Source organism: Lolium perenne, chromosome 5 (assembly GCF_019359855.2).
Source record: "Lolium perenne isolate Kyuss_39 chromosome 5, Kyuss_2.0, whole genome shotgun sequence".
NCBI classification, from domain to species: Eukaryota; Viridiplantae; Streptophyta; class Magnoliopsida; order Poales; family Poaceae; genus Lolium; species Lolium perenne.
The window spans coordinates 40,916,974-40,989,062 of NC_067248.2; the positions used below are offsets into that span (position 1 = coordinate 40,916,974).

General features: G+C 45.1%; 2 protein-coding genes across 2 annotated transcripts; both read left to right on the plus strand.

The window, feature by feature from the left end:
* Nucleotides 1-4,309: 4,309 nt before the first annotated feature.
* On the plus strand, nucleotides 4,310-9,953 carry LOC127298519 (uncharacterized). The gene is made up of 3 exons (XM_051328367.2): nucleotides 4,310-6,268; nucleotides 6,402-6,966; nucleotides 7,060-9,953. Exons 1-3 carry the CDS (start codon nucleotides 4,663-4,665, stop codon nucleotides 9,398-9,400), a joined length of 4,512 nt encoding a protein of 1,503 aa, XP_051184327.1. The 5' UTR covers nucleotides 4,310-4,662; the 3' UTR covers nucleotides 9,401-9,953.
* A 27,702-nt stretch (nucleotides 9,954-37,655) lies between these two features.
* Nucleotides 37,656-39,074, plus strand: LOC127303090 (putative F-box protein At4g17565). The gene has a single exon (XM_051333866.2). It carries the CDS (start codon nucleotides 37,656-37,658, stop codon nucleotides 39,072-39,074), a length of 1,419 nt encoding a protein of 472 aa, XP_051189826.1.
* The last annotated feature ends 33,015 nt before the right edge of the window (nucleotides 39,075-72,089 follow it).

Consider the following 72,089-nt stretch of genomic DNA (forward strand, 5'->3'; position numbering starts at 1 on the left):
ACAGGTGGTATGAATAAATAGTAGCAGTAGCAACGGCACCAGAAAAGTGCTTTGTCCAGGACAGTAAACAAGCAGTAGTAACGCAGCAGTAGTAACGCAGTAAAACAGTAAACAAGCAGCGATAGCAGTATTTAGGAACAAGGCCTAGGGATTACACTTTCACTAGTGGACACTCTCAACTTTGATCACATAACAGAATAGATAAATGCATACTCTACACTCTTTTGTTGGATGATGAACACATTGCGTAGGATTACACGAACCCTCAATGCCGGAGTTAACAAGCTCCACAATTCAACGTTCATATTTAAATAACATTAGAGTGTAAGATAGATCAACACAACTAAACCAAGTACTAACGTAGCATGCACACTGTCACCTTCACGCTATGAAAGGAGGAATAGATCACATCAATACTATCATAGCAATAGTTAACTTCATAATCTACAACAGATCATAATCATAGCCTACGCCAAGTACTAACACGGATGCACACACTGTCACCATTACACCGTGCAGGAGGAATAAAACTACTTTAATAACATCACTAGAGTAGCACATAGATAAATTGTGATACAAAACACATTGCAATCATAAAGAGATATAAATAAGCACTTCACTATGCCATTCATAACAGTGAATACGTATTCTGTGAAATATAGCCTAAGAGACCCACACGGTGCACACACTGTCACATTTACACACGTGGGACAAGGAGTCTCCGGAGATCACATAAGTAAAATTCACTTGACTAGCATAACGACATCTAGATTACAAGCATTATCATATGAATATCAATCATGTAAGGCAGCTCATGAAATTATTGTATTGAAGCACATAGGAGAGAGATTAGCCACATAGCTACCGGTACAGCCCCGAGCCTCGATGGAGAACTACTCCCTCCTCATGGGAGACAGCAGCGTTGATGAAGATAGCGGTGGTGACGATGGAGGAGCCTTCCTGGGGCACTTCCCCGTCCCGGCGGCGTGCCGGAACAGAGACTCCTGTCCCCCAGATCTTGGCTTCGCGATGGCGGCGGCTCTGGAAGGTTTCTCGTACCGTGGCTTTTCCGTATCGAGGTTTTAGGTCCAGGGGCTTTATATAGGCGAAGAGGCGGCGTCAGAAGGTCGAAGGGGCGCCGACACTATAGGGGGGTGCGGGCCCCCCTGGCCGCGCCGGCCTAGGGTTTGGTGGGCCTGTGCCCCCTCTCTGGCGGTTCTCGTGTGTTCTGGATGCTTCCGGGCAAAATAGGAACCTGGGCGTTGATTTCGTCCAATTCCGAGAATATTTCGTTACCAGGATTTCTGAAACCAAAAACAATGAAAACAAAGAATCGGCACTTCGGCATCTTGTTAATAGGTTAGTTCCAGAAAATGCACGAATATGACATAAAATGTGCATATAACATGTAGATATCATCAATAATGTGGCATGGAACATAAGAAATTATCGATACGTCGCAGACGTATCACTCTTCGCGACGTACCCTCTGGAGCTTAGGTTTTCGGGACGAAGGGTTTCGCGAAGAAAAGGAGGCGAAAGGGGCTGTGGGGCCCCCACACCACAAGGTGGCGCGGCCAGGCCAAGGGCCGCGCCGGCCTGTGGTCTGGCCCCACCTTGGGTCTTCTCGACTCCCCCTTCTGGCTTTCTTCGTCATCTGGAAAAATAGGATTTTTGGTATAATTTCCTTCCACAGTTGATCTTCCGAAATATTGCATCCTGACGGTGCTTTTTCCAGCAGAATCCTGGCTCCGGTGCGCGATCTCCAAATAATCATGAAACATGCAAAATAGATGAAATAACATAAGTATTGTGTCCCAATATGAAATATATCAATGAATAACAGCAAATTATGATATAAAATAGTGATGCAAATTGGACATATCAGGAGACAAGCCATTATGTTTTTATTTCTGTTATTTTACTGTTTTGTTGAGTTTTGGAAGTCAATGCTACTGTAATGACTTCTCCTTATCATTTTTTATTTTCGTTTTTGTGCCAAGAGTAGCCTCTAATGGTAAGAAAGTAGTATTTGAGGAATTTGCAATTCTGTTTCTGTTTCTGGACTGTCGCGAGAAAAATTCGCATAAATCACCAGAATATCACCATGAGCTGAAAATTTACGAGCTTATTTCCCAGGTTATTATCTAACTTGCATTAGTTCAACATTTTTCGATCTGAGCGACGGAGAAGTCTCAGAAAAATCGATCTTTAGCTGCTGTTCTGTTTTGACAGATTTCTACCATTAGTGCATTTGCCTCTTAATCTTTTTCTTTTTGAGTTCTTTTGAAAGAAGGAGCTTTCCGAAGAAGTTTATGCAGTAGCTAATTATACACTATATAAAGGATTGCTGATTACGGCCTCTCTCCTTCTTTTGGGAACTGTTCGTGTGCTATTTTCCTTACTTTTCATCCATACAACCGCTGCCACGTACGAGGTCTATTCCTTTTTCTCCTCTCTTTACTATCTCATCAGTTTAGTTTTTCCTTTTTTTTAGGAGTCAGGGTGACCGGCAACCGGAAACTGCACAGTTTTCCTCCGTCTCTCCGCGATCGTGGGTTTTACCTGCTTGCTTTGCCGGTGTTACTGGTTCGTTTCTACGTGTCGTCTCCACATTTCCGCGCACCGCACCGCCCTTCTTTTTTTCCCTTTCGTTATTCCCTTATTTTCCTTCCTCCAGGTTAATTCTATTCCGTTTCTTCTGGGGTTTACTCTGGGAAACTCCGGCGCCTCCATCTTCCTCCCTGCCGATCTGTGCGCCGCATACACTTGCTGCTCATTCTTCCTCTACGCATGATTGATCTTCGCTCCGCGTTAGGGTGATCCCGCTGCTTCGCTGCGGTTTGCTGCTTCTCCCTACCTTCGTCATTGTCTTTTCTTCTCCTTGGTTCCAACCTTGCTGGTTTCATCTTCCGCAGGTACTCCATGGACGCGCGAGGTTCGGCTGGCCATCGCCGCGGCCGCCCCCCGTCCTCTTCTCATTCTCCGTCTCCGTCTCGCCGCCGTGGCCTTCATGTTGTACCTGCGCGCCCGCCCCGTCGTCGTGTTCCTTCTGACGGTGTCCGTCTGCGCCGTGGGAGACCTCCGGGTCATGGACGTTCTCGTGGATGTCCGCGATCGATCCTTCCTCCAAATTCCGATCTGTTGCCCATGCCTGCGGCGTCTCCGCCGCTATTCTCTGCTGTTCCTACTGCAGCGGCGGCCGATGTTGCTGCTGCTTCTTCGTCTACGCCTCAGAGTGTTGTTTCGCATTTGGTTGATTTAACTGAGGCAGAAATTCAGAGGAGACATCAAATTTGGATGGGCAAGCGGCCGGTTATCGATTCATCGTCCGGTACTGCCGCCTTCTGCTCATTGTTGCCCCTTCTGGGAGGTGTTGTTTCTCTTTTTTTCCTCAGCCCCCTTTTGCTGCTTTTGTAGGGGGTCCGGCTGAAACTTATGGAGGGCCTGCTCGGGATGAGTTTTCTCCTGTTGATGGCCCTTTCATCCAGCCTCTTTCCCGTGGGGTGCTCGATGTCGGCGTTCATGCTTCCATGGCTTCTTTGTTGCCTGACGATGACTCTGATGCTTCTCTACCTGGTTTGCGTTCGTTCTTCACTTCCTTTTTCTTCTGTATGTCTTCTTGATTTTAATCTCACCTTCTTCATCCTTTTGTACAGGTTTCACCCCTGTCGACGATGCCACCCGTCTGCCAGCCTTGCAAAGCCGGACCTCATGGACACCTCTGCCAGCGGCTTCTTTAGCAGCCGTTGATATCCCTGGTCCGTCTTCGTCTGATGTCTTACGTTCTGATCCTTCCATTGACAACATCTCTGCTGATCGTGTTGGACGGACATCTGCGGTTCCTCCTGTACATACCATGCTCCAGCCGCATGGGCCAGCTGTGGGAGTTGATCCATGGTGGCGTGGTTCGTGCACCCTGCTTTTTTCCTGCATCTCTGTTGCTTCCTTGCTTTTACTTTTTACCTGCAGGTTTTTGTTTTCCTTTCAGTTTCTGCCACTCCTTTCACCTCTCCTCATAGAGCAACTGCGAGTCGTCGTCATCGTATGGCTATGCGGCAGCATACCGCATTTGTACGGGCATCTATGCTTTCTACTAACCCTCATAGAGTCACCTTCCAAAGTCCTGCTGCGAATGGTCGTCCGCAGCGTCGTCGTCGCCAGTCCGCTCTGAGACGGCGGACTGCTCTCCTTCAGCCAGGTAGGACTGCTAAATGTCTTCATAGAAATGCCTTCCCGAGTTTGCCGCCTGCTCGAAGCCTGAAACAAACACTCAATAATTGATATGTTACACGTTCAGTCTGCTATGTATTCATTTTGTAGATTTTTTTACAAACCAATTTCCAGTTCCCGCTCCATGTGCACTCGCCTCGCCCCTCAACTATAATACCATAGAAGTGAACTAAGAAGGTTCCAATAGAACACTAGCACATCGCATGAAATGGTGCATGGTTCTAAGCTGCGGTTCTCAAAATATGATAGTACTCCACTTTTTGTGTTTGTTTGGGCTACCTCACATTTACGTTCTGTTGCTTCCTGTTAACTGCATTCTCCTTTTCTCCAATTTTTTTGTCAGCTGCTACCGCCGACGTTCAGTTGCCTCTCCGTCCAAGTTTGGTCAGGTTTCTCAAGGGTAAGTGATGGAACACTTCTTCTGTTCTGATGGTTTATTTTTTTCATATCGATTTTCTCCTTACACGTTTCATGACTATTTATTTTCTGTCTTTTATTGCAGCTGCTTGGCCTGGCAGATCCTATTACAGTGGTCCTCACCTTATCTGCCAAAACTGTGGCGCTTCGTACTGGTATCAGGAGCGTAATAAGCGCCTCAGTACAAAGTACCATCCTGTCTATACTGGTTGTTGTCGTGCTGGCCGAGTGTCTCTTCCGGTTTATCCGCAATGGCCTTCCCCGTTGTCTGACCTTATGCGCTTTGATGGCGGGTCTCAGCCAGATCGTTTCATGCGTTTGATTCGAGAGTACAATTCTATGTTTGCTTTCACATCTCTCGGCGTCCATGTTGATAGAACAGTTAATGTTGGAAATGGTCCGTATGTGTTCAAGATTTGTGGGGTCGTTTGTCATGAAATTGGCTCTTTGTTGCCTCCAGAGAGTGATCGTGTTCCTAAATTTGCCCAGCTATATATTTATGACACCCAAAATGAATTAGATCATAGGATGGGCATATTTAGTCAAGACGATGAAATTGGTGATGTGACTGCTACTGATGCCCCTTCTGCGTCATGTGCTCAGTCTTCATCTGCTGTTGTTGGTCAGCGGCGTCGAAGAGAAGATCTATCAGGAGATGGCTTTGATGCTTCTTCCACGCGGCCAGCCCGACGTCGGCGTAGGGAGGAACCTGATCCTGCTATTGTGCAATCTCTGACTACAATGCTCAATGGGTGCAACCCCCTTGTGCAGACATTTCGTATGGCAAAGGATAGAATGTTTTCTCCTGATGCTCCTGAGGTTGCTGTTCGTTTATATGGGCATGAGGGTGCAGACCATGGAAACCGGTATTCTTTACCTGTTGCCCCCGAGCTGGCCGCTCTCATAGTCGACGACCTCACTGTAGAAGCATGTAGGTTTGATATTATCGTCCAGAAAGAGGCTGGTTATCTTCAGCGCATCTCGCCACTTAACCCCTCCCTCATGGCTCTCCAGTATCCACTTCTGTTTCCTCATGCTACCATCGGGTTCCATCTTGGTATCAGGTATCGACAGATTGATGGCATACCGTCGACTGGACGCAGCCAGGTGTCCATGCTTGAGTATTACTGTTACAGATTCCATTATAGGAAGGGTGAGCCAAGTCCTTTCACTTGCTGTGGCCGATTGTCACAGCAACTTCTTGTGGATTGTTACTCCTGTGTTGAGTCATGCAGATTAAGTTACCACTTCTGGAATCAGAGCACGCTTCGGTCCGAGACATATCAGGGTATTTCTGATGCTCTTGGTGAGGGAAACTCCAGTGGTAAAAATGTTGGGGTGCAGTATTTGTTACACTCGAGTTTTACTGGTGGACCTCTATACATGATTCAGAATTACCAGGATGGGATGGCTATTTGTCGGGTCTTCGGAGCGCCCGATCTTTTCATTACATTTACTTGCAACCCTAAGTGGGATGAAATAACTGAAGCGCTTCTTATAGAGGCTGGACAAAGGCATGTTGATAGACCGGATATAGTTACGCGTGTTTTCAAGATGAAAATCAATGAATTCACTGGAGATGTCAGGCGGGGCGAGGCGTTTGGTGAGGTCCATGCATGTATGTTTATCTTCTGTTTTGTTTTCTATTGTTTCCATACAGGTTACTGTGTTTTGCCCTGCCTCCTCACAGTTCTTTCGATTATATGTGTGTTCCACTTACTTATATATGTCTTTTTTATTTTATGAAACAGATTTATACGTTGTGGAGCTCCAGAAAAGAGGCTTGCCCCACATACATAGCCTTGTGTGGCTGGATGCAGACACGGAAGACCCGACGCCTTCTACTATCGATTCTTTTATTTCAGCAGAGATACCAGATTATGCTACAGATCCATTGGGATATGCGCCTGTGGAGGAGTTTATGGTACATGGCCCATGTGGTGAACACAACCCTCATTCTCCATGCATGAAAGACGGTGTTTGCTCTAAACGATATCCCAAAGAATTTAACGAAGAGACTACAATTGACGGTCTTGGTTTCCCGGTCTACCGTCGAAGCAACAACGATCGGTATATTATAAAGAATGGAATTCGTCTTGACAATAGATGGATTGCTCCTTACAATATGTCTTTGGTAAAAAAGTTCCAGGCTCACATTAATGTGGAGTGGTGTAATAAAACCAACCTTCTTAAATATTTGTTCAAATACCTTGCTAAGGGCCATGATATGGCAAGGGCCCGGTTTCATTCTATGTACCAGTCTACAGGCTCCGAGTCTACTGGAAGAAATGAGATAGACGAGTATGTAAAATGCAGGTACATTCACAATGTTTGCTCTTTTGCTATTTGGTAATCCGGTTTCTCTCTAATTTCCTATTTGTTTATGTCGCCTTCATTATTGTTGACTAGGTATTTGTCTGCCTGTGAGGCGTGTTGGCGTATGTTTGCATTCGACATTCATGTTCGAGCACCTTCTGTTGAAAGATTGGTGGTCCATCTTGAAAATATGAACCGTGTTATATATAGCCAAGATGACAACCTTGCTGATGTTATTTGTAATCCCAATAAGTACAAGACTATGCTCACAGAGTGGTTTGTTGCTAACCAACGGTACACAGATGCTCGTGAGCTGACGTATCTGCAATTTCCATCAAAGTGGAGGTGGGACGCATCAAGTAAAAGATGGCGAAGGAGGAGGCGTCACTTGAAATTCGGCCCCCCTATTGGCCGTATCTACAATGTGCATCCTAGCTGCGGAGAACTTTTTTACCTACGGATGCTCCTAACGGTTGTCAGTGGTGCTACAAGTTTCAGTGACTTAAAGTTTTACCATGGCAGATTGCACACCTCTTTTAAGGCAACTTGCCAAGCGCGTGGGTTAGTTGGTGATGACAACGAGTGGTTCCTCTTATTTGATGAAGCAGTGCAATGGGCCTCCTCTTACCAGTTGCGTCATCTGTTCATGACTGTCTTGCTATTTTGTGGTGTCACTGATGGACAACGGCTACTAGATAAATATTGGCGGTTTATGGCAGATGATATAGCTTTCCAGATTGCACGCTCCCTGAATGACACTGTTCAAGCAATTCCTTCTGAATATTTGCATATCCAGCTGCTGCATGAGCTATCTGTCATGTTTGGTAAAAATGGATATTCCTTATCATCCTTTGGTATATCTACTGAATCCATTACCACTGGGAGGTCGCTTGGTAACAGGTTGATTTTAGAAGAACTACAGTATGACAGAAATGAGCTTAGAAATATGGCTTCTTCTTTTCATGGAAGGTTAAATGGAGATCAGCTCAGTATCTACAACCAGATCATGTTTGCAGCCCTCAATTCTGCTGGTGGCGTTTTCTTTGTTTCTGGTCATGGTGGTACAGGCAAGACATTTTTGTGGACTTCTATTATTGCAAGGTTACGGGCCGACGATCATGTTGTTCTTGCTGTAGCTTCCTCAGGTGTGGCTTCACTTCTATTACCAGGTGGAAGGACAGCTCATTCACGTTTTAGGATACCTGTTGAAATCAATGAGCGCACCATGTGCACCATTTCTCGGGGCAGTAATCTAGCCGAATTAATAGAGAAAGCAACACTCATACTTTGGGATGAAGCACCAATGACACACAGGCGTTGTTTTGAAGCGGTTGATAGGACCATGAGAGATATTTTGTCTCTGAACGATCCTTCCCGGAAATTGCTCCCTTTCGGTGGAAAGACTATAGTTTTGGGAGGCGATTTCAGGCAGGTGCTACCTGTTGTCGAAGGGGCCAGCAGAGCGGAAGTTGTCAATTCTTCTCTTATGAAGTCACCCCTCTGGCAGCATGTAACCGTTCTTAAGCTGCAGAGGAATATGAGATTGTCTAATCCATCACTGTCCGATGAGCAACGAGCTGATTTGGAAGAATTTGCACAATGGGTCCTCGATGTCGGTGATGGAACCGTGCACATGGACACCCGAGGAGGAGAAGCTACACCTTCCTGGATCTCCTTGCCACCAGATACAGCATTGCTGCCAGATTCTGATCCCATTTCTGCTATTGTTGATTCAGTTTATGACTCATTTGCTGGAATGTATTCTGATGCATCTTATCTGGCAGACCGCGCCATAGTGTGTCCTACTAATAAAGTTGCTGACTCTATCAACGAGACTGTTTTCTCTAGGGTGCCTGGAGAGGAGATGGTGTTCGAGAGTTCTGATTCCATTTGTAAAACTCTGGACCATGCAGCTAATGCAGAACTGTTGTATCCTCCTGAATTTCTCCATAAGATCGACCCTCCAAACTTTCCGCAGCATAGGATTTCATTGAAGGTAGGGGTTCCAATAATGCTGCTAAGAAATATCAACCAAGCTATCGGACTCTGTAATGGTACCCGTTTACTGGTGACACGGCTTGGTGAATGGGTCCTCGAAGCCAAGATTATGACTGGGACCAACATTGGTGAACGCGTGTGCATACCAAGGATTGTTTTGCACGCGCCAGCCACTAAATGGCCTTTCACATTACAACGCCGACAGTACCCAATTAGGCTATGCTATGCAATGACTATCAACAAGAGCCAGGGTCAGACTCTTAAGAAGGTCGGGGTATACTTGCCGAAGCCGGTTTTCTCCCATGGGCAATTCTATGTCGCTATCTCAAGAGTAACATCAAGGGAAGGGCTGAAAGTACTGGCCCTCAATGAATCTGGCAACCCGACTACCCAGACTAGAAATATAGTATACAAGGAAGCCCTTGGTCATCTATAAGGGTCACTTCTTATCTGGTATATTTTGTTTGCATATACATGCTTTATTTCCCTCCGTCTTATATGCTTTCTAATCTTTCTTATTTCTTCTTTTTCTCATCTATCGTTTGTTCGCACAATCAATGTATTTCCTTTTCCTTTTTCCGCTCCGCTGAGTGATTTGGTTTCGGGGTTACCTTATGTGTCAGGTTATCTCTGCTCTCTTCTGCGATGTTGCGTTTCTTCTCACTGTGTTGTCACTCATATAGCCATTCCTCTTGCTCTCTCCCTTTCGTTCTAATATTTCCTGTTTGATGAATTGTCAGTTTGTACTATGTTTGCTTATTTCTTTTACAATCCATAGCTTCAGTTCTCACTACATGGTACTAATTACAGGTTTATGGTCACGCGCCCTTAAGGTGAATCACAGAGGCATATAGACAGAATTCAGTTTGTTAATCAGTTGTTTTCATCCACTGTCTATTCTCTGCTATATGGTCACTGTATGTGTAAAAACCTATAGTACTTGCTTGCTTTTGTTATGGTCGCATCTGATTGACTGGAACAACTCTAAATCGATGCATGTTATGTACCTCAAGCTCTTATTCTTTTCAATGTGGCTTTTTGCACGCTGAAATTCCTGCTCACATGCACGCTACTGCTACTCCAAATGAAATTTCTCCAACTTAGACAGTAGAGAGAGAGAGAGATGACATACCGTCTATTCAGCTGTTGATCTCTCAATCCATGGTTTCTCCAGCTGACCCTCCGTAGCCTGGCCTGCCGCGCTCCTCTCTCCACCCTGCGCTCTCCGATTCACGGTGCGGCGTGCGGCGCGAACAAACACCGCCTGTCCCCAATGGACGAACCTTCAGCACACTACCTTCCGCCCCGACCAGGCAGGACGTCCCTGCTCGTGCCGACTGCGCCCGCAGCAGTCTCTCGGCCCCCGTCCCCATCACCTCCGCCCTCTTCTTCAGCTACCGTACTGACAGGTAGCGCCGCTCTTCTGCACACTGTTATCTGATCCGTGAGTTCTTTTTCCCCAGCTGACGATACATGGTGCCAGCTGAATGGACTAGCTCCACCAAGGCCGAAACAGTCGCTGCGGCCACATAAAGGGCCTTACCGTAGCCCGCCAGGCAAACAAACATAAGATGGCCCGGTTACTTATGGATTTCAGATGACGCTGTGGAGCATCCGCGAAAAAAAACGCTCTTCGCATCGTCCGCTCCGCGCGTCAGCCGCCGCTGCCGATGCGCGCCCCATGCCGACACCTGGCTTCATGCGATGCATTCACCTGTACAGCCGACGTCCTACAAGCACTGGCCAGTATACAGCTGCGGAGACGCTGCTCCTCTCTGTCCTTGGAAAAGCCGGAACAACCTTAGCGGACGCCGGATCTACGGATACGTACCGCGTCGGAGTAAAGTTTCTTCGTCCCCTGCGTCGTCTCTCCCTCCCATCTCTCTGCTCGCAGTCCTCTCCCTCATTTAACTCGGCTTAACCATTCTCATTCAATCGCAGGTTCAGGAACACCAGAGATGCAGGCCTTGCCGCTTAAAGCCCTGTCCCCGGACGGACCCAGGCGCAAGATCGTTGTACGCGTCTCAAGGATTTGGGAAGCCAAGAAAAGAGATACAGGAAATGTGTACGAGCTGGCTTTTGTTGCTGTCGACTACGAGGTACAGCTCTGTAATCTTATTCGCCTAAAAGTCACACAAGTCTATGAGTGTTTACATCTGCCTGACATTAGATCAATGTCCTGTACCTCCTCAGACCTAATTCCAGGATTTACAGAGAAGCCCATTTTTATAGCTTACATTTCTTCATCTTCATACACCTGCGAGTAGTAGCCACATGTTGCTAATACATGCAGTTGCAGTATACATTTTTTTCTGTTTGCACGCATTGAGTACTACAGAATCACTTACTGTTAAACTTCTTTAAAATTTATTGATGTCCTCCATGTTATAACTCATCGACCAATTCCTCTGAAAAAGTTCAGGTTGCAGCCAACCACACATATGATCTTCCTTATTATTTTGTTTTGATGCATCGGCATGCCACGGACTCTCATATGATTCACTTGCATCTACTGCTGTTACAGGGAACTGTGATGGAAGGGAATGTACCGGCCGTCAATATGACCCAGTTCAAGGATGTGCTCAAAGAAGGCACCATCTATACCATACAAGGCTTCATGGTTAAACCAGGTCGTGACAGATACAAAACGGTGGACCATCAGCACAGAATCACCATCACGCAGTATACTAAAGTACAAGAAGTCCTTCCAGAGCCTCATGGCGTGCCTTTGGTTGCCCACTGCCTGCAACCACTCTCTGTTTTGGAGAAGCGTGCCCGCAATACCATAGTTCTATCAGGTCAGCTATCCATGTTTTCTTCACCTTGCTCCTCCCACTTGCTGAACCCTTTTGTACAACTCATACTTACACGGTCTTCCTTTACTTCTAAAACAATAGACGTTCTCGGCCTAATCACAGAGCTGACAGGCCTCATACACTACGGGAAAATCAGGCGCTGCCGTGCAGCGTTTCATTGCCGTGAGGCACTGCACGGCAAAGATTTCTTTGCCGTGTGGCGCGAGAGGGACGCACGGCACAGAAATAAAGCACGGCAAAGTTTTATGGTGGCGCACGGCAAAGTATCGCCGCACGGCAAAGTTAGAAGTGCCTCACGGCAACGCGTTGGCGCACGGCAAAGCCCTCCAGAAGCGCACGGCAAAGAAGCCAGGACGGCAAAGATCCTTTGCCGTGCGTTGCATTCTTTGCCGTGCGTTGCATTCTTTGCCGTGGTGCTCCCTTTGCCGTGCGGCCAGGAATAGTGCACGGCAAAGCCTCCTTTGCCGTGCGTTGCATTCTTTGCCGTGCGCCAACAACCATTTAATTTGTTTTTCTAACTATTTTATTTCATCTAATACTTATATTTATTTTGTTAATTAGTTTTTCTTTTTGATGACTATTTATTAGACAATGTGCAATACAAAATTACTCTCCATGTTCATCCCCCCACATATATCAGCGTTCCGGTGCTCCGGCGGCCGTCCCCCTCCTTCCCCCCAAAACAGCGGGACGGCGGGTCTACCCCCGTAGATTTCTCCGCGCGAGGGTGCACAATGTACTTTTTCATTCTTTTAGGTTTGTTAGGGTTAGGTTTTAGGTCCAGTTGCAAGTTTTGGTGGCATTCGTGCGCCGGGGGTCATTCCCCCCTAAAAACGGCTGTCTGTGGGCCTCGGATGGTCTACCCCCTAGATTTCTCCACGCGAGGTTCCACCAATATACCTTTTCATAGGTTTAGGTTTGTTTAGTCCATGGACATATTGAAAACCATGTGTGGCACCCTTTGGCACAGTCTAGCCCCCGATATACCCGTGGCGGGACACTTCACCGTACACGTCCAGGAATCTGTTAAGTGTTATCGCCCGAAGGTGAGGGATGTCAGACCGGGGATCCATGCCATGCACCATTTGGTGAATCACACCTTGCATCACACTTTGACACATAGAATAGGCCCACATGCAAGATTTGGTGGGGTTCCGGTGTTCCGGTGGTCGTTCTCCCCCTCCTCCCCCCAAAACAGCGGAACGTGTGCCCCGGCGGGTCTACCCCCCTAGATTTCTCCGCGCGAGGGTGCACCAATGTAACTTTTCATTCTTTTAAGTTTTTTTAGTACATATACACATGGAGAACCAAAGATTGGGACCCTTTGGCACATATACCCGCAGCTAGAGCCATTATCACACGATCGACGGTGTGCCTGATCTACTGGTTAGGGTTAGGTGTAGGGTTAGGGCTAGGGTTTAGGGGCTAGGGCTAGGGTTTAGGTTAAAGGGTAAGTATTTATGGTTAGGTATAGGTTTAGGGTTTAGGGTTAGGGTTAGGGTTTATGATGCATGGTTCTGCAGCTCCGGCGTCGTGGTTTAGGGATTTAGAGGGGTTTAGGGCTCGAAGCCTCCCCAGTTTAGGGTTTAGGGTTTAGGGGAGCTACTTTTGCACCATTACACCTTGCATCACACTTTGACACATATCATAGGTCCACATTCAAGGTTTGGTGGGGTTCCGGTGCTCCGGCGGTCGTTATCCCCCTCCTCCCCCCAAAACAACGGAACGTGTGCCCCGGCGGGTCTACCCCCCTAGATTTCTCCGCGCGAGGGTGCACCAATGTAACTTTTCATTCTTTTAGGTTTTTTTAGTACATATACACATGGAGAACCAAAGATTGGGACCCTTTGGCACATATACCCGCAGCTAGAGCCATTATCACACGATCGACGGTGTGCCTGATATACTGGTTAGGGTTAGGTGTAGGGTTAGGGCTAGGGTTTAGGGGCTAGGGCTAGGGTTTAGGTTAAAGGGCAAGTATTTATGGTTAGGTATAGGTTTAGGGTTTAGGGTTAGGGTTAGGGTTTATGATGCATGGTTCTGCAGCTCCGGCGTCGTGGTTTAGGGATTTAGAGGGGTATAGGGCTCGAAGCCTCCCCAGTTTAGGGTTTAGGGTTTAGGGGAGCTACTTTTGCACCATTACACCTTGCATCACACTTTGACACATATCATAGGTCCACATGCAAGGTTTGGTGGGGTTCCGGTGCTCCGGCGGTCGTTATCCCCCTCCTCCCCCCAAAACAGTGGAACGTGTGCCCCGGCGGGTCTACCCCCCTAGCAGATTTCTCCGCGCGAGGGTGCACCAATGTAACTTTTCATTCTTTTAGGTTTGTTTAGTACATATACACATGGAGAACCAAAGATTGGGACCCTTTGGCACATATACCCGCAGCTAGAGCCATTATCACACGATCGACGGTGTGCCTGATCTACTGGTTAGAGTTAGGTGTAGGGTTAGGGCTAGGGTTTAGGGGCTAGGGCTAGGGTTTAGGTTAAAGGGTAAGTATTTATGGTTAGGTATAGGTTTAGGGTTTAGGGTTAGGGTTAGGGTTTATGATGCATGGTTCTGCAGCTCCGGCGTCGTGGTTTAGGGATTTAGAGGGGTTTAGGGCTCGAAGCCTCCCCAGTTTAGGGTTTAGGGTTTAGGGGAGCTACTTTTGCACCATTACACCTTGCATCACACTTTGACACATATCATAGGTCCACATGCAAGGTTTGGTGGGGTTCCGGTGCTCGGCGGTCGTTATCCCCCTCCTCCCCCAAAACAGCGGAACGTGTGCCCCGGCGGTGCCTCCGCCCTTGATTTCTCCGCGAGGGTGCACCAATTTAACTTTTCATTCTTTTAGGTTTGTTTAGTACATATACACATGGAGAACCAAAGATTGGGACCCTTTGGCACATATACCCGCAGCTAGAGCCATTATCACACGATCGACGGTGTGGATGATCCCAGGGTTAGGGTTAGGTGTAGGGTTAGGGCTAGGGTTTAGGGGCTAGGGCTAGGGTTTAGGTTAAAGGGCAAGTATTTATGGTTAGGTATAGGTTTAGGGTTTAGGGTTAGGGTTAGGGTTTATGATGCATGGTTCTGCAGCTCCGGCGTCGTGGTTTAGGGATTTAGAGGGGTATAGGGCTCGAAGCCTCCCCAGTTTAGGGTTTAGGGTTTAGGGGAGCTACTTTTGCACCATTACACCTTGCATCACACTTTGACACATATCATAGGTCCACATTCAAGGTTTGGTGGGGTTCCGGTGCTCCGGCGGTCGTTATCCCCCTCCTCCCCCCAAAACAGCGGAACGTGTGCCCCGGCGGGTCTACCCCCCTAGATTTCTCCGCGCGAGGGTGCACCAATGTAACTTTTCATTCTTTTAGGTTTGTTTAGTACATATACACATGGAGAACCAAAGATTGGGACCCTTTGGCACATATACCCGCAGCTAGAGCCATTATCACACGATCGACGGTGTGCCTGATCTACTGGTTAGGGTTAGGTGTAGGGTTAGGGCTAGGGTTTAGGGGCTAGGGCTAGGGTTTAGGTTAAATGGTAAGTATTTATGGTTAGGTATAGGTTTAAGATTTAGGGTTAGGGTTAGGGTTTATGATGCATGGTTCTGCAGCTCCGGTGTCGTGGTTTAGGGATTTAGAGGGGTATAGGGCTCGAAGCCTCCCCAGTTTAGGGTTTAGGGTTTAGGGGAGCTACTTTTGCACCATTACACCTTGCATCATACTTTGACACATATCATAGGTCCACATGCAAGGTTTGGTGGGGTTCCGGTGCTCCGGCGGTCGTTATCCACCTCCTCCCCCTAAAACAGCGGAACGTGTGCCCCGGCGGGTCTACCCCCCTAGATTTCTCCGCGCGAGGGTGCACCAATGTAACTTTTCATTCTTTTAGGTTTGTTTAGTACATATACACATGGAGAACCAAAGATTGGGACCCTTTGGCACATATACCCGCAGCTAGAGCCATTATCACACGATCGACGGTGTGCCTGATCTACTGGTTAGGGTTAGGTGTAGGGTTAGGGCTAGGGTTTAGGGGCTAGGGCTAGGGTTTAGGTTAAAGGGTAAGTATTTATGGTTAGGTATAGGTTTAAGATTTAGGGTTAGGGTTAGGGTTTATGATGCATGGTTCTGCAGCTCCGGCGTCGTGGTTTAGGGATTTAGAGGGGTTTAGGGCTCGAAGCCTCCCCAGTTTAGGGTTTAGGGTTTAGTGGAGCTACTTTTGCACCATTACACCTTGCATCACACTTTGACACATATCATAGGTCCACATGCAAGGTTTGGTGGGGTTCCGGTGCTCCGGCGGTCGTTATCCCCCTCCTCCCCCCAAAACAGCGGAACGTGTGCCCCGGCGGGTCTACCCCCCTAGATTTCTCCGCGCGAGGGTGCACCAATGTAACTTTTCATTCTTTTAGGTTTGTTTAGTACATATACACATGGAGAACCAAAGATTGGGACCCTTTGGCACATATACCCGCAGCTAGAGCCATTATCACACGATCGACGGTGTGCCTGATCTACTGGTTAGGGTTAGGTGTAGGGTTAGGGCTAGGGTTTAGGGGCTAGGGCTAGGGTTTAGGTTAAAGGGTAAGTATTTATGGTTAGGTATAGGTTTAAGATTTAGGGTTAGGGTTAGGGTTTATGATGCATGGTTCTGCAGCTCCGGCGTCGTGGTTTAGGGATTTAGAGGGGTATAGGGCTCGAAGCCTCCCCAGTTTAGGGTTTAGGGTTTAGGGGAGCTACTTTTGCACCATTACACCTTGCATCATACTTTGACACATATCATAGGTCCACATGCAAGGTTTGGTTGGGTTCCGGTGCTCCGGCGGTCGTTATCCCCCTCCTCCCCCTAAAACAGCGGAACGTGTGCCCCGGCGGGTCTACCCCCCTAGATTTCTCCGCGCGAGGGTGCACCAATGTAACTTTTCATTCTTTTAGGTTTGTTTAGTACATATACACATGGAGAACCAAAGATTGGGACCCTTTGGCAAATATACCCATGACTAGAGCCATTATCACACGATCGACGGTGTGCCTGATCTACTGGTTAGGGTTAGGTGTAGGGTTAGGGCTAGGGTTTAGGGGCTAGGGCTAGGGTTTAGGTTAAAGGGTAAGTATTTATGGTTAGGTATAGGTTTAAGATTTAGGGTTAGGGTTAGGGTTTATGATGCATGGTTCTCAGGCTCATGGCGTCGTGGTTTAGGGATTTAGAGGGGTTTAGGGCTCGAAGCCTCCCCAGTTTAGGGTTTAGGGTTTAGGGGAGCTACTTTTGCACCATTACACCTTGCATCACACTTTGACACATATCATAGGTCCACATGCAAGGTTTGGTGGGGTTCCGGTGCTCCGGCGGTCGTTATCCCCCTCCTCCCCCAAAACAATGAACGTGTGCCCCGGCGGGTCTACCCCCCTAGATTTCTCCGCGCGAGGGTGCACCAATGTAACTTTTCATTCTTTTAGGTTTGTTTAGTACATATACACATGGAGAACCAAAGATTGGGACCATGCAGGTTTTGTTGCCGTGCGCAGGCGGTATGTGTGCCCCGGCGGGTCTACCCCCCAAAGCTGTATTGACAAATGCACACTAAATCAACTCAAATATTTGAAATGCTAAAAAAAATTGAAATTGAAAGAATGATACATACATTATTAAATAATACACATGTTGAAAAAACAGGTTTAATATAATGTAGAAATAGAAATGAATGTTGTTGACAATTAAAATGAAAAAAATATAAAAAAACATCTTTGCCGTGCGCAGGTGCACGACAAAGAAACCTGCCGCACGGCAAAGGCCCCTTTGCGCACAGCAAAGGACACGCCGCACGGCAAAGGCCTCCCTGCGCACGGCAAAGAGGGCCCGCACGGCAAAGGCGCGTTGCCGCACGGCAAAGAACGCCGCACGGGAACGAGTGCGGATAAGCACCTGGTCGGGACGCATCTGAGCCACAAACGCGCCCTATCCACCGAGCCGCCTCGCCCTTCTCTGCGTCCACCGCGCCGCCGCCTCGCCCGCCGCCACCTAGCCCGCCCGCCGCCTCGCCCGCCGCCACACGCGTCCGCCTCGCCCTGCGCCGCCGCCTCCCGCCATCAGCCACGCCGGCCGCCACCACCCACGCCGGCCCACGCCGCCGCCACCACGCACGCCGGCCCGCGTCGCCGCCACCACCTACGCGTCACCGCGCAGCCGCCGCCACCGGGCCCTCCCCTAGCTAGCTGCTGCTGCTCGGGCCCCCGGCTGCTGCTGCTCACACGACGCCGAGCCGCCATCACCCGGGCCGCCCTGCCCCTGCCCTTGCCGCCCCCTCCTCCACCCGAGCGGCGCCCCCATCTCCTCCACCCGAGTGGCGCCCTCTTCCCCTCCACCGAATCAGGTAGCTCGATTTTTTGGTGAATTATTTAGTAATAATTTTAGTGGTAAAGATTATTTGTTGTAGTAATTTAGTGGCTAATTAATTTTAGTGTAATTAGGGTAGTTCAAATAAATATGCATGCTAATTGTTGTAGTATTTAAGGTAGTTAAAATAAATATGCATGGTAAAAGAAATATTCATTTTTCCGCATTTGCAGACGATGTTTTGAGGTGGACACAGGGGCCGGCGTTGTCGGGGTGCTTGAGGAGCGTTGCTCAAGGGGACCATTTTACCGGAGGGGATTTTGCCGGAGGGTCGTTGGTCTTCTTCTCCGGCAGTCGATCACGCTTCGAGGGTGAGAATCCGTTCGCCTCTTTTGTACCTAGGTTTTTTTTTTGTGTCTAGATCACCAAGTCTGTCGCGATACCTAGGCGTCTCTTCCCGACCGTAAGGGTTACGCGGATAAAAATGCATTAGTGGTCTCGCATATTATGAACCGTAACTCTTACGGCATTTATCGGGACAGCCGGCGGATGCGTAGTTGGGTACGTTCTCCGTGCTCTACCCCGATCCGAGACAGGATTTCGGTAGCGCCTCCCCGTTGTTCTCCGGATGCACACCCCTCTCGGCTTTTTGCCGAGACGTGTATCGGGAGAGCAGCGGGGAGGTGCTGCCGAAATTCTGTCTCAGATCGGGGTAGAGCTGGGAGAACGTACTCAATCTACGGATCCGGCGGCTGCTAGGAGCCCACCTATTAGAGTTTCAGGTTGATGCACGCGTAAAATAAATAAATATATGATGCATTTATTTCATATTTGATATATAAATGCTATGTTCGTCTGTTTTGTTGCTGATTAGAGGATGGATAATCGTGGTTGGATGTACGATGGCAGAATCAGTCAGTGGGACTATACTGATGAATGGGGAGAAAAGACCGAGCAGTTTGTGGATAGGGCGTTTGCCATCCCTAGCAGACCTATAAGTGTTTGGTGCCCTTGTAGTAAGTGCGCTAACCGAAAGGCACAGGACAAGGAAACTATGAGTATGCACCTGATCAAGTTTGGGTTCACACCATCCTACAGGATTTGGACTTACCATGGAGAAAAGGCAAAGAAACGTGCTAGGAAGGAGGTGCGGCAGATTCAACCTAGGGGGGAATATGACACTGGTTTTGATAGGTGCTTAGAAAACTTGGCTAATGGTAATGTGCCTGAAAGCTCTCATGTAGAGGTGGAGACACCTCAGGATGCAGAGACAAGTGAGGACCCGGAGGAAAACACAAAGGAGTATTATGAGGCTCTGTTTGCTTCGCAGAAACCCCTACATGAAAATACAGAGGTTACCCAACTAGATGCCATCGCTCGCCTTATGGCCTTGAAGTGCCATAGGAACTTGTGCAGAGATGGGTTCGATGAACTTCTGGTCATCGTAGGCAGCCTTCTGCCGAAAGGGCACCTCTTGCCGCAAAACTTCTACTATTCGACCAAATTGCTCAGTGACCTTAAGATGTCATCTCAGCAGATACACGCTTGTCCAAAGGGATGCATGCTATTCAGAGAGGAGCACGCTGACACAAATTATTGCATCAAATGCAATTCCTCTAGGTACTTTGAGGTAGACCGCAATGGTGATGGTCAGAAGAGGTAGACCACGGTTGCCAAGAATATCCTCCGCTATCTTCCAGTTCTACCGAGGATCCAGCGGCTCTTCATGACCGAGGATACTGCCCAGCAGATGAGGTGGGCCGTGGAAGGAAACAGATACACCGACAAGATGATACATCCGTCGGATGGTACTGCATGGAAGAACTTTGTGAAGAAATTTCCACCGAAAGCGGGTGACCCGAGGAGCGTAGCGATTGCGATATCAACCGATGGGTTCAATCCATATGGTATGTCGGCTGCAGATACAGTTGTTGGCCGGTGTTTGTTATTCCCATGAACCTCCCCCCGGCGTCTCGCATGAGATCGGAGAACATGTTTGTGTCGATGATAATCCCAGGGCCCAAATACCCGGGCAAGAACATGAATGTGTACCTGGAACCGCTGGTGGATGACTTGGTTCGTGGCTGGGAAGGTCGCGGGATCCGAACATATGACGCATCAAAGAAGGAGTACTTCGATATGTATGTGTGGTACCACACGTCCCTGCATGACCTGCCAGCACGTGCTTTGTTCTGCGGGTGGTGTACACATGGGAAGTGGCCTTGCCCACGGTGCGGACGTGCCGTGACTTTCTTCTGGCTAAACAAGGGAGGCAAGTATTCATGATTTGATGAAGCTCGACAGTTCCTTGAGCAGAGGCATGCATACAGGAGTGATGTAAAGAGTTTCAAGAAAGGCCGTGTTGTCCGTGGCCCGAAGCCAATTCCGAAGACCGGAACGGAAATCAAGGCCGAGTTAGATGCTCTTCAGCCTAGCCCTGATGGGAATGGTTTCTTAGGATATGGGGAGACACACCAATGGACTCACAAGCCATGCTTATGGAAGCTCCCTTACTTTGAGTTTCTCGAGCTCCCGCATAACATTGATGTAATGCACACCGAGAAGAATATCAGTGAAGCCATTTGGAGCACGATTGTGGACACTGAGAAGACGAAGGATAACATAAAGGCTCGAATTGATCAAGAAATGTGGTGTGATAGGCCAGAGTTGAACATGCAGCCACCTAATGGTGCCAAAAAAACTTGGACTAAGCCACACGCTCCGTTCTGCCTCACAAAGGCCCAAAAAAGGGAGGTCTTCCAATGGATGAAGGACTCCTTGTTTTTCCCCGATGGGTTCGCAGCCAACTGGATGAGGGGCCTGAACATTGAAACGCTGCGAGTACAAGGACTGAAGAGTCATGACTACCACATATGGCTTGAGCGGATAATGCCGGTGATGATTCGAGGCTATGTCCCTGAGAAGACTTGGCGAGTGCTAGCGAGGTTGAGTTTTTTCTTCCGCCAGATTTGTGCTAGGGAGTTAGACACTAAAGTGATTGAGAAGCTGGATGAAGAGGCACCCGTGTTGCTTTGCGATCTAGAGAAGATCTTTCCTCCAGGGTTTTTTAATCCGATGCAACACATGATCCTGCACCTCGCGGAGGAGTGCTTAAAGGGGGGCCGGAATTGGGGCCGTTGGCAGTTTGGTCCCGAGAGAGAAACACAAAAGCTTCGTCAAATGACTGGCAATAAATGCAAGATCGAAGCATCCATAGCCGAGGCAGTCCTGAATGTGGAGGTGGCAAACTTCACCACTAAGCACTATGATCCCAACATTCCCACAAAGCACAACCCGGTCCTCCGTTACAATGCCGCCAACAATGAAGAAGTACCCAAGCTTAGCATCTTCGTGGGGCTTGGTGGCAAGTCAAGTGGCTCGAAGCCATACAGAACGGACCTACATGAGCGGACCTTGATCCACTCGTATGTCTTAAACACCATGGTCGAAGTGAAGCCGTACATCGAGTGAGTGCGAACCATTTAATTATTCGCAAACATTCACTCGTATGTTTGTGGCTAACTCTTCCTCTTTTCATCGGTATAGGAAATTCAAGGCTATACATTGGAAGATTACCCACAGGGAGCCTACCCCGGAAGAATCCAAGCAAATTTTCGATAAGGGAGGTGGTTTCGGTTTCAGTAGCTGGTTTTGTAATTTGGTACTATTCTATCCAAATTAGCTAGCACTTCCGACATTTATCGGTCATTTCTCGTTCTAAACTTCTTGTGCTAAACTTGTAGGCAAGAACTGACAAAGAGATGAAGTCAGAGCTAAGAAAAATTGCTAGGGGCTTTGACCATTCCGTAGAAGCGTTCAACTCCTATGACGTGAACGGGTATCGCTTCCAGACCCATCAATACACAACAAGCCGGCCCAACGCGAAGACAATAAATAGTGGGGTGGTATGTCAAGGTGATGATGGGCTCCATTACTATGGAAGAGTCGAGGGTATATACGAGCTGAATTACGGGTTTCACAAAGGGCTAAATCCCGTCGTCTTCAAATGCCATTGGTTTGACCCATGTCGGGTGAGACGGGATCCTGAAATTGGGTTGGTCGAAGTTGAAAGGAACTCCGTTTATAAGGGAGAGGATGTGTACATCTTGGCAACCCAGGCCTTTCAAGTATTCTATCTCCCGTACGCGTGCAGAAACCCGACAAAACGTCTACATGGATGGGATGTTGTGATGACGGTGCCTTCACGCAATAGGCCGCCCCCGCCAAACAAGGACGATTACCGCCGCGTAGACCCCTCAACAAGGAGTGTCGAGTTTTATCAGGAAGAAGGGCTCCCCGGCCATTTCACAATCGGCTTGCCGACTATCGATGACATGGTCGTAGACGATGAACAAGAAGACGCGGGCATGGATGGAGACAATGCAGAAGATGAAGCTGAGGATGTCTGTGCCCCGGAAGACCTGAGTTTGCTCGAGGCGTTCAAAGCAGGGATTGACCTCGATGCAGATGGACCACCTCCAGGTTTCATTGATGATTATTGGTTCGCCGAGCCTGATGACGATGAGGAGACACGCGGTCCAATCACGGATGGCGACACAGGCTACTGATCTATGTAGTAGTAATTGTGAGGCTAGCCTATTTGTAATAACTCCGTGTAATAGAGATTGTCTAGCTAGGTTATTTGTAAGAACTCCGTGCTATGTTTGAGAGAACTCTATGGTAGCTATTTGTTGCTTCCACTAATTAATTAATGTTCATCCTTTTGCATTATTTGTTGCTTTCATTAATGTTCATCTACTTATATTTCTATTGCTTTCACTAATATTTATCTCTTTACAATATTGCGTACTAATAAACCACTCTCTTCATTTGTGTTTGCGGAGTGATTGAAGCATGCCGCCAAAAAAAGGGGTGGCGGTCTTAAAAAGAAGCTCAAGGACTTGGTAGGTGTAGGGACTTCGAGGCGGGGCCGAGCTACTACCCCCCCTCCTAGCCCCCCTCCTGTCGCTCCCACAGGGCGGCCGCGTAGGAAGAATGCGACGCGGGTACTCACTCCTAGTCCTAGCCCCCCTCCCGCAGCCGATGATGATGACGAGGAGGAGGAGCAGGAGCACCACGGGGGTGGGGAGGCCCAGGAGGAGGAGGTGGGTGGGGCGGACAGGGGGGGGGAGGGGGGTGGGGAGGACCGGAGGAGGAGGAGGGGACGAGGAGGACCTCTCGGAGGATGAGGGGTTGGGGAACTTAGTGTTCGATCCCGATCCAAGCCTAGAGTGGTGTGAGCCGGAGGATTACCGATGCGTTCCAGCTGTGGAGAGGCCGAGGCCACGTGATAGGAAGCCATATCGGCGTGGGATAACACAGCTCCCTCGCTGAAAGCACGGCGCTACAGGCACGTTGTTCTACAGCCCTATGGAAGGAGGTACATGTTAATTTTTGGCATTTCGTTATCGCAATTTTGTCATTATCAAAATTATTATCACATACATATTGATGTTGTCGTTTCATGGTGCAGCTCGTTCCAGTTTGAAGACCCGACGCAGAGACCGCCACGTGGGTACTCGAACATCCTTGGGGGCCTACTTAGATGGTATTTCCCTGGGATAGTCAATTTCCCTACTGGTGGCTGCGACGTAGCTTGGAGGTGGGCGCACTACAGCCTCGCGGAAGATCCTCTTGGCCGCGGCACCGCGGCGGATATGGTTGTTGCCAAATTCTGGGTACGTGACTTTTGACTTCTTACCATTCATACACTCTCCTTGGTTCACAATAATTGCACTAATGCCCCTTGTTTTACCTATGTGCATGGTTGCAGAAATACTTCAAGAGGGCCGAGGGCAAGGAGAATGCGTGCGATGATGTCCTACACCAGCTTGCAAGGAAGAGGGTGACTGGCATGCACTACGAGATTCAATGCGTCCGCGACTGGCACGCCGACCACTTCGTCCACATGAGTAAGGAGGACGCTCACGACACGCTCATGCAGCCGTGGCAGTACTTGCAGGTATTTGCATTTATGTGTTATTGATTTCTTTATCGCCATATAGTTTATTTTACCATAATGGGTTTATCTTGTGCATGTAGAACCCTCCTCAGTACGTCGGCAACGACGATAGGTGCTTTCATGCGATGGTCATGTGGTGGACATGCCCCCAGTACCTCAAGAAGCACGAGGAGGGCAAGAAGAAGCGGGCAGAGATGCGAGGTGGATCGCATATCCAAGGCAGCATCCCCATCTCTCTTCACTGCGTAAGGAGGTGAGCAAATTAATGGTTCCTTCATTCTTTGAATTCATGTTATATATTTGCTAACTCTGCAAGGGTGTGCCACTTCACTTTATTACATGTTCTCTTTTGCAGGAAGTCAGGACAGGAGCGAAGCCTAACGTCTTTGCCGTGCTAAAGAAGATGAAGCAAAGGAAGACGCCTGATCCTGAGACGGGGTCCGTGTGGGTTAACCCGCAATCCGAGACCCAGTGCACGTCGTATGTCTCCAAGTTCAAGCAGAAGTACGGCGAGGACACCAACCCAGAGGCCGAGGACTTTGACCCTGAGGTCGCGGTGCTTGCGGGAGAAGGCTTGAAGCATGGCCGCCTATGGTTTGGTGACGGGTGCGTCGACCCAGCGAAGGTTCCCTCTCTCCGCCAGATCCGTCGTGGTCGTAAGAGCGGCCAGCCTGAGGTAGAGCCCCGGCCACGGGCTTCGGATCTAGCTGTCGAGCGGTTACGGGTATGTTCTTCCTCGGGTCTCTACATTTCCTTTACATGCTTTCCATTGAAATGTTAATGACATCACGGCAACACAACGTAGGAGGAGATGGCAGCGAAGGAGCAGGCGGCCCAGGAGCAAAGGGCGCAGATGGAGCAGCAGATTCTGCAGTACCAGCAGCAGCAGACACAGATGATGCAGTAGATGCAACAGCAGCAGCAGATGATGCAGCAGCAGCAGGCACAGATGAGCTGGCTGATGAGCCAGACGGCTCTGTCTTCTCCACCGGGGAGTCTTCCTCCTCCACCTTACTCCATGCCGTGGATGCCGCCACCGCCCACTCATACCCCGGGGACACCTATCACCGTCAACAACATGAACATCATCCGGAGCATGAACCTCGGTGAGTCCTCCTACGCTTGTGCCCAACCCGCTACTTGTGCTTGTTCAAGTGTTCAATATGCAAATGCAAATGTTCATTCCATCAACCTGCTTATAGATTATATGTCACAAGGCAATGACGATGAGGCCGGCGGAAGCGGAGGAGGACAAGGTTGATGGCATGGTCTTCGTGCACTCATCGTCGTTGTAATGGATTGTTCGCACTTGTTATGGATTGTAATAATGGACATTGCTATGCATGAACTATGTGTGCTCGATGTGGACTCTATGTAACGGATTGTATGCATGAACTATGTGTGCTCGATGTATTTGTGGTGTTGTTGATGTGTTTGGTGATCTTATGTTGATATATATGTTATATATGCTATATTTGTGAAATGCAATATTTGAAATGCAGGGATAATTGAAAAATAGCAAAAAAATGAAAAAATCAGGCCCCTTTGCCGTGTGTGTGCACACGACAAAGGACATTTGGTCTCTTTGCCGTGTGCACACGCACGGCAAAGGGGCCACGTGTCGCCCAACTGTGCTCCTGGGAGCTCCTGGGGGCGTGCCTGTATGGGGCTTTCCCGTGCGTGGCAGAGCAAGGCCGCACGGTAAAGCCTCGCACGGCAGCGAATGTTGCGCACGGCAACGCCGGGCGCACGGCAAAGAACTTCGGCGCACGGCAAAGCAACGGCGCACGGCAGCGCTGGCAGCGCACGGCAAAGAGGGATCGCACGGCAGCGTTCGCAGCGCACGGCAGAGATGGCGACGCACGGCAAAGGGCTTTGCCGTGCATTCCTTGCATGCGCACGGCAAAGGTGGCTTTGCCGTCGAAGCCGTTGCCGTGCAAACTTTGCCGTGAGTGCACGCACGGCAAAGCCGTTGCCGTGCGTATAGGCCTCTTTGCTGTCCAAAGCCTCGCACGGCAACGTCTTCTTTTCCCGTAGTGATACCTCCCAAAGCGCAAGGAGAACCAAGAAGAAACATCCAGATCAAAGACATAGAGTACATACCATATTCTACCTTTTCTCCATGATATTTCTCTCTTTGTACTCGCTGAACCACAAATGTGTGCTCATGTTTTCCCAGTGGCAACCAATTCACCATCACTCTGTGGGGACATCAAGCAGAAAACTTTGATCAAGAATCTGTCCGTGCAAGCTCAGCACAGGGAAGCGTTGCCATCTTATTCGTTAGTATGAACGTCGACTACTACTTAGGTTAACTCTTTTACTCATGCGGCACCTACATGTCTCGGCAGGTATAACAGCCTCCAACAAATTGTTTCCTTTAACAAGTTGCCTTCTTTTTTGCAGGCAAACTGTGTTTCAAGGGCACATTCCTGACACGTTCATACATCAACATTCCCATCCCAGAGATGTTAGCCCTACAGACCAAGTACGGCACACCTGACAACCAGAGCCGCTTCGCCGTATGAACACCTATATCCTTGCTAAGTCTATTGATTCTCGGTTGCAGGTATGGAAATGAACCAAACCAGATACAATTTCATGAATTACCAAGCACAAAGCCACAACCGGTTGAAACAACTCTTTATGCTCTGTCCAAGCAAGAAAGAGATGATGTTCAGGTACACTTCCGCATTTCCCCGATACAATCGCAATTACAACAACATCCCACCTATTTACGTGCCACATACCAACCTTGCAGGGAAACTTCTACAAGATACCGATCGAGATTACAGAGGTTGACGACTAAAGAGGCTGGTGGTTTTGGTCATGCGACCGTTGCTGGAAAACAACCAAACCCAATGGAAGCATATTTAGATGCACAGATATTGCGTGCACCTGCATAGCAGGAAGCCAGAGGTTTGCACCTGCAACTGCCATACTACCCCGTTTTATAGCACACAAATAACGCCCTTTTCCTTTCCAGATACCGGATAAACGTAAGTGCCAAAGATATCACACCCACTGAAGAGAACGAGGAGATAGTGGGATGCTTCACTTTCTTTGGCGACGAAGGCAAAATGCTTACAGGCTATGATGAAAAGTTGGTGATTGGAACAGCCGAAGGACGACCAAACTACCTGCCACCAGCTGTGGCAAACGTTGTAGGCAGAAAGTTTTTAGTAACCGCTCGCGTCACCCAGGAGATATATGCGCAACAAAACATTCCATTCCGTGTCTCAGCTGCAGAACTGATAGGCACTCCTGCACCGCTGCCTTCGGCAGCTAGCAACACCGACTCGCTCCCAGCACCAGGAAACGTTCAATCGCCATCTGGAGCTAAAGAAACTCCAGGTCCATCTGAAGGCACCAGCGACTCCATCGCCACACCTCCCAGAGACGCGATGGAAACTCTTGATTCAGATGCTGAAGAGGTCAGTGCACACATACTTACTCCTTCTACTCACTGTTCCACATAGATATCTCATCAACCAACTTAATAGCATATGGTATCTCTTTGTAAGAACACGGCATCTGCAGCTGAGAAGAAAAAAAGAAAGGCCAAGACGACAGCTTCACCCTCGGCTAAGAAACAGATCAGCAGGAACCTCTTCCCAAAGAAATAAATATGCTGGGATCTGCAGGTCAGTGCACGCCCCAATCTTCAGTACACCATAACCACTGCTAGCTATACTAATTATTCTGCCTGTCCTTTTTTTCCTTTCTGCCATGGCGGCTACCATCCAAGTTTGAAGGATTAAACACCGCCGTAGAAATTAGCAGCAAGACGAAGACCTGCACCAGAAACTCATCCACTATATATTATATTCCATCTATCCACGACCTTATTATGTCCTTACCTATGTTGTAATATTACCTACTATAAGGAGAATCCACCTATGTATGATACCGTAAAACTCATTACCGCCCACCAACAAAAGCAACTGCCTTTTGCATTGTGTGCCCACATTCACATTTACTAAAAACATCAGCACTGTGTGCCCACATTCGCATTTACTAAAAACATCAGCAGTAACAATGCATGCAACATTAACCTTCTCCTCACAAATTACCTCTGATTATCACTGAATAAGACTCTCCACGCACAAATGGCCACGGGCGCGGCGTGCCGCCGCGCCACTGCCACCTAGTGTTTTAATATAAGCTTTACATATGTCATACCAGAACCAAGTGGATTGCTTATTTTGATTACACTAATATTGTTAATGAATTATGTTGAGTTTGGGGTGAAGGAAGTTTTCAAGTGTAGGGAGAGAAGAATGATGACATAGGATGAAAAATGGACAAAAGCTCAAGCTTGGGATGTCCCCTGGACGATCCAAGAAATATCCAAGAAGTACAAGCGTTAAAGCTTGGGGATGCCCGAGCCACCCCCTCTTCATTAGTAAAAAGCACCAGGTCATTTTTCAATGCGCTATATTTTTATAGCTTCATGCATTATGTGCTTTTCTTGGAGCGTCTTTATTTTTGTTTTATGTTGTTTTTTTTTCTGTAACAAGTGGTTGGACCCCATCATATTTATTTTGGAGAGAGACACGTTCCGTTTTAATTGCATGAACGCTCTAGTTTTCACTCATATGTTCAACGAGCGTTCTATTTTTGCGAGTACTGCGTTTAAGCTCTAGTTTTTCATTCATATTATGTTCAGACCTTGTTAGTTTCCTTATGAATAGATCTCTGGTCTTTATGTTTATTATCTATGAGAGTTGTTTCAGATAAGTTGATTGGTGTTGGATACGAGTAAAAAATCTCATATTAGTAGTGATGCAAATGAAAGATCTCCTTTGATGTTTCAATTGAGTTGACTTGATGATAATTTAGTTTTTGAGTTTTAATATCACCATATGCTTTGGTTAATAAGTTTTGTCGCTTTGCATGATTATGGCCATTATTGCTCTCTTAGTCGGTTGGCCCTTTCTTTTGCTAGCCTTCATTTGTACTGAGTATGAGCTCTACTCGTGCATCCAACTTCCAAAAACCAAAATGCCAATCATGTCCACCATACCTACCTATATGTGGTATTTCATAGCCAAAACAAAGTAAATTTCTTGTGTGCTACCTTTAAAACAAAACGTTCCTTGTTTTTGCAATATATAGCTCATGGGAAAGTAGCCTAAAAAACTATTGTGGTAAGGAATATGTCACTTATGTATCTTAGTTCTTATAAGTTGCTTGTTGAGAGGTAACCATTGACTTACTGGGGACGCCATCAAGCTGTCACACCTTTGTTGAATATCATGTGAGTTTCTATGCATGTTCGTCTTGTCTGAAGTAAGGAGATTTGCCATGAGCTGAAATGGTTTGAGTATGCATATTGTTAGAGAAGAACATTGGGTCGCCAACCAAAGCCATGTATCATGGTGGAAGTTTCAGCTTGGACACTTAAATCCTCAAAATCTCTTATGAGAATATTATTATTGTTGAATGCTTAAAGCATTAAAAAGAGGAGTCCATTATCTGTTTCCTATGTTGTCCCGGTATGGATGTCCTTAAGTTGAGATCTATCAAAATCGAGAAATCAAATGCGATTTATCTCCTTGGACCTTTGTACAGGTGACATAGAGGTACCCCTTTGTGACACTTGGCTGAAATATATGTAATGCGATGATAATCCATGGAAATCCGAGCTAATTAGGAGAAGGTGCGGGCACTATTATTATTCGATGCATGAGGCTTGCAACTTATAGGAAGTTTTATACATAGCCCATATGAATTATTACTACCGTGGACACAATTGTTTCCATGATTTCAAAATAAAAAACTCTAGCACATGAGTAATCCCTGCTTCCCTCTGCGAAGGGCCTTTTCTACTTTTATGTTGAGTCTTCATCTTCTAAGTTCATGCACCATTAAGAGAGCATAGTTGTCATTCTTAGTTTTATGTGCATCGTCCCAAAATTATTATTGATTGGATCATGAATGTTTTATTACTTATTCTTAAATTATTTGCATTTAGTCATCCTTTGAACTTTGAAGGTGCATGTCACTTCAAAAATTATTTGTTTGTTATCACTTACCTACTCGAGAACGAGCAAGAGTTAAGCTTGGGGATGTTGATACGTTGCAAACATATCTATAATTTTTGATGCTCCATGCTTGTTTTACACCAATTCCTATATGTTTTATGTGCACTTTGCATCATTTTATGACATTTATTGGACTAACCTATTAACAAGTGCCACAGTGCCACTTTCTGTTTATTATATATGTTTAGTGCAGAAAATATCCAAAATTGAAAGTGCTCAGAAAATTCTGGAAAATCACAGAAATTCTAATATACCAAAAGACTCCGCGAGCCAGAAAGGGAGACGGAGATGTGCCACGAGGAAGCCATACCAGGCCCAGGCGCGGGCTCAGGCCTGGCCGCGCCTGGGGGTGGTATGGGCACCCCGTGCACCCCCTCGCGTCGCCTCTTCGCCTATAAGATCCCTCTAACCTAAAAACTCCGCAACGAACCACCCTCCGTCCACGAAAAGTTCTGTAGCCGCCGTCATCGCCGAAACCAAGTTTCGGGGGATAGAAGTCTCTGTTCCGGCACCCTGCCGAGACGGGGAAGTGCCCCCAGAGCCATCGCCATCGACTCCACCGCCTCCACTTCGACTCCATGATGGTTTGTGAGTAGTTCTCGCAGGGACTATGGGTTCTTGGCTGTAGCTAGATGGTACTCTCTCTCATGTGCTTTAATACAATGATCTCATGAGCTGCCTTACATGATTGAGATCCATATGATGTAATCGATTTTGTGTTTGTTGGGATCCGATGGATTGATCATTATGTTTAGTATATCTTATAAGTTTGTGAAGTATTTGTTGCTGCAATATTGTTATGTTTAATGCTTGTCACTAGTGCACGAGTGGCATGATCTTAGATTTAGGCTCTATAATTGTTGCTTAGATTGTATCTACAAATTGTATGCACATGTCTTTGTCCGGAACCCGAGGCCCTAAAGTGATCTCGAATTGGATAACCGGAGGGGATGGCTTTGATGTGAGGATCACATATTTTCACCAAGTGTTAAAGCTTTGCTCCGATGCTCTATTAAAAGGAGTACCTTAATTACTAGTAGTTTCCCTCGAGGCCCCGCTGCAAACGGGCTAGTAGGACAAAAGATGTTATGCAAGTTTCTCATTGCGAGCTATATATGGAAAACATGCCTACGATATTAATAGACTGAATATTTTGTCTTAATGCTAAATTCAATTCTGTCAATTGCCCAGCTATAATTTGTTCACCCAACACTTGTTATTTAGAGAGTTACCACTAGTGCAGATAGTTGGGAACCCCGATCCTTTATTTCATCATCATTGCTTTTCAATCAACTGCGCGCTGGGATATTTTCCAGTGTCATTGCTGTTGTGTTACTATTGTTCTCATATTACTGCTGCATCACATTTCCCTGTCAACACGTCATCAAAGTAGTACCAACTATTTTCTGGCGCCGCATCATATTACCACTGCTTTCACATCACCCTGTTGCTAGTGCTTGTCCAGGTGCAGCTGAATTGACAACTCCGTTGTCAAGGCTTATAAGTATTCTTTGGCTCCCCTTGTGTCGAATCAATAAATTTGAGTTTTACTTCCCTCGAAGACTGTTGCGATCCCCTATACTTGTGGGTCATCATACACCATTGTTAATTTCATGCTTTCTATATTTTTGTTATTACTGCAATGAGCTTGCGGAGTGTAGAACATATTAGGAAAAGGAAAAACGAAGATGAAGAATAATGGTAAATGAAAAGAGAGACATGACACCTTTCTTCTTTTATATGGCAAGGAGCATGTTAGATAATTTCTTGCTGGACTCCTGAAGAATTTCTTAGTTGCCTTTAGGATTGAGCCATACATTTTTCATGTAGTTGGCATCATATGTTAGAGATGAAAGCTTGATTCTAGATTCTAGAATCAAGGTGGAAGAGAAGCTGGCATTCCTCATGTACATGCTCTCACGTAATGCTTCGTAAGAAAAACTTCAACAAGAGTTTAGTTATAGTGGGTGGAGTTTCACCAAGTATGTGAGGGAATTCTTTAACATTATTCCAACCTTAACAAAAAAAAGAATCGTGAAGCCTCTCAACCTCTATGAAAATCCACCAAAAAAGCTACATACCCTCGCTTCTTCCCATATTTTCCAGGTTCACACTTGGAATTTATTGTTCTACCAAAATTGTTCTCTTATTTATTTCTTATTCCCCGCAAGTTTCTATATGCAGAATTGGTGCTATTGATGGATCCCATGTACTAGTCACTAGAACACCTAGCCATGCCGCTCCATGGAGGAATAGAAAAGGCACCATAAGCCAAATGTCTTGTTTGCATGTGACTTTGACCTCAACATAACCTTTACATCATGCGGCTAGGATGGGTCTAATGGTGATGCTAGGATGTAAGCAAATTCGAAGCGAAGTTTTATGACAAGACTATTCTAACATTTTTATTTGTATTTTATTCAATATATTAATAAAAAATGTTCATTTTCATTTGGATATATTATTATTCCAATATGGGGCTTTTGCTCATGAAAAATAATCTGCCCATGTTTCCTTAGTGAGAGACAGATATGGTCTACATTTGACCTTGAAGTAATATGCATGGGTTTGTCCATAATATCTTACATTTTCTTTCAAAAATAATATATATGCCATGAAAATTCATTTTGCATGCTATGCAACTCTGGTGAGAAAGCACGATTGTGAATGACTTATCCAGACAACTTTTGTGAACGAATACACAATCATGAAAAAATGTATTCATGTCTCTATGCACAGTGATGATGATATGAGGATCATTGAAATTATCATGGAAATAATTATCATATTTTATTCTCTCAAAGTAGTTGCAAGAATCAACATAAATATTTTGGTTGTAGTTATAATGGTTATTAGTACAAGATAATTTCCCCCACATAAATAATTTTAAACATAAGCATATTTCTTCTCTATGTTGTAAATAGGAGAGTTCAAGAATGCTATAGGACTTTCTTGAATGTGAGTATCATTACAACCATCATGTAAATCATTTTCATTTGTATCCTCACATAAACTAGCAACCATTGTTTCACAAGGAGTATCATCAAGAATAATAGGATCATCATCTGGAGCGCTGTCATATAATGAATCAAGTTTTATGGCAGAAATTCAATTCGGCACATGGGAGCATATGCTCATGCCTCCGGAAAAACATTTTGAAATGTTAAAAAAATTTGAACAAATATTTCCATGCTTACGTTTTGATATTCTACGTACGTACATCAAGTTTTGCAAAAAACCAATATTTTTTATGACTTGTGTGAAAAAAGACAAAAAAACGTCACGCACAATGCCATTTTTTTGCACCAAAATTTGTCTTTTTTACACACGATAGTAAAAATGTCAGTTTTCCGTGAGACCAATTTGTAACCGTGTAGAACTTCGAGATGTACCTATTAAATTTTATGTCCAAACTTTTCAACATTTTGAAAATATATTTAAAATAAAATTTAAAAACCGGGAGCATATGCCCCGGGGTGCCAAAACACCACTCCCGTTTTATGGGATCAATAACACTACTATTTTATTAGTTCCCACATGTTTTTTTACCAAACTATCCGATATATAGTCAAACAAAGCATGTTTATGAATAGACTCATCAAGTGTGGGTTCATCATCATAGAGATAATCATCACTAGCAGTTAAATTTTTTGTTACACAAGGAGGATCATCACGAGGTTTATCATAAAACATGTTTAACCACATTCCTAATCATGTTTAAATCCATTCATAACAATGGTTTTAGTGGGTATATATTCATATTCATCATTAGAAGAATCTTCATAATATCTCCCATCAATAAAAGGATCATGCATAATAGTAGGGTTTGATTTGGAGAATTACTTTCATATGTTGGTGATGCGGTCGGAGGTTCTGACACATCCCCAAACATAGGTGGGACCATATAGTCTTGATTTTCTTCTTCCACCTGTATTTGCATGTTAATATCCTAATCTTATTTTCTTCGCCATCTTCTTTGTTCTCTTCCTGATCACTTTCATCTTCTTTGCTTATGCTTTCATCATTTTCCTCCTACAAAACATTAGTGCACTTTTGTCTTGTGGCACACCTCTCATTATATTAAACAACATAGATATTATCACTGAAATTGGTTAGGCAATGAAAAAGTATAAGAGTGATACCACTTTTATATTCATTAGCAACAACACTAGTTTCATAATTCTCATCTATGAAAGTTTTTAGTTTAAAGGCTTCCATAAAAACCACAAATCTCTCTACTTCTTCCATCCCTATATGAACATAATTTTCTTTATTATAACTTGCAATTGTAGGTTCTTTATGATTCCAACATGAAAGTACGAGCAACGAATTTCATCATGACGTGCTAGCAACTCTTCAAAAATAAAATTTAGAACTCTCCAAAAATCATACAATTGTTTCCCTTGTGTCTTTTTATGTTTAAGGTGTAATTCATCAGCATTAGACATACTAGCAATTTTAATGGTATTTTCCATTTATAATGTTTTTGGGTTTTCAATAAAAGAAAATTAAGTGCATAACTAAAAAGAAACTAAACTAGATGCAAAAATACAAATAAATAAAAGTAAGTGAAAAACTCAAAGTAAAATAAAGTATATCCAAAACTGAAAGTAACCTAATGCCTATTCCAAACAAGAACAAAGACTTAAGCGCTACGCTCCGAACAATGACGATAGAAAATATTTTTATACCCACAAGTGAAGGGGATCATTGAAATCTTCTATGTGTAAGTATTAGTATCTATCCCATGAGAAGCTGAAGGTTTAAGTATTTTACTATCAAATTATATGTCACTATTGTAATTATTTATACACTAAACAATCTAAACAAACAAGGATAATTTTCTTTCCAGAGGTTTAAAACTGGAAGTAAAAGTGCAAATTAAAAGGGAAATAAGCAAGCAAGTAAATATGCAAGAAAATAAATGTGCATGAAAGAAAATGCTCTTTTTAGTGAAACCCAATCCTCTATGCCGAAAGAGACAAGCTTAGGTGTGTATTTATGTGAGACAAACGTTTCCAAGGGCATCATAAACTTCATGGCCTAAAGATTTCTGCAATAGTATGGTAAGCTTCTTGTCAAGTTTCAGTCTTTCTGTAAGGAGCCTAAAATAGGTGCAGTTATATGGATGATAAAATAAATCTCTAATGTTTGGTAACTAAGCCATGTACATTAGCCAAGTAGGATTCATTAAGACATAATTGTCTAACAATTTCTTTAAGTTCTAAGGTCCCTGATCACAACCCTATGCAACTCTAAAGATTTGGACAGTGTTTCTACCATCTCCTGCTATCCATACTAATCTTCATTACATTTAGGTGCATCCCTATGAACCCATATAGGTGAAGTAACCTATATTCGATGTTCACATATTACCATCATATAACCACATCAAAGCATAAACGTTATCCAGATACTCATAGATACTATATAGAAATCACAACCAATCCATCCCATGCCCTCATGAACATGGGGAAACTACTTACAACGGAGAGACATTACAAAGTTCAATAGCTTGATAGAGTTTTTTTTATGGAGAGATCCAACTGAAGGTGGAGGTGGTGATGGATATGGCGTCCACGACACCCTCGTCCAAGGAGGGGACCGCCAAATCGGCAACCCAGCGGCGGCGGCCTAGGGGTTGCGGCCCCTTAGTTCCCCTTCTTCCCTGGTGATGGTTCAGCAATGGAGGAGCTTTTCCCATCCTTGGTGGCTGCCAAGGGGAGGAATTTTTGTGGCTTTTTCTTGGTACTAAAAAATATATGGTTTTCCCTCAATATATAGAAGTGGAGATGCAATCTAGGACATGAGATTGATGTCATTTGATCCAATGGATCTTGGGAAACTCTAGAAGTTTTCTAGGAATTCCTTATATCCCAAGGAGTCAAACAAATCAACCATGGGTCGAATTCATCATATATTGCAAGAGTAATAGTCAATCCCGTCGCGAACTTTTGAGGGACTCGTCGGTCCAATTGTCCTCCCAAAATCTAGTGTTCTGCCCATTGCCTACCAAGAGAGAACCTCAATTGAAAATTTTGTCCTTTACATTCATTAAACCTTTCCAAAAAAGGGAAATCTATTGGTTTTGCTGTAACCTATGAAAGGGTTTTAGTTTTTAGATATTTGTTCTGGAGTAACTCTTGCCACACACCTTCTTCATTCATTAACTTGTATATCATTCCAGTATTCCAGTACACACTTAACATGTAATGAATAGCATCATGGCATCCGCACATCATTCCAATATTACCTTTAAATATGTTGATGATGTTGTTTCAGGATCCCTGCAAACCGGAGTATCCAACTACAATGCAATCATCTTCTCCGGACCCGGTCTGCATGGATCCTGAAACAAAGCATCCTGTTCTCCGGACTCCGGTCACTCTTTTATGTTGATGATGCTTTGCCATCACTCTTATAGTGGAAGTTGGTTTTGCTTTAAAGCAAAACCGTCACTCTTATTCTTATGTGCGTGAGCGAGCGCGAAATTATAGTACTCACTTCGTACAAAAATAAATGTCTCAATATTTTTAAAATACGAATGTATCTATAACTAAAGATATGTATACATACAAGACAAAATTAGACGCCTATTTTTGAAGGAAGATAGCAACCCTAAGTGGGCATATAATAGGGTACCCTTTAGCTTCTTTAGATAAAAAACTAAAATAATTTTTTAATAATATTATTATAGTTAGTTCGTTTTTTTTTGCATCAAAAAGGGTGAAGGGTACCTCAATAGTGACCCACCTGCATCTATAGGCGGGCGGCAGGAGCGGGAAAGAGGGACCAACCTGCCTTGTTCCGCCGCGCCAATCTGGAGCTACTGCTACTCCTCGGCTCACACCGCCCTCTTCTCTTCCATGTAGTCGGTGCCAACGTCCACGAGACAAAGGCCCCTTGTCCCGCTGCTGCTCCCAGCTCTCGCCGCCGCCGCCGGCAACGTCAATCCTTGTTCCACCACTCCCAACCTCTTGCTCCCACTCCTGCTGCCCGCGATGCGAAGCCTCGAGATCGGACCTGCGCCTCGCTGCAGACTCATCCCTCGTCGTATCCGCCGTCCGGGCTGCTGCTGTTCCTCGTGTTACCTGCCGCCGGTCAGTGTTCTATCCTTTAGCCTTTGCTTTGCAAGAATTCGGAGAAGCAAACAGAGGGGAACTCGGAATTCTTGCAGAAATAAAGTTCAGTTCAGATCATTGGTCCGATTCGAATTCGAATTGCTGTCCATCCGTCACCTAATGAAACTAGGACTGGGGGTCTTCGGCCTCCCTATATAAGTAGCTCAGAAACCAGGCCTTCGTACAATCTATCAGTCTATCACACGTTGCAGCTTTCCAATTATCTGCAAAAATCTTGAGGAAGTCCCACTTACGTGTTTGTGCCATCACTAACTCGACCTAGGAGTTCTGGTAATCTGTAAAGAATATCCCGGGGCCTGTCTTCTCTTTCCCTGTTCCTGTTCAGCCTGCAACTTTGCAAACGCCCTGCAGTGCAAAAAGATCAGTTCATCTTCTACAATTTCTCCAATGGAGGCCTCTTGCAAAGCCACGCTGAATCGATTACTGAACCTGTCCGCACATCCGAGAAATCTGTCCGCTCTGCTCTTCCGAGCTTTACCTAAGCTGCAGCATCTGTGTCTCCCTCCAACTTCACACAAGAAATTCAGTGTTGATCTGCCACCGATGGAATTGGAGGTTACACCGCCGGAGCTGCCACAGGACGTACTGATGGATATATTTGCCCTCCTGGAGATCCCTGACCTTGTACGCGCTGCATCCGTCTGCCCCTCATGGTGCTCCGCAAACACCAGCCTACAGAAGCTTTGTCAGTACAAACGCCCCCAGACGCCGTGCCTGCTCTACACCTCTGAAACCGATGGAGAGAGCGATGCGCGGCTCTACAGCCTCGTGGAGAAGAGGTCGTACAAGCTAACACTCCCGGAGCCTCCTATACGCGGAAGATATCTGATCGGCTCCTCAAACGGCTGGCTAGTTACCGTCGATGATAGGTCTGAGATGCACCTTCTCAATCCTATCACCTCCGAACAGATTGTTCTTCCCTCCGTCATCACCCTCGACCCGGTAGCACCCATCTTCGATGAGACAGGTGCCTTGTGCAAGTATAATTTTACGAGTCATGAATGGTGCCCACCTTTTACCGCTGATCTTGACGAGCTACGGTGGTGCCTCCATGACAGGGCATTTGTGTTCTATGATACATCCGCGAAACGTTATATCGTGGTGCTCATCCACTATCCACGTGGACAGCTTTCGTTCGCTTGGTTAGGGGATGACAAGTGGACCTTGCTGCCACCGCACAGAAACTTTCATGACTGCCTTTACAAGGATGGTCTTTTATATGCTGTGGCTCAACAAAGAGAAATCTTTGCATTTGATGTCAGAGGCCCTATGGTCACAGAAAAGTTAATTCTGGACAGGGCAAACGATCATATCTATAGAAAAATTTATATTGTTCAGGCTCCTTGTGATGATCTGCTGCAAGTTTGGAGAATAGATGAAGATGTGGATAGCGCGCCATATGATATACATGTTGGGAAGATCGATATATTTAAAGTTGATACTACATTGGCAAAGCTTGTGAAAATAAATAGCTTGGATGATCTTGTGTTGGTTCTTGGGTATAACCAATCGCTTTGTCTCAGTGCGGAAGAATATCCGGGGTTGAAGGCAAATCATGTCTACTTTACGGATGATCATGCCTTTAATATTTTTGGACACAAGCATAACCGTCGTGATATTGGAGTCTTTGACTTGGCAAATAACACTAGAGGGGAACTTGTATCCCCTCAGTGTTGGTCCAACTGGCCTCCTCCCATCTGGATAACACCTGCACTTACAGAGTTGTGCCCAACAACAGTTCCACCGCACACAACAACAGTTTGGAGTTCACAGTTTTGTAATCAAGCGTGCCTGCGAGCTGCTTAGAGCATCTCCAGTCGCGTCCCCTAAACCGTCCCTCAAACGGCGCATGATTGAGCGTTTGGGGACATGTTTTGTTCGTGCCGCGTTTGGGGGACGTCGCTCCCCAGTCGCGTCCCCCAAATGCCGCCCCCAAACTTTTTTTAAGGGTTTTTGAAAACACAACCATTTATCAAATATAGCATACAAATAAATATATTTGCGGAGATTGTTTTCAAATTAAAATACGACAAACAATAAAACAACTAAACAAATGTAATAAATAAGCCTAGATCAAGGTGCCGCGGCATTTGCTGATAATCCTTTGATCCTCCACAAATGCTCAACGAGATCAGCTTGAAGTTGATCATGAACATTGCTGTCATGGATCTCTGCGTGCATGGCGAGGAAATCTGCAAAATCTGCAGGCAACTCATGATCAACCTCCGCAAGAGGGCCCTCACACTCATAGGGACCAACATGTCTCCTGGCATGATTCTTGCGGTCATCCTCGATGATCATGTTGTGCATGATCACACAAGCCTGCATCACCTCCCACATTTGGTCGTGAGACCAGCTTAGAGCAGGGTACCAGACAATTGCAAATTGAGCTTGAAGCACACCAAATGCCCGCTCGACATCCTTCCTGCAAGCCTCCTGTCGCGCAGCAAAGTGGGAATTCTTCTGACCTGTTGGAGCCGAGATTGTTTTGACAAAAGTGGCCCATTTTGGATATATACCATCGGCTAGATAATAACCTTTGGTATATTGGTGGCCATTGATCTCATAGTTGCATGGTGAAGCATGCCCTTCCACTAGTCTGCTGAACACTGGAGACTGCTGCAACACGTTGATGTCATTGTGTGATCCCGCCATGCCAAAGAAAGAATGCCAAATCCACAGGTCATAATCTGCGACAGCTTCAAGAACCACACTGCAATATCCATGATGCCCTTTGTATATACCTTGCCAAGCAAACGGGCAGTTCTTCCATGACCAGTGCATGCAATCGATGCTTCCAAGCATTTCAGGGAATCCTCAGGCAGCATTTTGTGCTATGTTCCTTGCAGTCTCTTCCTCAGTTGGCCCTCTCAAGTAGTATTTGCAAAGCTTTCCCACCACAGCTCGGCAAAACTTGTACATGCACTCAATGGCAGTAGACTCACTCATGCGAAGGTAGTCGTCCTGTGTATGGGCAGGTGCTCCGTATGTAAGCATCCTCATGGCGGCGGTGCACTTCTGAATCGACGAGAACCCGACAACGCCTACAGCGTCGTGCTTGAGCTTGAAGTAGGGGTCGAACTCTCGAACGCCGTGGATGATATTCATGAAGAGACCCTTTCTTATCCTATACCTGCGCCAAAAATTGTCTGCATGTGTTGCGTCATCTGGGAAGTAGTCGTTGTGCAGCATGGTATGCCCCTCCATCCTCTGTCGGGGCTTCGACTTCTTTCTCTCCAGCCTTGATCCTCCACAGCGCGACCTCTTCCTCTTCTTCGCCTCGGTGTCAAGCATGTCCTGAAGCAACGCGATGATCAGAAAATTCTCCCGGAGGTCGTCTTCGAAGGCTTGCTCGTCCTCCAGTAGTAGGGCAAGCATCTCGTCGTCGCTATCCATGTCTGAAGCAAAATCAATGGTTAAAATTGCGCCACGGCAGACGAGGCAATGAACAGCGGCCAATCGCGCCTACCTGGCAAGTCATCGAGCACCTTGTGTGCGCGGAGGTGGGGCGGATTTGACGCCGCGTTCTGGGACGCACTAGCGAAGCGACGGCGGCGGAACGACCGGCGAGAGTGCCAGCCGCGATGACGGTGCCGACTCTCAGAAGAGATCAGCCGTCGAAACGGCCGGGAAATCCAGCGGCGGCAGAGGCGGAGGGGTGGGAGGCGCGGGAGGGAAGGAGCGATGAGAAAAAAGGCGCGAACCAACGGTTTATGGAAATAGTCGCCGACATGTGGGAGCCCGCCTCGCTTTCGTTGTGTCCGGCGTGCCCGGAGCATCCCCTGTGGGGCGGGGACGGGCTCGGGGCACCGAACACCGTATCGGAGCGCGCCGGACAAAAAGCGGCTTTGGGGGACGCGGCTGGGAACGTTTTTTTGTCCGGCGCGCCCCAAATCCCTTTGGGGGAAGGTTTGGGGGACGCGACTGGAGATGCTCTTACATTTGCTTTTGTATTATGTGTGCCTACGTCATCGGTCGGGGCTATATAGTGTGAAACGGTTTTCTTCTCCTCCTTGAATTATACGACACGAATGAGGCCTGTTTTGCCCTCTGGTTTGAAACTGAGAAAACATCTTATAATCTTCTTGGTGCTGTTGTTAAATATTTTTAGATGATACCCCGCGTGTTACTGCGAGTCATTAGCAAATCAAACTCTTAATAATCATTAGGTGCATACTTAGCAGTTAATTTCGAGAAAAAAATAATTTCACCTCTGAAATATTATGTTTGTGAGATCACATTAACAAAAAGATAATGATATATTGCCTTAATCTTGCAAGTTAGATGAAATTTGTCTAACCAGTGAAACAACTCTAGTAAGGTATTCATTCAACAAAGTTTTAGTACAATCTTGTTGGTGCTTTTGTTAAAAATATACTAGCATAAAAGTGAAAAAATATATGCCAATTCGGAGTATGATTAAAAGGATTAAACAGAGGTTAGACGGCTTTATAGAATGCTCTTAAGTATATAGGAACCACCTGAGCAAATACCTTTTTGGGGGAAGTCTTTCCACGCACAAAAAGAAAAGGAAAGAAGGGATATGCATGCTGAATTATACGACAATGACATGAGAGTACCATTGTCCATGGAATTTTAAGTTTGTGGGAAAATAGGCAAAAAGTGCTAGAAGTAGAAATATTATTTGTTCAGACTTCAGACATACATCAGGTGAAATCCACTAGTAACAGCCACTAGTAGAAAAAGAACCATTCGTTCGGAGTTGCCCGAACCATTAGTCTCAGCCGCTTTGTACAAAAAAAAATGATAGAAAATTCAAAATTATAAATCCTTTTAGATGTAGGTAGGTTAGATGATCTAGTTATTATGAAAAATAACAAACATGAATTTTTACTTATTTTGCAAAAAAATGTATTTTTCGGTAAGATGGCAATAACTTTTGTATACGAACTAAAAAAATATTTAATATATGAAAATCTTTCTACGCGAAAAGTTACATCCGATTTCACCCGGCTATGGCCGGTTGCCATTTTTTTTAGATTCTCAAACTGCCAAATTATTGTTATTTATTTATTCAAGATTATTATTACTTCATGACTTTTGTTTATTGAAATAATTATTTGGAATTCAAACAATAAAGAAGTGTGACATCGTGACCAAGAGGTTAATATGATTGATATGATAGTAATATCAATAACATGCGCAAAGTACTTGGAAGCGGGACGGAAGGAACTCGAAAGTTAAGTGTGCTAGTGCTTGAGTAGTTTGAGGATAGGTGACCGGTTGGAAAGTTTGACCACGAGTAAGTAATTTGACTAGAAATTTAGTGTAGTTAGAGATTAAACTGGTCAAATAACTTAAATACTAGAAATTCTGAAAAAAAACGAACGGAAAAAAATTAGGAAAAAAATACACATGGAGACCTTTAGACTAAAGGTCCTCCATCCCAGCGCGCCCACAGCCCATGCAAAGGGTCTCGTTAGTCCCGGTTTGTGAACAACCAGGATTAAAGGGGGCGGGGGGTGGTGGGGGCTTTAGTCCCAATTCCGTAGTCTCGGTTGGAAAACCGAAACTAAAACCCCTTACTACCCGAGACTATAGACCCTTTTTCTACTAGTGCGCAGCATGTCACATGTGAAAATTAAGTGCTTGCAACATCCTTTTGCAAGTACATCCCAGGGGGATTAAATTTATGCAATATATGTAGAGATATGGTTCTTCATATTATGCCACGATCCTCACGATCTAGATAAGAATGCCCACGGTTGGCAAGTTCCATTCATGTGAGGGCATCTTAGCGGTCCGACGCATTTCGGACGCTAAAAGTGACCGTGCACATCCGTTTCTGTTGGGTCGCTAACGCGAAATTGGCCTTCAGGCCACGACTGATCGTTTGCGTCTGCGGGTGCCCCCAGCAGCACGACGCATTTCACTATTCCCACAAAAAATTATTTATAAAACTATTTAATTAGCGTTAAAAATAAAAAAAACATGAAAATATAAAAAGGCGATGGCATGCTAAAACCCTAACTCTAGTCTACGCCTCGCCGTCCTGGGCACCTAGGTTAGGCCGATGAGTTCCGGGAACGCCCATGGCCAGTTGGGAACCGGCGGAGCAAGGTGCGACCGGTGGTGGAGGTGGAGTAGCCACTGTTGCCCACGAGGGCAGAGGCGGCGGAGGAGGCGGATCTGTGTCATGCAACCTTACTAGAGAGCTGGGCTTTTCCCAGCCAGGTGTGGAGGAACACGTCATCTCTTGGTGGCCGTTTGAAGCCTCGGGCGGTTTCTTATCCAGTTCCATGTACCGTTGACTTACCCAGGGTGCGGCAGTTACCCGGGAGGTCTGGCGGACTAGGGTGCCTCCGCGTATAAACATATTTATTTGGCAACTGATTCGAGGCAGGCTACCTTGTTCTGAACATGTGGCTAGATGCAGGGGCCCATTGGACGGCTTGTGCTCCCATTGCGGTGAGCTAGAACACTGCAAACATATTTTCTTTAGTTGCCCACTGGCTAAGTTCATATGCGTGGGAGTACGGGAACTCCTATAACTTCAATTGGAACCCGGCATGGGCCCAGAATTTTCTGGCTATTTGTCATGGTTTGGCAGGAACATCCTAGTTTGGTATACCTTTGCGGCTGAAAGCTGTGTCCTCTGAAATATTAGGAACAAACTAACTATTGAAGGTACTCTGATTGGCAAACCAGCTGATGCTTTTCAAATTTCTTATCTTTTTCTCTCTCAAAATCGGAGCATTGTCCTAGCCTCTGTACACAGCTTTTGTTTATTAGATTATTCACAAAACCTTACAAGAGGAATGCAAAATTCAATTCGAAGCCACCTTCCTAGCGATAACTCGCTAAACCTATAAGAATGATGAAGGGGGTGTCAACGTATCTATAATTTTTTATGCTCCATGCTTGTTTTACACCAATTCATATATGTTTTGATCATACTTCGTTGCACTTTTATACACTTTCCAGCACTAACCTATTAACAAGATGCCACAGTGCCAGTTCCCCGTTTTCTGCTATTTTTGTATTTCAGAAAAGTTGTACAGGAAATATTCTCGGAATTGGACGAAACAAAAGCCGAAGTCAATATTTTACCGTAACGAAGACGAAGTCCGAAGGGGAGACGAAGAGGAGCCACAGGGGGGCCAAACCACCCCTTGGCGCGGCCAGGCCTGGGCCCGCGCCAAGGCATGGTCTGGCCCACCCAGGTGGCCACCGACATCGCCCCTCTGCCTATTTATTCACGATCTTGGGAAAACCCTGGATACCCGAGCCTCCATCCATGAAAAGTTTCATCGCGGCCGCCATCGCAGAACCCATTTCGGGGGGTTCTGAAGCCCTTCCCGGCACCCTGTCGGAGGGGGAAATCATCGCCGGAGGCATCTACATCGCCATGCCCGCCTCCGAAGTGATGCGTGAGTAGTTCATCCCTGGACTATGGGTCCATAGCAGTAGCTAGATGGTTGTCTTCTCCAATTTGTGCCTCATGTTTAGATCTTGTGAGCTTCCCTACATGATCAAGATCATCCTTATGTAATCCTACATGTTGTGTTTGCTGGGATCCGATGGATATTGTATACTATGTTGAGGTCGATTTTATATTCATGTCATATGTTATTTGTGGTCTTGCATGCTCTCCATTGCTAGTAGATACTCTGGCCAAGTAGATGCTTGTGTCTCCAAGAGGAGGTATTTATGCTCGATAGTAGGTTCATGCCTCTAGTAATCTGGGAGAGTGACAGTAACTTCTAAGATTGTAGATGTGCTGTTGCTACTAGGGATAAAACAATAATGTTTTATCCAAGGGTAATTCTATTGTTTACTTTACACACATCGCTTAATGCGATAATCTGTTGCTTGCAACTTAATACTGAAAGGAGTTCGGACGATAATTGGAAGGTGGATTATTAGTCATAGACGCAGTTGGATTACGGTCTATGTATTATGTTGTAATGCCCCAACGAATCTCACATTAATCATCTTATCATGTATGGTCGGTATTCTGCCAATTGCCCAGCTGTAATTTGTTCACCCAACATGCTATTTATCTTTATGGAGAGACACCTCTAGTGAACTATGGACCCCGGTCCTTTCCTTTACACCGATAAATTCAACCATTGCAATCCTGCTCTGTTACTTACTGCAAAGCTCTGTTCTCTTTAATTACTGCAAACATCTTTTTCCACTCGATACATTTGATCCTCTGTGTTCAGTAAAACCGGAGAGATTGACAACCTCACTGTAAGTTGGGGAAAAGTATTTTGGTTGTGTTGTGTGCAGATTCCACGTTGTTGCTGACGCCGGTAGTGCGCCCTGCCACTAGTCAGCTAGCAACACCTTCAGAAGTCACGCCTTTCTCCTACTGGTCGATTAAACCTTGGTCTCTTACTGAGGGAAAACTTGTTACTGTGCTCATCATACCTTCCTCTTGGGGTTCCCCAACAGTGTGAAGTCGGCGTTACGATAAGCACCATCAAGCTCTTTTTCTGGCGCCCTTGCCGGGGAGAAAGAGGATTTCTGCAAGGGGAGACTCTCATCTCCAATCTCTTTACTTTGTTATTGTTTTGCTTAGTTTACTTTACTTTGTTTTGTTTGCTTCATTATATCAAAAACACAAAAAAATTAGTTTCTTTTATAGTTGTCTTTATATCAAAAACACAAAAAAAATAGTTTCTAGTATAGCTGTTATTTCTGTTGCTTAGTTTTAATTTTGCTAAAATGGGTTCCGCTGAAAATACTAAGTTGTGACTTTACTAGCACCAACAACAATGATTTTATTTGCACACCTATTGCTCCACCTGCTTCCGAAGCAGCCTTCTATGAAATTAAACCTGCTTTATTAAATCTTGTTATGAAAGAGCAATTTTCTGGTGTTATTACTAAAGATGCCGCTTCTCACTTTAATAATTTTGTTGAACTTTGTGAGATGCAAAAATATAAGGATATAGATGGTGACATTATTAAACTAAAATTGTTTCCTTTTTCTTTGAGAGGTAGAGCTAAAGATTGGTTGTTATCTTTGCCTAGAAATAGTATTGATTCTTGGGTTAAATGCAAAGATGCTTTTATTGGAAAATATTATCCTCCTGCTAAGATTATATCTTTGAGAAATGACATAATGAAATTTAGACAATTTGATAATGAACATGTTGCTCAAGCTTGGGAAAGAATGAAATCTTTGGTAAAGAATTGTCCCACTCATGGACTGACTACTTGGATGATCATCCAAACTTTCTATGCAGGACTAAATTTTTCTTCAAGAAATCTCCTGGATTCAGCTGCTGGAGGTGCATTTATGTCCATTACTTTGGGGGCTGCAACAAAACTACTTGATGATATGATAATAAATTATTCTGAATGACACACCGAGAGAGCTCCAGAAGGTAAGAAGGTAAATTCTGTCGAAGAAACCTCCTCTTTGAGTGATAAGATTGATACTATTATGTCTATGCTTGTTAATGGTAAAACTCATGTTGATCCAAATAAAATTCCGTTAGCTTCTTTGGTTGCTCAAGAAGAGCATATTGATATGAATTTCATTAAAAACAACAATTTCAATAACAATGCTTATAGGAATAATTTTGGTAGCAACAATTATAGGCCATATCCTTCTAATAATGGTAATGCTTATGACATTTCTTATGGTAATTCCTACAGCAATAATAAAAGTCCACCCTCTGATCTTGAAGTCATGCTTAGTGATTTTATTAGTAAACAAACTGCTTTCAATAAAACTGTTGAGGAAAAGCTTGGCAAAATTGATATTCTTGCTCATGATGTTGATTTTCTTAAATTAAAAGTGTTGCCTCGTGATGACAACGAAAGTAAAACTTTGAATGCCATTCAAGTTAGAATTGATGAAAATGTTAGGATGTTGGCGGAATTGCATGCTAGGTGGGAGAGAGAAGATGAAATTGCTAGAAACAATAATTTGACTAAAGTTTGTACCATCACCACCACTAGTAGTAATGAAGTTTCAAATGTTAGCCACTCTCCTACTATTAATGGTAAAATAAATGGTGTAGGAAAAGTCCTCGCTCCTTCTACAAAATTGCCTAGAACCACTGAAACTGCTCCTGATAAGTGTGCTGAAATTTTCCATTCTATACTTGTATAATAGAGATCTTATGTAGGTAACACTGCATAAGAACAAGGCAAGGTGATGCATGCGGCGTCGTACAACCCCGTGTTATGCCGGTATGTCCCTAACCATATGACTTCAGATTACAAGAAGAAAAATATAGGATAGCTTTCTCACATTCATGATAATTATGTGCAGGGCTGTATGAAAATAAGGAGGCTAAAGCCATCTAAAGTAGCACGTAAGTGACTAGTTGTTTCAATTGGCATATGCGATAATCATTTCTATTTATGTATAACATTCTCACATTGAATAACATTTTGAATTGTATTTTCAGATCTTAGAGCAATATTTTTAGGTTGCATCTTCTACCTTTATGGGAGAAGTAGTATCACGACTGGATTATGCCCTTCAGTGTGCTCCAAGCCGATGGTGACGCCACCGATATCTTTGCAAGGTTCATCATCATCGTGGAGACGAAGACATTACCAAGAAAAGCCACGGGTTCTCTTCTTTTTTTGTACTAGTACAAATGCCCATGCGTTGCCACAAGTTCTCAAATTTCATTTCTCAATGCACATATAAAATTCACAACTCAATGTGAAAATTCAAAATAAATCAGTGATATCATAATGTACCACATCATGATAATACCGAGCGAAATAACAAGACAACATTGCTGTGCATCTACGCGGCTCCAAGTTCTAGGTCTTCTTATTACTCTTTCGCGGTAAGTCTCACACCTGTGTTCGGGCCATCATAATTGTCACATCAACAACTTCTCCTTTTTGGTGTATTATTGTCTTACAAAACGTGGATGCTGCAAATGCAGGTATACCTGAAGGAATACTTCTTTTCTGATTAGTCCAAACAATACAGGTATAACTGAATGAGACAACCATGGATCGTAGCCTTCCGTGTCATACATACAAAGGGAGCGTATCAAATCTTCAATAATGGCTGGTGTAAAAAATACAAAGGGAGCGTATCAAATCTTCAATAATGGCTGGTGTAAAAAAATCCGTCAGCAGGCCGATGTGGATGCTAATTTTTTTTAAGGAGCGATTCTTTGACAGCTCCAAAAGAGATGACCATGGAAACCAAGAACAAGGGTGCGAACAGAGGATAATATCATTGCCAACTCCTAAAGTTTCTGTAAAATTTGAGGCAATGTAGGGCTTGTGGATCATGCTATGAAGCCCTAAACATCAATAGATTGCACGTTTAGTTTACCACTGATATACGGTGCCGCTGACTGTAATCCTACAACAATTTATTGTACTATCATATCAAGACCTAATTGCATGGGCCTTAGCAAGACAGTTTCTTGTAGTTCTGCAATTCGAGACCCACAAACATCAACATCTCTTAGGAAGCAACACCCAACCCAATCGCCTTTGGCTGCTCTTGAAAAAAAAAGATGTGTCATCCTGTAGTTGATATTTTGAGGTGAGGTGAGGTGAGGATATCCTTTTGACTGTGATAGCAACATCTGCATACCAAATAACATCTAATCACAAAAATATGGTGTCAAAATCTGTATAATCAGTTGGCATATGTGACATAGGCATCCCAAATGGGCCTGCCGAAGATGGTACCCGGGGTTTACTGGAGGCCCTCCTATATAAAGGGGGAGTCGAGGGACGACGAATCAATCGAATCATTGTCTGCAAACCCTAATTTTTCATAATCGTCGAGTACTTTTCGGCTGAAACCTTCGAGATCTACTTACCCTCTACTTCCAACTAAACCCTAGCCTACAATCCATAGGCATTGACAAGTTGATACCTTGTCAATTGCACGACGTGTCAACGTGGTGGAAGCAATGGACCCACAGGGCAGAAAAATCACGACTATTCGAGAAGGATGAAGTAAATTTGATTAAGGGAAGCATGTCGACAAGAAAAATAAAAGAAGACTGGCGACAGGAAGAATTATTCAATACTTCGGCAGCCTTTGATCAAATACAAGTTTTTGCCCAAATGCTCGGGGGCTACTTCGACAAAAAGTAAAATTTCGACTATGGCAATATAGAAATTGCGGGAGCCTACAACCAAGCACAAGTTCTTGGCTGTAGCCTCGGGGGCTACTCCCATCGGGAGCGCTGTTCGCGCACCCGAGAGATAAAAAAAGAAGAAGAAAGAGATCATATTGAGAAATAATGACAATATAGCGACAAGGTGGACTAAAATGTTGAGCCTACAACCAAGCACAAGTTCTTGGTTGTAGCCTCGGGGGCTACTCCCATCGGGAACGCTGTTCGCGTGCCCGATGAAATTAACAAAGGAAAAAAAGAAAAGCAAGAGAGTATATTTCGAGTGATAGTTAACTCTACATATACTCCCATCGGGAGAGCAACATAAGTCATATTTGACTCGATAAAATGTGCCATTCCAACAGCCGGAAAAGCACTCGACAATATATTCTCAGAACGCCGAAGTTGCGATCAATTTCTGAATGCCGCAAATTTGCGAAGGTAAGACCCCAGATCCGTTCTGCTGGGCGTGGCATCGCCAAAGACTGCGCTCTGCTACCTTTATCCGTATCAACAGATACGAAGAAAAATCCTAACGGACGCGTTAGGTACCCGATAAATTTGACTGGGACTCGACAGAATGGTAAGACCTTAAGCGGCACCTGTCGAAGTTTACACCAGTATCCCGAGATCATGTCCAGGGACGTGATTTTGAAGTAGGTTTTTGCGGATTGCCACTAGAGCAGTTAACTAGTACCTGATCCGTCAGATGAACTAGCCCCAACTACCATTATCCCTGTACAATATAGAATTTTATGTGAAGAAGTATAAAAAAGTTAAAGCTTTCGAATAAAAATAAACAGTGGAGATTTTCCCTGATTCTACGATTCAAGTAAAATCTCGGGGGCTACTGACATAGGCATCCCAAATGGGCCTGCCGAAGATGGTACCCGGGGTTTACTGGAGGCCCAATACCCGAAGAATAAGAAGATTCGGGAGCCCAAGATCTATTAAGGAAAGATAGAGTTGTAATAGAAAGTGTTATTTGTAATCTGGCGGGATGAGTTAGAAACCGTCCCGGACTCTGTAAACTTGTATAGCACGAATCCCTCGGCTCCACCTCCTATATAAAGGGGGAGTCGAGGGACGACGAATCAATCGAATCATTGTCTGCAAACCCTAATTTTTCATAATCGTCGAGTACTTTTCGGCTGAAACCTTCGAGATCTACTTACCCTCTACTTCCAACTAAACCCTAGCCTACAATCCATAGGCATTGACAAGTTGATACCTTGTCAATATGAGTATCCAGTGTGAGATGTATCCTTCTCCATATTCATTTGTAGAGTAACCTCTGCAAAATCTATATAAGCAGCAAAACATGTATCTGTACCTCATTGTAGATGTGCGCAACTTCATCATTTAGAAGGCATTTTGTATAAGAAATCCTGATGTATGCAAAAATAAGCAAGAGATATTATTAAAGCTTAACCTACAGAGGCATTTTGTATGAGCCCCATCTCGTAAATTTCTAGCTGTCCATGATTTGTATTTTTTTCTTCTACTTAGAGGGGTATTTTAGTTTTGAAGTTCTGATTGCTATTTGCTAAGTGGCCAGGAGACCTTAGTCGTTTTGCATGAAACAATAGTACATATTACATTGGGTTAAATTTGGTAAAAGAGAAAGTAATGGAAATATTTACGAGGATGAAAAAAAATGAAAGAAAACTGCAAGATAATGATCACCGGTGTAGCTCACCGGATATCGGACCTAACAAAAAGCTGCAATTAGAAATAAATAATGTCAGTTCTAAGAAATAGTGATCAGAATAACAAACAGTTTACACAGGTTGCCAATTCGTGGTTCCGCGCCTACTTCTAAAATTATCTCGATTACAAGTAGGACACCACCAGCCCGCAAGCAAGTATAAGAATTATGTATCCACAGGGGAAACTATCCTAAGTTAAGTACAGAAGCACAGTCATAGAAATTTCAAATTCTCTATGGAGGTCGATTTCGGCAAGCTAAAACAGTCATAGAAATTTCAAATGTTAAGTTCAAAGAATATTCGCTTCTTTGGATTCCTTAATTCTAGTGGTTTCAAGTACATGAAACCGCCAAACAGGCAGAAGAAGATGACCTTGGATAAAGTCTGTGACCATGGACTACTTGTAAAGCTGTTAATTATACACGAGAAACAAATCATTAATATCATAAAAGCTGATATAGAAATATAAAATAAAGCACGAAGCTATCTAGAAGCATATGTCTTTACAAGAGCATTTATTAGAAAAACATATATCTTTAAATCAATATTTCTATCAAAAAGCATGAGGCACACAGCACAGCTTGGTTCATGACAATAAATATATATGGTGAAAAGGAGTCAGAATTTCCAGTAGTACTAAATTATAAGCTCGAGCAAGTATTACTAATTCAGATGTCGTCAATACAAAAATCAAATCACAAGTCACAAACAACAGGGTTAGCCTATAATCACAACATCTGAATAGTTAGATGTGAGAAAATTGAAATAGTTAACTACAGTTAGTTCAGATTTTTATATAAGCAATAGCAACCTTAATGCCTTTTGGAAGGGTGGTTTAGTAGATGCTTTTCAACCAAAGCATAGTTGGAGCGCATTGTGCAGCTATTAAGCGGTTACTGATCCAACCTGAACATTCAGATTTCTCCAACCTGTACAAACGAAACATCGAAATAAAAATCACTTCTGATGATTCTACGTAGTGATATGTTACGCAATTCGGAAGTATCAGAATCTTTACCTAATATTAAAAACCATATACCCTATACATAAAAATAGGTAGAAGTTACCAGTGTGGCTCGTCAATTTGGTTTCAACTTGACAAATTTTTAGGATCTCCATCAAGATCTGCAGGCCTTTCTCTTCTCTTCGTCTTCTCTTCTATTTTTCAGCGGAGTCCTCAAGCAGCAGCTACAACACCACGTTACACCTCCCTCTCATCTTTCTCCTCTCACATTTCGAAAAAAAATCTTTCTCCTCTCAGGGTTAGCCTATAATCACAAACGAAACATCAAAATTTGAGCTGTTGATATACATCTGCCACTTTTTTATATTGAACTAAAGAACAGTGTTCGTACTGCATCTACCTAATATTTTAATAGTAAAATATCCTGCACACCATGTTATAACATATTTCTAACTTTCATATACAGAAAAATTATTGCATTCACTATTTATACATATACGTCTTAGACCGCATGCTTAAAAAGTATTGCATTCACTATTATTATACATATGTCTTAGACCCTCAGGATCTCACATTCTAGGAACTATTAATTGGATAGGGGAAAACAAGAACCTCCCTTGATTTTTAGCACCTCCAAAATTTGTTCTCCAATATGAGTTGAAATCTCACACCAGGTATAAGAGATAGCAGTGCGGCTTTTGCCTTCGAGTTAGTAGGTCTGGTCCTAAATACCAGAGCAAACAAGCAATTTTTGGGAAAAATAGATATATTGTCAGCGCATGGTAATGATGTTGTACTCACAGAAGTATAACAACAACCCTCGCCCAAAAGCTCACTCTGAGCATGAAAAAACATGTGAGCCTACAGATTTAAGTAATTCACTGGTTAAAAGAATTTCCAGTCCTACACCCAAAGTATCAAACCAGCATCAAACATGAGCCTATGCCGACATCAAGAAGGCTAGCTAACTATGGCGTAATTTAAGAATCCATCAAAAATGCTTGAAGAGGTGCAGTGCCTCCATGATGATTGTTCTAGGCAATCACCATTGGAATTAAGTTCGTTGTAGAAAGATAAAACTAACGTTGTAACACATCTGAATAATGCATAAATATAAGAAATTTAAAGATCCAGATAGTAATGAAACTCACATTCACTGTAGGTCCAATGAATTTTCAATTTTCAGTAGGTACAGTATGGGTAGAGATAGTCGACGTCATGGTGCTGATGGGCAAGCCGAGATAGATGAAAGAATCCTATTTGAATTGACTTTTTTTAGAATAAAGGCTTTCTAGATCAGACCTTCTGCAACTATTTGCAATATTCATTTTGAGAGAAAAGGCTAGGCTCAAACCATTTGAAGACACGGAGATCATGAAGGCAAAAAGTTAACACATGCATCTGAACTGGTTTATCAGATTTGTCCTTAGTAAATGATATTTGACTCTTGCAAGAAAAGAAAACGATCAATCAAATAGAAAGCTACATGTTGGAGCAGATCGTTGACGGTTGTAGAACTCATTTGTTTGATCAATAAAGCTCACCGGATCCCTGAAAATTGCAACTTGATCCCGATTAAGACTCCGCGACGAGGAACAAGAAAACTTATGGACAAGTCTATATTGTCCGGCTATCAACTCCAAATAATAATGCACGACGGATAAATTCTAGGTACATAAAATTTGCATGAAGTGTATACAATACCCAGGTAAATATTTAAAGAAAATTATACATGCCATACGAAATGAAAAAAAGAATAGTAGCACATAAACATGTACACCATCTGAGGTGGTAAAATTCATTTGTGGATTTATTTTTCATAGAGTTTGTAGCCGAGACTCCAGGTCGATCTCCAACAATGATAATCCCTGCTTCTGCCTATGCATCTTCTTGGTCTCCATGTCAAAGACGATGATGACTTCACTATGAAAATCAGTATAACCCTGTGTTTGTACCTCCACCAAGAACACAACCTCACCCGTGGTCTTCCCGTTGCCCTCAAACTCAATACGTTTATTTGGACCATCTGTGATACGAGGGTCCAGCGAGCGTAGATTCTCGATCCATATCAATCACAGTCTCTAGCGACCAACCACCAGCAGCTTCCGCTGAGACAGGAAGCTGTCGCCACACAAACATGGTGAACCCTTGAATGGCAAGCAATTTCAGCAATTTTCTGTCCGACGACGTCACCAAGTAGAGCTGGTTACCACCATGGTTAACATCACAGTTGGTCGGCGGGAGGTTCAGTGAGCCCGGCTTCCGTGTGCCGAAATCGAATCTTACTATTTTCTCGCCACGACACGGTAGCCAGTGGAGGACACCACCGTCGAGGATAGCGGAACGAGGATTTTCTAACGGAGCCAGTAAAACTACCGGTGTCGCAGGAACCGCTCGTTGCCTCCTCGTGATTTGGGTTTCCTTTCCTGGTATATGGATTTCCTTCTCGGTATAGCTGGTTGCTGTTGAAATATTGGGCCCATTTTTAGTGGCCCAAATTAGATTTCAGTTTTTCCTATAAATCTCAAAGCCCACATAGTGGCAGCCTTGTGAGTTTGAGCCCAAGTTGGTGGCAGCTCACTAGGGAGTGGCAAGAGGTGGGAAGTTTAGTCCCACATGGAAAGTTGGGAGGAAGTTAGACCACCTTATAAGGTGGGTTGTTTCACCACTAGTAAGTGAGTGAGAATAGGAGTGCTACACGCGCGCTCCTCCTCCTCCTCGCTCGCTCGTCTCGACTCGACACGTCACGACGCGCGCCGCGCTCGTGGTGAGTGGATTGAGCCTCGAGCCGAGACTTTGACGGACGCGTCGCAGTTAGTCGGTTCGGGTCGCTCCCGGATCGTGGGCTATCTGTAACCGACTCGAAACGTTCGTGCGACGTGGGCGTGGCCCACGTTGCCTAGGGTTTCCCGAGCCTATATAATCTCCTGCCCGGCTACCGCAGAAATACATCCAATACACGAGTTAGGGTTTCCACCTCTCTCTGCTTGCGCCGCCATCGTAGCCTACTCCATCCCACGCGCCGACGTGCATCGGCGAACGGGAGAGCAGGTCTCCGGAACCGCTCGTCCTTGCGATCCTGTACGAGAGAGGGTGAATTAGGTGTTTGGGAAGCGCTCTGCGCGACTGCTCAAGCTCTTCATCACGGGTCGCCTTCCGTCCAAGTCGGGCGGTGCTGCCTACCGTCGTCTTCAACGCCATCTACTTCGACCCGTCGTCCCCGTCGTCAACAACGTTGTCATCAACAACGTTACTGCCGCGACATCATCTGCTACACCTCCACCGCCACCTCCACCAGATCGGTACGTGCGACATATCTCGATCTGTTTAGCGATGGATGTTGTACTGTTTGCTATGCTACTGTTCATGTTGATCACTACATCTAGTATGTTCGAGTTTCACATGTTAGTAGTTACTGTCGTCATGCTTAATATTCTGGAATTAATCATGGAAATTGTGCCTAATTATCCAACAATCCAAAAACCTAATTGTAGGCAATTTCCTGAGTTAACAATGGCTGGTTTTTCCGATGCACTGAGGCCGGATAAGTTTACCGGTGTGCACTTTAAGAGGTGGCAGTATAAGGCCATGCTCTGGCTTACTCATCTGAAAGTGTTCGAAGTTGCGATGGTTTACACGAAGGAACTATATCTGTCCATGATCAGAGCAAGTTCAAGGACAACAATACTCTCTTCGTCGGATGCGTTCGAGTATTCTTGCTGATCGTACGTGTGATGTGTACATGCACATAACGAGACGGTAAAGAGCTACAGGAGGCACCGAATGCTAAGTTCGGTGCAACCGATGCAGCGATGAACTGAACATCATAGAAATCTTCCATGACATCAGGATGGTTAACAACCGTTACGTAGTCGAACAAGCTCATGAGATACGATTGCATTGCGAAAGAGCTTGAACTCCTTAAGTGTGCCTTACCTGACAAGTTTGTGGCTGGATGCATCATCGCTAAGTTGCCCCCTTCATGGAGGAACTTTGCCACAACTCTCAAACACAAGAGACAGGAGATATCAGTTGAAAATCTGATAGCATCTCTTGATGTTGAGGAGAAAGCTAGGGCTAAGGATAATACTGAGAAAGGAGAGGGTCAGTCTAGCGCCAACATGGTGCAGAAGAAACCCTACAGCAAGAACAAAGGGAATAACAAGCCCTCCTTCAATAAGCCTATGAAGACTACAACCTTCAAGAAGAAGAAGATGATAAACAAAGCAGATCTGAGCTGCTTTACATGTGGAGAGACTGGCCACTTTTCTAAGGACTGTCCAGAGAGGGCAGACCGCAAGAAAAAGGCGAGGCAAGTCAACACGGTGACCGCTAGCAATGCTGATGGGTACGGTAATCTCTTTCTTGTTCTTTCGCATTTCAATCTCCATGTTGGTGGATTGATACAGTGCTAATGTTCATGTGTGTGCTGACATATCCATGTTCACTTCTTACCAGGTCGCCCGGGATTCTTCCGTCTTGATGGGGAATGGGTCACATGCTTCTGTTCGTGGTGTTGGCACGGTAGATCTGAAGTTCACTTCGGGGAAGATCGTGCAGCTGAGGAACGTGCAGCATGTCCCTACTATGAACAAGAATCTCGTTAGCGGCTCCCTTCTATGCAGAGATGGGTTTAAGGTTGTCTTAGAGTCGAATAAAGTAGTTGTTTCCAAGTTTGGACAATTTATTGGTAAAGGCTATGAGTGCGGAGGCTTGTTCCGCTTTTCGCTTTCGATTTCATTAATAAGTCTGTGAACCATATATGTGGCAATGTTAGTGATGATACCAGTGTTTGGCATTCTCGTTTATGTCACATTAATTTTGGTTTAATGTCTCGGCTATCCAGTTTAAGTTTAATTCCAAATTTCACCATTGCCAAAGGTTCTAAGTGCCATAGTTGTGTGCAATCAAAGCAACCTCGGAAGCCTCACAAAGCGGCCGAGGAGAGAAACCTGGCACCTCTAGAACTCATACATTCTGATCTATGCGAGATGAATGGTGTGTTGACAAAAGGTGGAAAGAGATATTTCATGACATTGATTGATGATGCGACTAGATTTTGCTATGTTTATTTGTTGCGAACTAAAGATGAAGCTTTAGACTACTTTAAAATTTATAAGGCTGAAGTTGAAAATCAACTAGAGAGAAAGATCAAGCGTCTTAGGTCGGATCGTGGTGGCGAATATTTTCCTAAAATCTTTGATGAATTCTGTGAGGAACATGGCATTATTCATGAGAGGACGCCTCCCTATTCACCCCAATCAAACGGGGTTGCCGAGAGGAAAAACCGCACGCTGACTGACTTGGTGAATTCCATGTTAGCCACTGTTGGTTTATCAAAGGCATGGTGGGGGAGGCTTTGTTGACTTCATGTCATGTCCTGAATAGAGTTCCTAACAAGAATAAAGATAAAACCCCTTACGAGGAGTGGGCTGGGAGAAAACCATCACTTTCATATTTGCGCACATGGGGATGTTTGGCGAAAGTCAATATTCCAATTACTAAGAAGCGCAAACTTGGACCAAAGACAGTGGATTGTATCTTTCTAGGTTATGCTCCTCGGAGTGTAGGATATAGATTTTTAGTAGTTCAATCCGAGGTGCACGATATGCATGTTGATACTATTATGGAATCTCGTGATGCAACATTTTTTGAGAATATGTTTCCTATGAAAGATATGCATAGCATTGCTAGAATTTCTACTGAGATAATTCCTGAGTCCAGTACATCTAATGAGTATTTTGAACAATCACATGAGAATGTTACTGAGAAGGATAACAATGAAGCTCCTAAACGGAGCAAGAGACGAAGGATTGAAAAATCCTTTGGTGATGATTTCATTGTGTACCTTGTGGATGATACTCCCACGTCCATTGCAGAGGCATATGCATCTCCAGATGCAGATGACTGGAAAGAAGCTGTCCATAACGAGATGGACTCGATCCTTTCTAATGGAACTTGGGAGCTATCGAAACGACCCCATGGATGCAAGCTTTGTGGGCTGCAAATGGGTGTTCAAGAAGAAGCTAAGACCTGATGGTACTATTGAAAAGTACAAGGCGCGGCTTGTAGCGAAAGGCTACACACACGAGAGAAGGCGAAGATTACTTCGACACCTATTCACACAATCGCTAGACTTACCACCATTCGAGTACTACTATCCATGGCTGCCTCCTATGGTCTTATCGTTCATCAAATGGACGTAAAGACAGCTTTCCTTAATGGAGAGTTGGAAGAGGAAATCTATATGGATCAGCCTGATGGTTTTGTAGTAAAAGGTGAAGAAAGAAAGGTGTGCAAGTTGCTGAAATCCTTATATGGCCTGAAACAAGCACCTAAGCAATGGCATGAGAAGTTTGTGAACTTTAACTTCAGAGGCTTTGTTGTCAAGGAGGCTGACAACTGAGTTTACTATCGCTATGGAGGGGGAGAAGGTGTTATACTATGTTTGTATGTGGATGATATTCTGATCTTTGGTACAAAAATGAGATTAATAAACGAGGTCAAGTCTTTCTTGTCAAAAAGTTTTGATATGAAAGATGCAGGAGAAGCTGATGTGATTACGAATATCAAGCTGATTAAGAACGAGAGTGGGATTACTCTAACGCAATCCCATTATGTTGAGAAGATCTTGAGCCGGTTCGGCTATATTGATAGCAAGCCTTCTTCAACACCTTATGATCCCAGTGTGACACTACGCAAGAACCGGAGGATTGTCATAGATCAATTGAGATATTCTCAGATCGTTGGCTCACTCATGTACTTAGCGAGCGCGACTAGACCCGACATCTCTTTTCTTTGTTAGCAAGTTGAGTAGGTTCATGTCAAACCCGGGTGCGATCATTGGCGTGCACTTGATAGGGTCATGCGCTACCTATGTGGTACAATGAGTTATGGGATTCACTATTCGGGACACCCAGTGTGCTTGAAGGATATAGTGATTCGAATTGGATCTCAGATGTAGCTGATCTGTACGCCACAAGTGGGTATGTATTTACCTTTGGAGGTGACGCAGTATCATGGAGATCTTGCAAGCAAACCATATTGACGAGGTCAACTATGGAAGCAGAACTTACTGCTTTAGACACAACCACTGTTGAATCAGAATGGTTGCGTGAGCTCTTGATGGACTTGCCTGTGGTTGAAAAACCTGTTCCGGCAATCCTTTTGAATTGTGACAATCAAACTGTAATTGTCAAAGTGAACAATTCTAAGGATAACGCGAAGTCATCAAGACACGTGAAGAGACGTTTGAAGTCTATCAGGAAATTGCGAAACTCCGGAGTAATAACTGTTACATATATTCAAACAGACAAAAACACAGCGAGATCCCTTTACAAAGGGACTATCACGTAATGTGATAGAAAGTGCATCGAGGAGATGGGTTTGAGACCCGTTGATGTTACGCCATAGTGGTAACCCAACCTTTGTGATCGGAGATCCCGTGAATTAGGACACAGGAAGAACAAACTAGTGGTTTAATTGAGGAGAGTATTATGTAACCCTCTCTATGTGAAGATGCACAACTCTCGATTCTTTGTAAGGCAGGTTGGCAACAAGCCTTAATGTGTTTATGTTGGCTATTTTAGCAAAGATGCTGTCCTACAGAGCATTCTTGAAATAACACACCTATATGAGTCCGATTGTTAAACGTCGCAATCTATGAGATTTGGGTGATCTCTAGTAAACTCATGAAGAGACCATGAAGTATGACGCATATGCTTCACCCGCGGGGGTAGGCTACCGGCAGCCATGTCTTGGTCATGACTTTGAGTGAAAAGCTGTTCACGCAAATCTTGCAAGTCAAGGCTTAGTCCATTGTTCAAGTGTGAGTGGATGTAGCTTAAGGTTCTAGGCGGAAGTTCAACTTAACAGTCTCCGCTGAAACACTGGTATATAAACAAGCAGCGAGTATTGGTAAATCTCTAAATGGGGATTTGAGATCTGGTGGGGGATTGTTGAAATATTGGGCCCATTTTTAGTGGCCCAAATTAGATTTCAGTTTTTCCTATAAATCTCAAAGCCCACATAGTGGCAGCCTTGTGAGTTTGAGCCCAAGTTGGTGGCAGCTCACTAGGGAGTGGCAAGAGGTGGGAAGTTTAGTCCCACATGGAAAGTTGGGAGGAAGTTAGACCACCTTATAAGGTGGGTTGTTTCACCACTAGTAAGTGAGTGAGAATAGGAGTGCTACACGCGCGCTCCTCCTCCTCCTCGCTCGCTCGTCTCGACTCGACTCGACACGTCACGTCACGACGCGCGCCGCGCTCGTGGTGAGTGGATTGAGCCTCGAGCCGAGACTTTCCTTACTTTTTGCAGCTCAGGAAAACGAACAGAGTCCTAGACGGACGCGTCGCAGTTAGTCGGTTCGGGTCGCTCCCGGATCGTGGGCTATCTGTAACCGACTCGAAACGTTCGTGCGACGTGGGCGTGGCCCACGTTGCCTAGGGTTTCCCGAGCCTATATAATCTCCTGCCCGGCTACCGCAGAAATACATCCAATACACGAGTTAGGGTTTCCACCTCTCTCTGCTTGCGCCGCCATCGTAGCCTACTCCATCCCACGCGCCGACGTGCATCGGCGAACGGGAGAGCAGGTCTCCGGAACCGCTCGTCCTTGCGATCCTGTACGGGAGAGGGCGGGTGGGTTTTTGGGAAGCGCTCTGCGCGACTGCTCAAGCTCTTCATCACGGGTCGCCTTCCGTCCAAGTCGGGCGGTGCTGCCTACCGTCGTCTTCAACGCCATCTACTTCGACCCGTCGTCCCCGTCGTCAACAACGTTGTCATCAACAACGTTACTGCCGCGACATCATCTGCTACACCTCCACCGCCACCTCCACTAGATCGGTACGTGCGACATATCTCGATCTGTTTAGCGATGGATGTTGTACTGTTTGCTATGCTACTGTTCATGTTGATCACTACATCTAGTATGTTCGAGTTTCACATGTTAGTAGTTACTGTCGTCATGCTTAATATTCTGGAATTAATCATGGAAATTGTGCCTAATTATCCAACAGTTGCTTGCCCGACCGTATTACGTATGCCTGTACAATACCTTGCGTTGCGAGGCCAACTATAATATCGTGGCCACCCCATGACTCTCTCCGTCCCTCATTTATCTCTTCGTCTAAATCTCGATCCACAAAAACCGGCCTCGCTGCAGCGGCGAGGGCCGCCGTTCCGGCTGTGCTGCGGGCTTGCGTCTGGAACGACGGCTACAGTGCGAGCAGCCGGAGATGGAGAAGGAGCCTTGACGAGGTGCCGGAGTGGTCGAGTTTGGGCGGCGTGAGGGCGCCGACGTTCCGGCCGTGAGGCAGCTGCGGCGCTGCAGCGGAGGAACAACGAGCTTGCTTGGCGACGGGCGAGACGACATGCGGACAGCGGCGAGGTAAGCTACTTGCCTGTGGATGAACGAGGAGAGGACGGAGGCGGTGGCGCGGATCCGGGCGAGGTCGTCGACCTGAAACATAGAGTTTGCGTGTAATTTTTTTGACTGCTTCTCGAGCCCTCACGACTGGGATCTGCTCGTCTTCTTCGTTTGGCCCTCTTATCCTTTTTATTTTCCCTGATGTTGTTTGACGTGGTACTTGGTATGAACCAAATTTCAGAAATTAATGAAATATATATATGTTTAGTTCTTTGATACCTAAAATAATTCCTGAAACATATCTTGTTCGTTTTATTGGATAAACATATAACAGTGGTGTCTATAATCGAAATATTTGATTTCTGATACTTAATTAGATTTAGTAGGCATGACACAAAATTCAGTGAATATATGTGACATGTGCCATACTTCTGCGATGGCAAAAAATGTTACCGAATCCATACTTAGACCAAATCTTTTCGTTTTATTTGAGTTGCTCGCATATATTTGATTCCTGAAACAAGCTTAGATTTACTAGGTATGCCACAAAATTCAGCAAAATATGTGCCATGTGCCATACTTCTGTGATATTTTGTGAAAAAATTGAAACAAACTAAACCTGTTTTTATAAAACAATTACTGGAATATGTGTGAATCATAATTGAAGATATTTTATGAAAAATCTGAAACAAACTATACCTATTTTTAAATAAAAAATAACTGGAATATGTGTGAACAAAACAAACTGAACATCTTCTATATATATTTTTAAAGAAAAATTAAAATCATGATTTCAAAATATGTACTGGAAACAAACTGAACTTCTTCTATATATATTCTATATCTGGTTGGATTAGCTCGCCTATGTACTGGAATAATTAAAATCATGATGTCAAAAAATGCACATGTTAAAAAAATATTATGAACATTTAGGGTTTTTTCTGGAATGGAGCTGAAACTATTTTGTCGATTTGTCAAATTTGAATGAAAAACATGTGCAAGTGTCTAAGATATTTCATTGGAATATTTATGTACTTATTTTCAATCTAAATCTATCTAAAAGTTATAGTAACAAAAACATGACTTTACTTATTATCAGAAATTCATTCGGAAAGATTGTAAAAATTATTGAAAACTAGAGAGTAGAGACGGATGCACTTGCTGCTGGGTGGGGGGGTGGCGAGATTGTCTCGTTTATCACAGGCAATGGAGGGCGATTATTATTGCAACTGAATCAACAACGTGTGTGGGTCCCAGATGTGAAGAAAAAACTGAATGGGTCAAAACGTGGTGGGTCCAGGTATAGCACAAAACGCATCAAAGATGAAAAAGGAGCCAATACAAGGAAATACCTAGTGAGTAACGGAGGAGGTGGCAGCTCCCAATTGGTTCAGGGAGGTCCGGTAATTACCGGTTCCGCTAGAAAAGCTTTTGCCGAGGATAGCGGGGTTACCGTGCTTTTTGAGAGACCCCTAAGGGAAGTCCCGGTCTCTCCCATACCATACATACTCCCGTGTACCACATAATGAGACGCTAATTACTGAGACGTACCATCGGTTGGGGTTGAGATAAAAGAGAAGCAGCAGAAAGGAGCTGCTGATGCCATCAGCAGCGGTGAGCACGACGTACTTGGGGTCGAAGTATTGATTGCTCTGGCTCTCCGTCTGGTCATCAGGGAAGCACTTCTGGACGCCGCTCATAGGGTCATACACGCACATGCATATCGAAGCAACGTTCGGCCTCAGGCCGGTTTTTCATTTTGATGCGGTGGAGGAGGACGAGGCCGCGACGAGATGACACGGGCTTGTATTTGTCAAGAAGGGTCACGGTCTTGCGCGACAAGAATCGCGAGAGGTGTTTGTGACAGAAGGATAAGGTGGGGCCGGTAGACGGGTGGATTAAGGCGAGGGGCTTCTTGGCGTCGTTGCAGAGATAGGCAAGGATGCGCGGAGCCACTTGGGTAAGGCGGCGGTCGAGAGGCGGGCAGAGTATCTCACGCCGGAGCAGCTTGAGGATCTTACGCCGGAGGAGCCTGCAGGTGGCGGCGCAACGGACAAGGGCGCGGTAGTTGGAGCGCGCGACGATCTCGAGCACGAGATCCATCAACAGCGTCGGATTCTGGGGCACGCATGGCTTCTCTCGTTGGCTTGTTCTTGAAGGCGCCATGGCGTGCCCGTGCGACTCTTACTAGCTAGGCTTGATTTGCAGATAGATGGATCCGCTAGCTCTGCCCGTCGTTGCGTATTTATTTACCTTGCAAAGATAGTAGGAAAGGCAGGTAGAGTATCCACGACGTAAGCAACAAATTAAGACGGGATCGGATCCGATACGTTTGCTTGCAAGGTTAGTTCTACCCAAGGTTTTTTTTCTCGGTCACAATTTTTTACCGGAGGGCACCGGAATATTCGGTTACCGCAAAATCTCGGAAATCTCGGGAATATTTCGAACGAGTTTATTCAAATGAAATTTGAATTCAAAAAAATTATAGAGTAAAACAGATAAATTTCTACCGTATTTTGGTCTAACTGCGAAGGCAACGCAGTGGCAAGATCTTCCTTTTTTTTGCGAGCTGAAAGGGATGATATTACAGATCCACGATCTTACAAGATAGACCCAGAAGAAAGGAAAAATAACATTGAAGGCCACTGGATCCCGGCGACGAAGACGAAGACGAGGCTGTCGTTGACGCGCCGCTGCTCAAGCTCCCCAAACATTGGATCGCCGGAGCCCACCACCGAGCAGACGGGAAGTCCCCATACACCGCCTCCGAGGAGACTACCGTCGAAGCCGACAGCGCCGCCGCGCCGATCTGCCGCACCATCCTCCAGAACAAGCTCTCCCAGATCCGCCGCACACCCGGATCTGGCCATGGTGAAGCGAGCGCAGGAGATCCGCTGATCCCCGGGCTCGAGGAAGCCGCGCGTGTGACGCCGGAGCTCCGAGGAGCTGCGCCGCCGAAGGGGAACCACGCCGACACCAAAACCCGCACCAGCAGCACCTCCACCTCCTAAGCGCCGCCGCCCGGAGACCTACCGAAGCCTACGCTATATACACGCCGTGAGACGGGCTTCCCCCACCCTCCCGCCGCCGAGGTGGCCGACGGAGAGGGAGGAATCCGCGCCTCACCGGCGGCGACTCTCAAAAATCGCTCCTCTGTTACTGTAGCGGAGAGAGGGGAAGAGGGCGACTCTCGATACTCTCGATTGTTGTGCAAGATCTTCCTTTTTAACAGCAGTAGGTTAGGAGTTCGAATCACAGTTCTACAACATTTTTTTTTTAGGCAAGAACGAAGAATAAAATGATATAACACAGTATTGCGGGAATGGGTATTCGAACTCATGACCAGAGACGTAGATGCCACCGGATAGCTAACCACTGCGCCGAACAAGGTCTCTGCTATGCACACTATACAAGCTTCTTTTATCACAGACTGTACTTTAAATTCAAATCAACCCGAATTTTTTTGGCCGGTACCACTGTTTCTCGTGGGGTAACGGAATGTTCGGTTTTCGGCGAGATTTCGGATATTCCGGCCGAGAAAAAAATCCCTGGTTCTACCAGTCCGGGTCCCCTCCAAAGTAATATACCGGCCGGACTACCTGTTGACGGCTTGACGCCAACCTCTATATACGTATATGACAAACGCTCCCATGTGATAATAGATTCATCATCCTAGATTAATTCTAGTTTAAGAATTGTTTGTCTGGTAAAAAAAGTCAAAACGACACTTCTGATTCTTTCTCACCAAATGAACAAATGGATTATGTTCCGTCTCCAAATTACCAAATTAACAATGCTAAAAACCATATACCCATGATATGTGTTAGAATCATAGTAATATGTAGATTTCTATTGAACGCATGGACGTGGCCAGCAAAATATCAGGTTGTGCGCATGAATTAAGAAATTCGGAATAAGTAGATGTCGGTTTGCGCAACTATTCCGAGAGGTACTCTAGAATCATTAAACATAAAAGTACTACTCCCTAACACAAATTTCAACAAAACAAATTACAAAATTTGCATACAATATATTGAGATCAAGTCCCCCAAGCACTCCAACTTAGCCAACAAGATCTCAAGTGAGATCCCACCAGCGGCCCACTTCTTATTTCCAGGCCAAATTTTAGACCAAAAGTTAAAAGCCTTTTTTAATACATAAACTCTAAGTGGGACATTGGCGAGATCCCGCTTACATTTGTATGCCAGGAATCAGTGACCACAACTTTTTCTCCATATCTATCGCAACATCTATTCCTCATACGGATTTACTTTCACATGATGCATTACTCCGAGACGGCAATCAACCAGTTTTTTTCTTGTTGCATTGTGACCGGGCCAACCAGATCGAGATATGCATCCCCTCAATTAGCTCTGACAATGTTTTCTAAATTTGGGACATATCTGTTATCTATATGGGAAATCTACCGTCTACCGATAAGGATGTAGTAACATACTCCCTCCATACCGGTTTATAGGCTCATTACGTGTTTCGAGAAAAACTTTGACCATTAATTTGGTCAACCAAATATGATTTATATACCTAAAAAATTATACCATTGGATTCATATGCAAAAGAAGTTTCCAACGATATAATTTTTGTGATATATATTTTATACTTTGTTAACCAAATTAATGGTTAAAGTTCTTCTCAAATCACGAAATGTGCTTATAAACCGGTATGGAGGGAGTATTAATGATATGGAGAGAGTGAATATAATGGACATGGATGCATTAATTTGCAAATAGATGCAACTTGATCACGATTAAGACTTGGGCATCAGCTAGCAAAGAAACAAGCAAACTTAAGGACAAGTCTATATTGGTCGGCTATCAACCAGTTTTTTTCTTGTTGCGTTGTGACCGGGCCGACCAGATCGAGATATGCATCCCCTCAATTAGCTCTGACAATGTTTTCTAAATTTGGGACATATCTGTTATCTATATGGGAAGTCTACCGTCTACCGATAAGGATGTAGTAACATATTAGTGATGGACCGCACTAGGCGGCGGCGCCGCACAGAACCCATCCCCGTGCGACGGTTAACCCTTCTGAAATTATTAGTTTTCCGCGTGTTCTGTCTCCATCAGTCTATGGGTGCACTGACAATTTTTTTGCAAAAAAGCAGAACTACCGGCCAAAAACAGTGTGCCACATGCACTTCCGTCAACGAGAGAAAAGTACTCTTACTAGCTGCCTAAAAAGGCTGCTAGCTGCCTACAAAGTTGCAGGAATAATTGGGTAGTCAATTTTATTTGATTTCCAGATTTTTTAACACGAGGAGAAAAACATAATGCCTCTAATTAATCCAGCAATTAGCCTCACTAACTTGGCAATTACACGAAATTAATCTGGTAATTGGAATCTAACTACTCTAAAAATTAGTAAATATGGCAATTAGGATCTAACTAATCTGGCAATCACCACTAATTAATCGGGCAATTAGTATACTAAATAATATGTCAATTACAACTACAAAATTAATTTGGCAAGTGGCCTAATTAATCTGTCAATTACTCTTATTTATTCTGGCAGTAGAAGTTAGTTAATCTGGCAATTATTAGTACTAACCTGAAACTACTAATATTTAGGATTACAACCGGCATGCCAAGAGCAGCAAGCAGCAGCACCAGCAGTAGCTACGCGGCAGCAGCAAGCAGCACCAGTCGAGCACCGGCGAGCGGACATGCGTGCGTGCGCGCGCGAGCAAGCAACAACAGCGACCGGCCGCGCCCCGGCAAGCGCGGCACCACCCCGCTCCCTCGAGCTCGACCCTGGTCGGCTGCCCCTCCTCCGGCTCCGTCCTCGCCGGCTCGACCCGCCTCGGTCAGGTTCCTGCAAACCATCTCCGTCTCCAGCATAGCTCGCCCAGCCGGCGCCGCGCGCCTCCTCTCCGTCGGGCCGGCAACCCACGGCGCAGAGCATCCTCGCCCTTCATGGCCGCCCACATGCTGCGTGCTTGGCGTCGGTGCTCCGGTGCGTGCTCCATGGCGGCGGCGGCCTCCCATCCCGGAATGTTCTCGACGGCGTCGGCCTCCCCTCCTGGACGTGCTCGATGGCCCCGCGGCGCTGCTCGGCGGCGGCCTCCCCGCGGCGGCCACCTGCGGCGGTGGCCTCCCCGCGGCGCTGCTCGCGGCGGCCACCCGCGGTGCTGCTCGGCGGCGGCCTCGCGTGCTGCTCCCGTTGGATGTCATGGGATGAAGGTAGGGATGCTGAAGCGTTCTACGAGCCGGGAGGGGTTGCGTGTGGCGGGGCTGTGCTCGGGGACGGCGCATGGCGGAGCGGTGGGGGAGACGCAGGACGAGGCGGAGGAGTGGGCGGCGCCAGTTTACCAACGGCGGGATGGTCCAGGAGCTCGGGGGTACGATTCATGTGGGATAGGTTGGGTGGGGGAAGAGATACGAACGGATAAGGGTGCGGACTAGTTTTGCTCTCGTTCCTATAGGGCGTGATGTGTTTTTTTCTAATCACGAGGCGTCGCACGGGAGGACGAGCGCTGCGGCGCTTCCCGGTAGATTTTCCCATTAGTGATATGTCGAGAGTGAATATAATGGACATGGATGCATTTGCAGATAGATGCAACTTGATCACGATTAAGACTTGGCGTCAGCTAGGAAAGAAACAAGCAAACTTAAGGACAAGTCTATATTGGTCGGCTATCAACCAGTTTTTTTCTTGTTGCGTTGTGACCGGGCCAACCAGATCGAGATATGCATCCCCTCAATTAGCTCTGACAATGTTTTCTAAATTTGGGACATATCTGTTATCTATATGGGAAGTCTACCGTCTACCGATAAGGATGTAGTAACATATTAGTGATATGTCGAGAGTGAATATAATGGACATGGATGCATTTGCAAATAGATGCAACTTGATCACGATTAAGACTTGGCGTCAGCTAGCAAAGAAACAAGCAAACTTAAGGACAAGTCTATATTGGCTGGCTATCAGTTCCAAATAGTAATTCACGATGGATAAACTTTTGATTCGAAAAAATTGCATGAAGTGTACACAATACCAGGGTAAATATTAACGAAATTCATACATGACTTATGATTTATAAAAGAGAGTTTTTTTTACATGTCTAGCTAATTAGGAAAATATTTTCATAGTTTGTAGCCGAGACTCAAGGTCGATCTCCAACAATGATAGTCCCTGCTTCTGCCTGTGCATCTTCTTGGTCTCCAAGTCAAAGACGATGATGGTATCACTACGATTATAAGTGTCCACCAGAAACACAACCTCACCGGTCGTGTTCCCGTTGCCCTCAAACTCAATATGTTTGATATGAGGGTCCAGCGATCGTAGCTTCTCCTCCATGTCGATCACAGTCTCCAGCGACCAACCACTACCACCTGCTGCTGTGACTGGGAGTTGTAGCCACACAAACATGATGAACCGTTGAATGGAGAACAGTTTCAACAGTTTTCTGTCTGACGTCGTAGCCAAGTAGAGTTGGTTACCTCCGTTGTTAACGTTGCAGTTGGTAGGAGGGAGGTCCAGCGAGCCTGGCTTCTCTGTGCCCAAATCGAAGCTTACTATTTTGTTGCCATGCCACGTTAGCCAGTGGAGAACGCCACGGCCGAGGATAGCGGGGTTGCCGCACTCTTTGAGAAACCAACACGGGAAGTCATCGTCGCTCCCATACCATATATGCTTCCATTTACCACCTACTGAGACGCTATGTCCTAAATTGCAGTTGTAGTATCCATAGTCGTGGAAGACCAGGAGCAGAAAGGAGCTATCGATGCCGTCGGCAGAGGTGAGCAAGAAGTACTTGGGGGCGCGGTATCGACTGCGCATCCGACTCTCTGGCGGGCTGGGGAAGAATGTCTGTGCGCCGCTCATAGGGTCGTACACACACATATCGGAGCCGCTGTCAGCCTCGGGTCTGTTCTTCATTTTTATGCGGGCGAGGGCGACAAGGCCGCGACGAGACGCCACGGGTTTGTATCTGCTGAGGAGTGTGACGGCCCTGCGTGACAAGAATTGCAGGACGTGTTTGTGGCAGAAGGAGAGGGCGGGGCCGGTAGTTGGTGGAGCAGGGCGAGGGGCTTCTTGGTGTCGTCGCAGAGATAGGCGAGGATGGACGGAGACGCTTGGGTAATCCGGCGGTAGAGAAGCGGGCTGAGGATCTCACGCCGGAGGAGTCTGCAGGTGGCGGCACAGCGGATAAGGGTGCGGTAGTTGGAGCGCGCGACGATCTCAAGCAGGAGATCCATCGGCAGCTTCCACGGCGTCCGAGTCTTGGGCGCGCATGCCTTGCTTTTCCTTGAAGGCGCCATGGCGTGCCCTTGAGAGTTGAGACGCTAATGTGCTTGATGTGCAGGAAGATTGATCCACAGGTTTGCCCGTCGTTGCATATATATTTACTGCTGCAAAGAAGGAAAGTAGGAAAGGCAGGTAGAGTAGCCACGAATAAATACGAATCGGATCGGATACGATTGGAACGCCGTCCAAAGTAGTAGTACCGGCAGGACTCGATAGGGAGTCCAAATCGTGATGCCATCCCAAAGTAGTAGTACCGGCCGGAATACTTATTGACACCAACCTATATGCCACATACGTGTATGTAAAATTATAAATACAATTCTTTCTTCCAAACGGGCTACTTTTTTCCATTGCTGCTTAACAGAAATACAGTCTTTGGAACAAAGAGACCATGAACGTAGAAAACATGAAAGATGAAAGACGTCGCCGTTGCACCACCAGAAAACCCACTCACATATACTCGATATCGAACATCCACTACGGGGCAAAAACCTGATAACACTAACGCATATCCTAACAGAAGTTTAGGATGAACAGAACAAAAAAAAAACAAAGTTCAAGACCATCGAGGTCCACTACAAACATGAGACATCAAACATGTTCAAGATGCTTGAATCGGCACTGTAGCTGGAGCTTGAGCTTGAGCTTGCACACCATAATCCCTTGCACGGAACACTTTGACCATATTGGTCGCCTTGTCCTTTGCCTCCATATTGATCTTCACAGCTTCTTCCTCCGAGTATACACCTACCCAATAATTCGGAAACGAACAAATATTGACGATCACTGACACTGGAGACCTTAGCACAAAACCATCAAACGTTATCTTGTTTTTGGTAGTCTAAATGGCCCAAAAAAACATCAGCAGTTAACACAGCAACGAACTTCTTGTCCCATGGCATTTAAGCATACAACCAAGTCAAACATTGCCAACAATTTGAAAGACAACTATTAGCACCCACACATGGGCTACTAATACCCCAAGCCACCTTTTTTTAGGGAAAGCCTCTATAGTGATTTTTTAAAAATAATAAAACCTAAATATGCGTCCATAGGGACTTGAACCTAAGTGGCTGTGTTGTACATCGATTTCCCTAACCAAGTGAGATAGGCTCATTTCTTCACCCCAAGCCACCGTAGCAACAACACAAGAAAAAAACAAATTGTTTGCATTCTCACCTTAATTACAGAAGGAGCAGCTAGGGGAACCGTCTATTTTCTTTTCTTTAAGTTGTCTCTAGTAAAAATAGCATCATATACTTTCCACCGGAAAATCTACATTTTCAAAGGTAACTTTGATTTTCAAATATATCTATTGTTAGAACCAGCAACATTTTTTTCAAGCAACTTGTAAACTGACAAAGTTGAAAAACATTTATTATCAGTCAAGCTTCATCTCACCACATTAGGTTCCAGGTTAACTGGTCTTTGAACAATTCATAGCTTTATGACATTTGGGAGACGCACCAACGTATCCAAAAATCTCGATAGGGGTACCCACTGATCTAACTAAAAATCTCGCTCGATCAATCGATCCCAATGGTGTACATGAAGGCATCGAGCACCTGGGAAGCATCAATAGATGCAAGGTGAATATCTGCGAGCGTGTTGACCGTAGAAATTCTAGATTGATTTTGGTGTACCTCTAGGGTCGCCGCTCGATCTCTTTATATTAATTGCCTCTTGGCCTCTTGGGACAGATAACAACAATTCCAGAGTAACTGAACAACAAACACCAAATCTTATACAAACTAATTCGGTGTTTATCTAATTCTATGTAGAGTAAAAGTCAAGCTAAGTACAAATACACTTTGGTTCCAAGCGGCTAGCCAGCACCTTTGTGAACATCTTGATCAAATTGTGGACCAGGGAGATGCAGGGGGTTGGCTCCGTCTTTCTTAGGGATAAGCACAATGAGGGAGGAATTAATTTCTCGGAGTGCCCCTGCATCAAGATGGTAAAGCTGATGGAAGGTTGCATGAATGTCAGACTTGATGATGTCACAACACTCCGTAAAAACCGCCCGAGAAGCCATCGGGTCAGGCGCTTTATCCACCACGCCAATGCCGATTTTTTGTGGACACATGGATTAGTGTTGCACCTCCAAATCAACAATGTTAAAACATATATAACCATGATATGTGTTAAGAGTTATGATAATATGTTGATTTGTATTAATCGCATGGATGTGGCCAACAAAAAAAATCAGGTTGTACACATGAATTAATAAATCTGGAATATGTATGTCGGTTTGCACAATTTTTCCGAGAGGTCTTCTAGAACAAGAAATAACACAAATTTCAACAAGAAAAATAGAAAATTTACAGAAAATTTATTGATCACAAGTCCCGCAAGCACTCCAACTTAGTCAACAAGGTCTCAAGTGAGATCCCACCAATGCCCGGTTATAGTTCATCTG

What these genes read in the sequence shown, in the direction of transcription:
- LOC127298519 (XM_051328367.2), top strand. Translation starts at nt 4,663, where the DNA reads ATGGTTTATTTTTTTCATATCGATTTTCTCCTTACACGTTTCATGACT. An exon ending in GTTTGGTGAGGTCCATGCAT is followed by an intron (nt 6,269 to 6,401) that starts GTATGTTTATCT and finishes TTTATGAAACAG; the next exon opens with ATTTATACGTTGTGGAGCTC. An exon ending in GACGAGTATGTAAAATGCAG is followed by an intron (nt 6,967 to 7,059) that starts GTACATTCACAA and finishes ATTGTTGACTAG; the next exon opens with GTATTTGTCTGCCTGTGAGG.
- LOC127303090 (XM_051333866.2), top strand. Translation starts at nt 37,656, where the DNA reads ATGGAGGCCTCTTGCAAAGCCACGCTGAATCGATTACTGAACCTGTCC.